The sequence below is a fragment of the Dipteris shenzhenensis genome, chromosome 21 (assembly GCF_047967505.1).
Source record: "Dipteris shenzhenensis isolate YYH24624 ecotype China chromosome 21, Dip_SZ_1.0, whole genome shotgun sequence".
In the NCBI taxonomy this organism is placed as follows: Eukaryota; Viridiplantae; Streptophyta; class Polypodiopsida; order Gleicheniales; family Dipteridaceae; genus Dipteris; species Dipteris shenzhenensis.
This window is the reverse complement of record NC_141616.1, coordinates 37,684,688-37,756,776: the sequence shown is the minus strand read 5'-3', so window position 1 is coordinate 37,756,776 and position 72,089 is coordinate 37,684,688. Positions and strand designations below refer to the sequence as shown.

Below are 72,089 nucleotides of genomic sequence, written 5' to 3'. Positions count from 1 at the left end.
ATGTGAGGAGTCTGTAGCTTAAAGGGTTTGAGCAATGGTCACTTGTAGGCAGAGAACAAAGCTCTCAAAGATTTGGAGGAGGAGGAAAATGGAGAAGATGAAGAAGCTTTGAGAAACTAGTAGTTTATGCTAGAGAAAGCATCTAATGCTAGGCTAGGGTAGATCTAGAACCTAAAGCTCTGATACTAAGTGTAGGATCTCGTAGGATAGAATAGATGAATCTTGCAAGAGGTGTGAGAGCATAATGAAAGAAAGATGGTAGTTCTCTATTATGGATTGTGAGAGAGATGACTCTCTCTTATAGAAAGGGGGAGAAGGTAATACCTTCCCTACATAAGTGGCAATTAGCCCCTACATCAGCGGGAATCAATCCCTACATCAGTGGGATTGCCTTTGTCTTACATCATCACTTAGGTCACACACTAGACACATCATAGCACTTGATGTGCCTTTGCAACACACACAAACACACATGTGACTCCCCTAGATGCACACATGCACCATAGAGCAAGCCCTTGATCATACTTATCCCAACATACATAGCATTTGTTATAGCTCAATATTGATATCTGATGGTGTGACTTAGGATGATACTGCTTTACAAGATTTCATTGCATGACCAAATCTTCCTAAACCTTGGTGCTTTGAATTTTAGCCAGCAAAATTTGGCTACATGGCCAAATCTTCATAGACCATGGTGCTTTGAAAGGGAGATAGCAAGATTTGTCCACACAACCAAATCTCCCGAGACGCTGGTGCTTTTAAGAAGCCATCAAGATTTGGCCACACAACCAAATCTACTTAGACCTTAGTGCTTTGAAAGAAGCCAAATCTCCCCATACCATGGTGCTTTGAAAGAAGCCCACAAGATTTGGCCACACGATCAAATTTCCCTAGACCTTGGTGCTTTGAAAGGAGCCAATAGATTTGCCCACATGGCCAAATCTCCTAAGACATTGGTGCTTTCAAAGAAGCAACAAGGATTAGCCACATGGCCAAATCTACTCAGACCTTGGTGCTTTCAAAGAAGCTAGCAAGATTCGGATGCACGGCCAAATCCTTCGAGGCCTTGGTGACTTCTTTCAAAGCACCGAGAAGATTTAGTTGTGGCATTCTTTCAAACCTAGGGAGATTTGGTAGTGTGGCCAAATCTTATAGGCTTCTTTCAAAGCACTAGGTCTAGGGAGTTTTGGCCGTGCAACCAAATCTTGCTAGCTTCTTTCAAATCACCACGTTCTAGGAGATTTGGTCATGTGGCCAAATCTTTTCAAAGCATCAGGGTTTGGGGAGATGTGGTCATGCTACCAAATCTTGCTAGCTTCTTTCAAACCACCTGGGTTTGGGAAGATTTTGCCGTGCTGCCAAATGTTGCTAGCTTCTTTCAAACACTAGGAAGATTTGGCCACATGGCCAAAACTTCAAACGTTAAATTTAAAAATTGAAAATCCAAATTTCAAAATTTTAAATTTAAAATTCAAATTTCAAAATTTAAATTTCAAATTTAAAATTTCAAATTTCAAAATTTAAGTTTCAAGTTTCAAATTTTGAAAGTCAAATCTAGAGATCCTACTTTCAATAAAATCCTACATGCTTTTCATGATTCATGCTATTACAATTTAAAAGCATAGAAGATTTGGTTGCACGGCCAAATCTCTCCAGACCCTAGTGCTTTGAAAGAAGCCCACAAGATTTGGCCATAAGGCTAAATCTCCCCAAACTCTGGTGCTTTGAAAGAAGCCCATAATATTTGGCCAGAGTACATCCAAACCTCCCCTTCTAGTGCTTTAAAAGAAGCCCATAAGATTTGGCTGCACGGCCAAATCTCCCTAGACCCTGGTGCTTTCTCAAATCTACCATTATGTCTAGTGTCAATTGTCGATTCTATTTGAGATATGTTTATTGATAATGTGTTTTGTCTAACATTAAACATTGTAAAGATGATAGTTTGTATATTGCTTGGATTTTTTTACAGGAAAGACACAAATGTGAAGAAGTTTGAGAAAGTTGTAAGTGAATTTGAAGAAAAAAGCATATCTTGGTACTTTGACATATATAGTATTGAGGGAGCACAGTTGACCCACGAGTTCACTTCTTTGTTTTGTTACCTAATAAAAGTGCATACACTTATGTTAGATTGGTACATCAAATCATAGACGATTGGTTGGAAAAGAAGGAGGTATTGGATTCTTGATCATTATAAATCAAAATAAGAAATTTCTCTTGGAGTCCAGCAATTATGAAGCATCTCATATGAAGTCTGATGTAGATGACAACATGCACTCAAGAGGCTAGATAAGTGTCAAATCAGTTGATGGAAATGAAATTGACACAGTGACAACAATCATTGAATCATATCGCAAAGTTTCAGCAATATTAAAGAAGCGCAAGAGTGGGGAAGGAACAAAGAAAGGAAAGTCGACTATGGTTCATGCACCAAGTGGTAGTAGAGAAGGGGCAAAGAGAGGAAAGTTAACTATAATTGATGTACCAGAGGAAGCAACAACTCCAGAGGGTAGAAGCAGTTATAGTGAATTGGAGCCAAGTGGAAAGATCATAGGGAAAAAAGGGCAAAAGAAACCATCAGGCATGGTGGAATATGAAAAATACTACCCATTTAGGTTGCATGCAGCATTTCCAATTCTAGTTACAAGATGACAAAAAGCTCCTCCAAGCTATGTATATAGAGGGTTGAATAAAGAGCATGTGGAGAAGCTTGTTGCAGACTTCAGTTATAACTTTAGGCCTCCTATTGCTGTAGCGGATTTAATGCCTTTCAATCCTAAAACAAAGCAGCCCCTAGAAGGGGTAGATAAAAAGGATCTAACCAAGTGCCACTATTGGATACTATCTGGACAACATTCAATATATGCTGCTAAAATATTCACATCTAATGATGATAACAGCACGGCCCAAAGAAAGAACTACTACTGCACCCGCCAAGGATTGTAGTGAATTGTCTTGCATGCTTTTGTGTGGAGATATCAAAGATGGCAAACCTAGAGTCTCAAAATATCTTGAGACAATCTGCATACATTGATATACTTAAGCAGGTGAGGGGACAATGGATTCTCTTTAACAGACACAAGAAATCACAACAAGGGCTTGCGAAAGGACATCCAGATCGTGCTAATTGGGATGTAAGTACAGAATTCAATTATGAATCATTTTTTACAAGTCAGTTTTCTTAATTATTGCATTCTAATGGATTCATATATTTTGCAGGCTTTCATTGACACTAGCAAGGTAACATTGGGCAATAGCTTTGCCACGAAGGATGTACATATGATCATCATAAGCGATGCCATTTATGATGGTTGGATCTCCATCCTTAAGGATTACATTGCAGGCAAATATTAACAAGATGGAAAATGCTGTAGGAAAAAACCCACAGTCTCAATGTTTAGATGCTTCCATGGATTGAGTGATGATCAAATTGGTCAAATTCAAAATGACATTAAGGAAGGTAGAGTAGTCATAGCTAAAACAAAGAATGATGCCATGATTCTTGATATTGAAGGATGAGCTATGCAGATCAAGAGAGATGCTGCACTATAAGAAGACCTTTATATGTTTATATCGGCAGAACGGGGACTTCTTTAATGTTAAAATTTTGGGATGATTGTAGATTACATTTTAAAACTAGTCCAGAATCGTATCATTGGATTTGTGGTTGTTGTGACTCATGGTTAAAAGTGAAGCTTCAACAGGGCAAGGAAACTCCACCATTGCCTAATTTTACAAAGGGGTATCTGAGGTGGATTATGGGACAGTGAAGGTGCAAGTCATGGCCTGAATTCCACCCGGCCTTGGAGTTTCTACACAGTTGGTTCAAACATGGAGGGAATGGAATTTATACATAATGTATACCAAGAGCCAATGGCAATAGGGGTTGCTTTTTTGGATGTAATGTATGGACCAAGCAGAAGCAGAAATTGGAACGAGGATCGCTTTGAGTGTTTGTTGAAAAGCTTGCTTCTCCCCCAGTGCAATTCCTTCTTGTGGTGTTCTTGACCATGGATCATGTATCATGTTTGAAGAATGCATTAAATAAGACATGCGGACAATATAAAACACACTTCGGTTGCCTTAATTTTGAAATTGCAGATATATTTGTCACTGAATCTATGGATGTTTTTATTGCCTATGTACTGGTAAGCAAGGAAAAGCATTGCAATGATATTGAGCGCTATACCAATGCACAATGTAAGCCATCAATATATGTTGCAGATGAAAAATATGAAAAATCAAGTGGTGTAGAAGAATCAGGTGATGAGGATGATGATGATGAATTTGACATTGAATCATCCTTGAAAAGAAAACATTCAAGTATCATGAAAGACATCATCATGGGTTTTTGTCGAGAAGATGAGTATGTATTGGACTTGTTCTCTAAGGGGCTTACTACAATAGAGTCTCTTTCTTGTAAGAGGCATGTTGTTTCAGTTGTTGAGACTTATGAGGAGTTGGCAAAGGTGGAAAGTATCTATTGCACATATGCTTACAGTAATCATGAAATTCGACAATGGGCTGTTGGCTTGCAAGAACCAATGTTGGCAATAGAGGGGGTGCCAAAAGAAGATGATACAACTAAAGGTGGAGGGGATAAAGAAATTGGTACCATACTAGGACAAAAAGAGCTTTAACCCTTCAATGAAGAGTAGCGTGAACATTTACAAAGACACACTTCAAAGTTTTGGGAAATAGAAGAGGAAGCAACAAGTCCTTGAAATTGTCATTTTATATGGTGTTCGTGTTTTCCATATGTTATCTTGCTATATTCTCCATATGATGTATGAATTTTGCTCCAAAGATCTTTTAATATTACTTGGAAATTTCTTCTATCTCATTGCCATAATTCAAGAATTCATATGTATTCTTGAATATGTTTAATTTTCTATATTTCATGAAAAGATGTGTTTGCATGTAATTGTATGGAGTGTGATACACATCCAAATTTCTTCATGAGTTCATAAATGTTAAAAAGTGTGTTGAATCTTGATCATGATGAATGAATTAGTGTAAATTGTTGTTTCTATCCTTATTCACTTCATATGAATGCTCGTATATAATGGTCCAAAGTATGATTATGATCCTTGGAGATCTTTCCTCAAGTTTTTCCCAAGGATGAATACTTATGGAATGTTTGAAGATCCATTCATTGAGCCATTAATAGATGTGAAATGTATTATGGGAGATGTATTGTATGGAAACATTGCTGGAATCAATGTATTATAAAGAAAGAATAAATGTTATATTTGTATACATCCCTAAGCTACCACCTTGGGCTCAAAAGTCACAAGGAGATCTAAGTGCCCATGGCTACATTACTATGCAAACCATAAAGGATATCTCCTTCGGAGATGAGCTACTTTGTGAGTATGAATACTAGTATGGAATTGTTAATGATTGTGTTAAACGATGTGGTGCAAAATTTAGTTTCAAAATTGGCTATGTGTCAATGGTTTTGATTATATTTAGCATAAGAGAGCAATTAAAAAAAAGGGTTTTATCAAGACCATGTCTCTGAGTTTCATGAGCTCTATTGTGATGGAGAGTTTCACGAGCCCTATTGTGATGGAACAGTGTTTTTGAACACCACATTTATATGATGGATGTCAAAGATCTACAACAATACTATTGCATATGTTAATACTACAATTTATCAACATAGAAACATATGCATTTGGCATTAATTTAATACACCTAATATACTAAATTAAAATGGACAGTTGTTGTAAGTTTAATTTTGTTTTTAAACACCACATTTATATGATGGATGTCAAGGTTCTATAACAATCCTATTGCATATATTGATACTGCAATTTAATTTACTCCAATGAATATTCCTAATGCAACATCTATAAATTCACTTTTGTTTGTGGTTTGAATGCATATGAAACAACAAACATCTTTCTTTCACTAGCAAATCAACAAATGTTTTGTCCATGGGGCCATGTTCACATCTATTAAGGCCTTTTTCTATAGCAAGATAAGAAGCTTGTTGCTTGGATTCTAGGAATTGGGAAAGTATTGTGCATGGTCTAGTCTCCCCCAACATAATTGTAATTTGGGTCCTCAATGGAGCTAATGTTTCAATAAAAAACATCAAAATTTTACTTTTGAAGTGACTATATTTTATTTTGTGGGAATTGGGATTTTCCCAAATTCTCTAATATAGTTTTATATCTATTTATCTATTATTTACATACGTAGGAGTCAGCAGAGCTGGGTTTTATTCAGATGATGGCCTACTTTTGTTGGTCTGTTCATCTCAATAACAACCTTTTCCAATCGGATGTGTGATTAGCAAAGCTAACCTAGATCATCTTGGTTATGTGATGTTGTTATATGCTTCTCGTTCTAGCCTCCACCAGCTTATAGGTTGGCACTCGATAGTGACTTCATGAAATTTGCTCTATAATAGTGGATTATGTCTTAGTGAGATTCTATAATAGTGGATTATGTCCTAGTGAGATTCTGTAATAGTGGATTATGTAGTGAGCTGCAAATTAGTTGACATAATATTCCATTGCCTTAGAAAGTAGAACATATTTATCAATTTATTATTCTAAGGATCGGAACTTCTATGAAAGCTATTTTGGAACATGAAAATCAATTGTGTTTCATGTCTCTTGTGAGTGGTTTAATCTCAGGGGGGTCACTATGTATAAACCCTCTATATCACGTGCGTTCAAGGCCTATATTTAAAATCCCTTATCTGTAAATTTTTTCATTAATAAAATGTAACCCTTTTCTATACAAATCTGTAAATTTTTTCCAAAACTATTTTAAATAGTCCCTTATGTATATTTATTTCTGTAAATTTTAGAAATAAAAAATATCCTTCTGTTGAACTCACGTGATAGGGTTACATATGATGAGTGACCCCCCCGAGGGTTTAATGTACATTATCATTGCAAATTTGCATGTATAATTCATGTGTTCTTTATTTTGAAGTATTTTGAGTGCTTACAAAATGATTGTTACATGCATTAGATCACTACACACTCATCCTTCATGGCAACACAAGAGCACGAGGAAGCCCAATTGAAGACTGAGGTTCCGATGCTTGCCTATAAGTTAACAATCAAACACTTGGTAGGATTGAGTGATGAAGAAATTCGGGCCTATGCAGCCTCAAAATATTTATGCAATCAATGTTAACCCGAGTAGTTGACCTTCTATACATGAGCTGGCAAGGACGGGGCCGAATGTCATGGTCAAATGTTAAATTGATAGTTGATCAATATTTCTCTCAAGTGTTGGGAGATCCTATAGGTACAAATGGATGATCCTAACATTGCTTGTTCGAATGTCCAATTCGTCATCACTTGTCGCTTAGGTGCCATCTTCATTCACTCTCATCTGACCACCATCACTTTCAATCTTTCTTGATGTTTGAATAGTGTTATCATGGGCATTTTTCATTTGCGCTATGTCCTTCTACTTCCTCCTTGGCGAGCATCTTTATGAACTTTGTAATGTGCGAAATAATTGGTTGCAGTATTTTTATTTTTTCTTCTACATTATACACCATGTGCTTCTTTGTTTTCTTTGTCCTTGATTTCCAAGATACTATGACTGTCTTTGTGGAAAGATTTGAAACTGATTCATGGTTTGGGACCATTTCTTTTTCATACAAATACTAGACAATATATTGTTATGTGGTTCTCCTTCCTACCCCTTGGATCATACCATACCACTATAAATGTTGTAGCTCTCCCTTGGTCATCCATGCTCTCATAGGGCTCTCGTCCACTACTTTTGCAACCCAAAACTTCACGTTCTCATATTCATCATCCAATGGTCAAACTGCAACAAAACAATTGTCATCTATGTTTATTTGTGGCATAAACTCTCTCTTCTTGTTTCCACAATATGGGCGCAAGTCATTACCAACATTTGGCCAAAATAAAGGCCGTTCTGACTTAATATCATTTTCTTGGATTTTTGCAAGGTCCTTTATCGATTGGTAGGTCTTGCTAATTACAACAGTAGTGTCTTTCTTCCAAAAGGGCTTCCAATCAGGAAATCTCTAGAGCATTTCCTATTTGTATGTACATAATAAAGTCTTTTAAGCCTTATATTTCACCTTTGGATTTCTCACTGAATTCTTTTATAAGAGCCCATGTTGGATGCATTTCTTTGCTCGAAATTGAAGTTAAGAGACTGTAAGGTTCTTTAGGTTCCCATGTTGTATGATGAGAATAGTGTTGCCAATGCATCACTGGTCTTTCATCCTTTAAGAAAAACTGAAAGTAGTGTTGAGCGCTATGACCTATCAGGGCATCACCACCTTTTTGTATGAAAGGTAGAGTAAAGCTCTTCCAATCATACATCCTAATTTCAACCATGGAGCATACTGTACCTTCCTTGCAGCCACCAACTTGCCTCCACATTTTCTTATTAAGTCATCCATCGTCTCCATGTCCTTGTGTTTTAGTTCTGACTCTTGATATTGTGCTAAATACTTGATCGATATCCTCATGTGTGTGCCCAACCAATAAAAACTCAACTTAAATCTCATTGAAGATTTGATGAGAGTGAATCGCATTGAGCAAAATGCAAAGAAGATTACATTCTTATTCTCTCATTTGCAATTGTCTCCCTATACTCTCAAAGTTGCTGGTAGGTGACCTTTTTGTGCATATTCATTGTGAATTGCCTTCATAATGGATGTTACAACTTGATTGCTATCATGTAGATGCAAGGAATTAATCCATATGTCTACAAAAAATTTTAATCCATGCACTGACACTCCACATAGATGTGTCTTAAAAAATTATTTTCCTTGTTGCTTAGGTGGAGTGTGAACAAATCGAGATAATGTTGTTATATTTTGATCCATGCCATCTACAATAACGCACATGTACTCATTTGGATGAGAAATAGCTTGCTCCTTCCAAAATGCATATTTATTTTAGAATCTCGAACAAGTCCACGATGATATTCTCTCTTTTTTTTGTATGCTTCTCTTTGTTCTAGAGACGTTGCACTCTCAAGTGCTTGCTTTAGATCTTCACAGTTGGTGCACTTTGACATTTTTTGCCTCTTTGTGGTTTTGACATGTCTAAATCTCTTTTTCCAAAGAGTATTCAAAGTATGAAAAGATGCCATAGCATGCCCTCTTTGCCTCTGTGTTTCTCCAATAGAGTTAAATACTTCTTGTTTTGTCAAACCTGTCAGAAGATGTTTCAAATAGATAGGGTTTAGGTAAAGCATTTTCATGGAATGTAGTATTTCAAAATTGATGTTGCTGCAACCATTGAGGCTCTTGTTTTGGGCCTTCTTGTGTTTCTATGAATGATAAATTTTACTCCACACTTTGCTTTATTAGCCAAATTCCAATATGTGCCATGTGATAATCTTGTAATAATGCAATATGAATTATTACAAATACTTTTTCCATTTATAAGAGGCCTTATCTATTGTCTTGAACTTTGCCTTCTCCTATCATTTACAAGAAAGAAAGAGAGTCTCGTGAGTAGGTATTGATTTCTTCAGCTCCCTTCCTTTGCCAGACATGTTCTCTATGGCCCTTGATGTCATGTAAGTTAATGGATTTCATACACCTATGCTTACAGCATGTGATCGCAGTGCTTTTAGCATAAGATCTTCATTCATTACTCTTATTCTCTTTGGTTGCTTTTCTGGATCTGCAAGGACTCACTTTTGTTTCAAGCATCTATATATCTATTTTTTGGCCTTCTGTACATCCTTATTTGGATTTGTGCAATTCTTCTTGTAAGATTTATTTGTCACTTTATGAAAACTTAGTGTCCTTTGTGGCAACAGCATCTAAAAAGGTTGCACAATAAGAAAGACAAGAAAGATGTTGATCCTCACTGCAAAGCTATTTTATCAGAGTTACCTAATTATGTGGATTCTATTACTATAACTTGATCACACCATGCCATTACTACCATGAGTGATAACATGCCATTAGGTGATGACCTGGATTGGAAAAGAGAGAAAGCTAATTCCTCTAAAATTTCTTAAGATTCAAGAGGTAAAGCCCTAGTTGTGGAATAACCCGATGATTTGAGTAAAATACCAATGGTAGATCATCCAACAGAAGCTTCAACTAGCGCTGATAGTAGAATTCAAGAAGAATCAAGTTTGGAAGAAAACTAGAGTTCTGAAATGATGAAACCTTGGAAGTGTTTCAACAGATGAAGATCGCTAAATTACTTCAAATTTCTCCATATTGTAAGGAATTTCTTATACGACAAACTACAAGGAGAAGATTAGCTTGGCAAAGATGTTTCAACATTGGCCACTATTCCTCTAGTTGACACAATGGTGGTGGATGATCAAGCACCCATAATAGATGTTAAATCAAATGACAAAAAACTTTAGGTGTTATTGTTGATGGTGGATCAAGAGTGAACATTATTGCTATAGATGTAGCTATGAAAATCCAACTTAAAAATATGAAGCCATATCCATTCCAAGTTTGTATGGCATGTCAACATCTGATTGAACTGATAGGTATGTTTTTTGATGTGGTTTTGACTATTGGTGGTCATTATTACACTGTTAGCTTTCTTGGTTATTCCAATGGAGGTCAATGCCTATCCCCTCTTTTTGGGTAGACTGCGGCTTAAAAGTGAAAAATTGTTGCATGATTGGGAAAGCCATTAATGACCATCAAGACTCGGGATAAAGAAGTACAAATCTCAACTAATCCTAGTCAAATACTTTTCAATTATTGACCCCGAGAGCTTGAGGCTAAGGATTAATTTCTTCAAGATGTTGAAACTCGACTTATGGAGCTTCACATTTGCCAGTTGGTGAGCTTGACCTTTTTCAAGTTGCTATTGGCTTGAAGAAAAAGGATCAAGGATGAAAAGATAGCAACACAGAAGACTCATGATCTGAGTGACTTTACTAAAGATGTCGTTGGGGAAAGGGAAATCGTAGATCCACAACTCACTATCACTCACCTTGGATCCAAATAGTCAATCCCTAAACCAACTTATGAACTGAATTTAGAGACAGATAAAGAACCTAAGGCTATAATTGTTAGTGTGAAAATTGCTAAAGATTATCTTACAGCGATCAAAGATTTGTTCTTGTAGTATAAGGATGTATTCACATGGAGTTATGAAGATTTGAAAGGTGTGCCACCAGAAATCTACTAGCATTGAATTCCATTGGTTCCTAATGCTAAACCAATTCATCAATAGAGGTACAAGATGACTCCTAATTATGCTAAGTAGATCAAAGCTAAGCTGGATAAATAAATCCATGCTAGATTTATCTACTCAATTGATCACAGTGATTGGGTATGTCCCATTGTGATAGTGCATAGGAAAATGAAAAACTTTGATTATGTATGGATTATAGGAAGATGAATGCTCAAACAATGCCCGACATGTTTCGTATTTCATTCACATATTGCATTCTTGACCAAATTGTAGGACATGAAATGTATTCATCTATGGATGTACACAATACTCACAATCAAATTTCTATTCATTTATGGATGGGTATAGTAATTACAAATAGATTTCTATTGCACCTGGGGATCGTATAAAAAATGCTTTTATTACTGAATGGGGAATTTATGCTACCCTAGTTATGCTTTTTGGTCTTCAAAATGCCCTATCATAACTTCTCAATGCTTTATGGTTGAAACCTTTAGATATTATCTCACTGAGTTTATTGCCCTTTTATTTGGATGAATTTTGTGTGTATTCTACCTTGGCAACTCATCTAGATATCTAGATTATTTGGGTAAGGTTTTTTGATAGATTCTGCAAGGTTGGTATTTCCTTGAACCATGCCAAAAGTGTTTTCTATGTTAAAGTGAGAATTTTTATTTGCCATTAGATTTTCAAAACTGGTATTCAAACCAAAAAAGGGAAGATACAAGAAATTGAAAGAATGCCTAAACCAACCAACCTGACTCAATTGAGATCATTTATTGGGTTTATCAATTTTTAAGGTATTTATTTGGGATTTTGCTAAGATAGCCCCTCTTTATGAACTCATCAAAAAAGATGCCAAATTTTAGTGTCCATTTGAATTGTCTCAAGCATTTCATACTTTGAAAAAGCATACTTATGAGACACCTGTTCTATGGCAACCAAGATGGAATGTCATATTTCATCTGCATCAAATGCCTCAGGCTATGCTATTGGTATCATTTTGGCTCAACTTGAAGGTAAATTGGATTATCTTGTTTATTATGCTAGCAAAATTATGACACCACCCGAGTGTAATTATAGCACTACATAGTATGAAGGTCTGGGATTGGTTTCTAGGATTGGTTTATAATGTCTAGAAATTTTGGCATTATATGATAGAAAATTTCTTCATCTTTTATGTGGATCATCAAGCATTGCTATATCTTATCAACAAAATTGTTATCCAAGGTAGATTGGTTTGATGGATGCTCTAATTATTGCAGGAATTTAATTTCAAGGTTATTCATATGCCAAGGAAATCGGATGCGGGAGCTAATTGCCTCTCTAGATTACCATCACTAAACACTGATAATGGTGTAAATACCAAGTTGCCTGATGCCTATTTATTTGTTGTTGAATTTTTTGAAATCAAGTATTCCAATTTACTTCATTATTTGTTGTAACACTTTTCTTGATGCACTACGTAAGGATAAAATAAGACAGCTTGCTATAAAGACTTGAAAATACAATTTAATTGAGCTTTATAGACAAGGTGCAGATTGTATCCTTTGTCGATTGGGTATTGCCACATGAGTGCAATGTTGTTCGTGTAGAAGTACACCATGGATTAGCGAGTGGACATTTGCAGGTGACCTTACTCCTTGTAAGGTTTTGCAAGGAGGGTTGTGGTGGAGTACATGGTTTAAGTATGCACATGCCTACGTAGACAATTGTGATGCAACACATTGGATGGATGTTGCACCTTGATCATATGCCTTTACATTCAAGTGAAATTTGGGAAGAATTTCAATGATGGGGCCTTGATTATGTTGGGCCTTTCAAGTCTACTAAACATGGCAACAAATATATTATTGTTACAACCGATTATGCTACAAAATGGGTAGAAGCTAAAGTTGTTCATGATAGCTCAGCTCAAACCACTGCTAAATTTTTGTTTGAAGATATCTTATGCCATTATAAACTCCCGCACAACTCTGCCAACCGTGGATTTCCCTACTAAAAGATCGATGAGCTTCATCCCCGAGCCCCGATGAGGACTCTTGTAGGAATTCTTTGCAACGAGGGCGGATACGTTTCTGAGAGAGGTCATCCCTGAGCAAGTTTGTGTGATGAGGACTCTTGTAGGAATTCTTTGCAACGAGGGCGGATACGTTTCTGAGAGAGGTCATCCCTGAGCAAGTCACACACAAACTGGTACATGGCTCTAGGTAGCCTTATAGCTGCCTCAAACCTCACGTCGTCATCATCAACATAATCAAAGAAATTCTGCCACAAATGAAGGGAGCGTGGCTTCACATACCAAAGTCCATACGCATTCCTCTTGCGTAGGAGATCCAGTCGAAAAAACTCGTCCACCAGTGTCCCTGCTGTGTGAAGCAGGAGGGCTTGGATGAAGTCCTCGGTATCTTCTTCGTCAGATTCATTCTCCTCATCTGATGAATCTTCGTCGCTGTCATGGGGAAGCTGAGCATGTTGAGGCGAGCTTGTGAGCGTTTTCATCATTTGCATCCAATGGTGAATGCAAAGGCCCACTGGCATGGTAGCAGCAGTAAGGGCAGCGATGACCTCCGGATCCATGCGTGGCTAGTTCAGTGACCCTACACTGTCGAACGTAGGTGGTGGCTGCTCTCACTGAACGCAGGTGCTCGCTTCGAAGAGCTTTGGTGCTTTTGCTGTTGTGTGTTCTAAGGTGGACGTAGGTGTTGTGGTGGATGTACGTGCTGCTGGAGAAGTTCGTGGATGCAGGTGCTACGGAGGATGCGATGCAACAATGGGAGTTTGGAGGAAGGCAGCAACATGAGTTCGTTGCGTGGGAAGGAGATGCTGCAATTGTAACGGTAGCTACCCGTACAGAGCCGGTGGCATGGCGGTGAGCGAGGTGGTGTAAACGTCTCGCTGATTCTCAACCTTCCTGCTCTTGTGCAATCTTACAACAGCAAGGAAACACTCTCAAATGCTCTCCCTCTCTCCCTCTCTCTACAGATACACGGGCCCAGGACAACAGTAGGGCTGGACGCCCCCAAGGATTTTATTACTTGAGAGAGAAGGAATACATCAGTTCAGCGTGGAAGCTATTCATACAAAATCCAACGTGAATGAATCCTCTCTTTCTTGGCAACAAGCCACTTGTCAAATTCTACTTTATTTTCCTAATTACATGCCATTAAGAGCAACTCTGGAGTCTTCGAAGCACTTGGTCATGCACACCGCCTCCTAGACTCTTGTTAGGCTCCTGTAGCACTTAGGAAAATAACTTTTCTAAGTACTTGCAACAATTAATTAAAGTGCACCACCATGGCACCCATTAATTGTTAGCGCTTTTCATGCAAATAATACACTCCGGACTAATTCTAGTCACAGTCGATGTCCCCACTGAACACATGTGCACACATAATAAATATAAAACCGAAGTTGGCACAACTCTCCAACCGAAGTTGGCACATCTTGGTTAACCGTAGTTAACCCTCTTGGCGTATGCCACGTCTCGTTGACTGAAGTCAACATTCTCTGACCATAGTCAGCTCTGTGGTTCTCTGGTTAACTATAGTTAACCCTCTTAGTAATAAACCAAGTCTTCCTAACTGAAGTCAGGCTTACTTGACCAGAGTCAAGTATCTTTGACCATTAAAAGAACTCTTTGACCATAATTAACACATGAAAACTCTTTAATTATGATCAAATAAATGGTCAACTGTACCTTTGACTTAGGATATTTACATGATGGTGACATCCCCTCAGGTTCTATTCAGTTGACCTCAACTAAAAATCTTCCTTGTAAACATCCAAAAGATGTGGATGATCAAACAACATGTCTTCATCCATCCACTTGGCATCTAATGCCGTATAATTCTTGAATTTTACAAGATACTTGTAAAACTCCTTGCCCTTAGGGCCTTTGCGTACAGTATGGTACACAATCTGCTCTGGCTGAAGGACCTCCTCCAACTCATCCACTTCTGGTGGATCCTCTGATACTAACTATGTAGGTTTCGGCCCCTGGAATTTCTTTAGAAGACTCACATGGAATGCATTGTGAATCCTCCAATGCTCTAGCAATGCCAACCTGTATGCAACCTCATTTATTCTTTCTGTAACCCTGAAAGGGCCATAATATCTGGAAGATAACTTTGCATGTATACTTTCTGTTTGCCTTTAAACTTGCGGAGCCTAGCTTTCTCGAACTTTAAAAGTACCCAATCCCCTTCCTTGAGATCTAACTATCTCCTATGCTTATCTACAGCTCTTTTATGCTTCTCTTGAGACCTTTCACTTGTTGTCCGGACTTGGCTATAAGCTATCTGGAGGTCTCTCACAAACTGATCAACTGCATATATTTCATCCTTGGTCCTCAGGATAGGTGGCATAATGACCTTTCCATAGATGACCTCAAAGGAAACTTTCCCTATAGAGCTATGTACTGTATTATTGTAAGCAAACTCTACCAATGGTAGGTATTTTTCCCAGTCTGAACCTTGGTCACCCACATAGCATTTCAGCATATCCAATGCTGTAGAATTTGCTACTTCACTCTGACCATCTGTCTGGGGATGGAAAGAAGAAGAAAACTTCATATTCGTCCCCATATTATCAAATAAAGCTCTCCAGAATAGACTGGTCATTTTGGGATCTCGATCACTGACAATGGACTTAGGCATACCATGGTGCTTAAAGATCTATGCCATGAAAAGGTTAGCCATATGATCTACCTTTATGGTTTTGTGAACCGGAATGAAATGAGCTTGCTTGCTGAATCTATCAATGATAGTCCAAATCCCATCATTCCCTGACTTTGATCTTGGCAAATCAAAGATGAATTCCAATGTAATACTTTCCCACGGTGCTTGAGGCATGCGAAGAGGCATAAGTAGGCTAGGTGCCTTCCATCTATCATACTTCACTTTCTGACACGTAAGGCATTCAGTAACAAACTGATGTATATCTTTCCACATCCCTGGCCAAAAGAAATACCTCTCTAGTGCTACAGTTGTTGCTATAATTCCTCTATGTCCAGCATAGGGAGGTGCATGGCATTCCTCTAAAATATTTTTCCTCATCTCTTGGGTGATGCATAGGTAGTCATCTTTCATTAAATACCCATCTTTGAGGGAATAGTGACTGATGGACTGTCCCTCTTGCATTTGCTGTAAAATCTCGCCAAAATCTGCATCATTAGCATATTGCTCCCTCATGCCTTCCAGGCCCTGATGATAAGCAATAGTTACATTGTTGACCTGGGGTCTATTCTGAATTCCTGAAGTATGTAAAATCTGAAAACGATACATTGATAGCATATTTTCCCATTTCATATGCTTCTCAGAAAGTTTTGTCTGAGTTTGAAAATATCTTAGACTTTGGTGATCTGTTTTAATAGTAAAATAAGATAATGCTTCCATGTATGGATGGCATGGATTATAGCCAATAACTCTTTCTCATAGACTCCTAGATATCTCTCTGCATCTCAGAGTCTCCTACTCTCATAAGCCACTACATGACCATTCTGATGCAATGCAACCCCAACACATTCCCCACAAGCATCACAATCCACATCAAATGGCTGATACAAATCTGGAACGATTAAGATTGGCTCTTTAGTCAGCCTCTCCTTGAGTGTGGTGAAGGCTGTCTTTTGAGGAGTTCCCCATCTGAAAGCTGCATTTTTCTTAGTAAGATCATGGAGTGGAGTGGCTATATCTGCAAAATGCCTGATAAATCTTCTGTAGTAAGAACACAAGTCTAGGAAACTTCGAACTTCATGCACAGTTTTCACCTCTAGCCATTCGTGAATGGCACGAATCTTCGCCAAAATCCATGCATATCCCATATTTGGATATTATATGTCCCAAGTAATGGATTTCTTCCAGAAATAATTCCCTTTTCTTGTTGTTTGCATAGAGTTGATGATTTCTTAGCTCTTGAAACACTATAGCAAAACACAGTATTAGATAAAGTGGGACAAAAGTTGCATTTTGGGAAGTTTGAAATTGGGTGGATTTCATTAAAATTGGGAAAGGCTTCATTAAATTTGGGAAAATTTCCATTGATTGTGGGAATTTTACCAATATTGAATAAGCTAACATTTGGAATTCCAATGATTATGAAAAACTTCATTGGTTATGAAACAGTTCATTGCGTATCCGGAACAAAGCATTTGTGGCAGAGTTTGAAAATCATGTATTTGGTGGTGTTAATAAACACTGTCTAGGGATGACATGTATATTTTACTTGAGGTGTTAATAAACACCAGTTGGTGGTGTTAACAAACACCATGCATAGTGAGTTCCACTAGAAACAAAGCAGTTGTTGGTGAAGGTCAGCTTCTGAAATTTGTCATATTAATAATATGCAAATACCCATTGACAAGATAACAACAATTGAGAAACATTGCATGAGAACACACCTTACAATGGAAGTTTGGGAGATCAAGAGGGAGAAAATTGACACCATTTTCCATGCTCTGATACCAAGCAAGCTCTCCTGTGCTTTGATACATACGCTCTATGGAATCTTGATCTTCTTGGGTCTATTTATGGATTTTGATGTCCATGACCAGACAATTGCATCAATACACTCCCATACCTGTGGATCCAACCTATTCTCTGCCCAATACTTGTTCCAGCAATCAACATAGGCATCTGCATCACTGAGCCCCTTTCTCTTAACTGATGGTGCCCAATACTGAATTAATAATTTCTTGAAATTAGGAGAAGTAGCATCCATCTCGGCACTTGATATGGCAACCCCAAGCCATATGGGGTATATAGGATCTGATGGCCTCACCAAGACGAAGTCACCTTGCTTAACATCCACCATTGGTCTAAACTCTTCCCTCAGCTTACCTTTTAGAGGCCCACAATAGTGATCATTCCATTCCTCATAGCCTTGGAAATCATTAATGCAAGCATCTATATCATCCTCCTCATCAGGAGATTGTGTTCTTGGCCAAAACTCTCTGTACACTCATATCTCTGAGATGTTTTCATGTTCGAGCTCACCGATCATGGTTTTCCAATAGTCTATCACTGGCCTTATGTAGGACTCATAGGATGCATTCTTTCCACTTGCACATTTCTCCCAAAACTTAATGTAATCCTTTATCCTTGATATTACTTGTAAGTGATCTCTCACAAATGCAGCCATTGGCAGTATATCCGGACAACCTATTGGCAACAATGATCGACCCTCACTATCTTTCTTCCATAGCTCAATTCCCCCTTCAATGGGCATCTAATTCGGTGATTTTGGATGCACCTTGTATTGCATCATTGGTATGTCACCTTGCATGTAAAATCGAAATTGTAATGGCTTTGCATGTCCAACTAACATTTCTTGCCCATCACATAGGTAGCCATCTACATAATCCTTGAAGTTAGGAACCCGTGTAAGAACAAATGGTGCCGGTGAAGATGATGTACATTTTTTGAATGTATCCATCAGATGCGCGAAAGTGAATGTTTGTCCCACCCGCAAGCTCTCAGAAAACCTGCTGAACATTGCATCAATGTCCTCATGTGTGTGCCCTACCATCAAGAAGCCCAATTGAACTGTCTTGAAAATGCCCCTTGCTACAAGAAGAGAAAGGTATGCAAACAAGTATCTATTTTTGTTCTTAGACCCACAATTATCTAGTTGGAGTAGCAAGTTCTCTGGCAACTTTTGGAATGGTGGCTCAATAGCAACACTCCCCTCTAAAGAGGGTGGGTCTTCTCTTGTATTTGACGGAAAAAAATTCACACGTGTGTGTAGCCCTTGCAATGGAAGTTGTCATGGCCTCCGTGATAGACTTCGGGTCACTTTCCGATACAGTTTCTAGATTTGCATTTGTGATCGTGACATCTACATTTTCAGACAAGCTAGCTCCACTTGTGGAAACATGTGCACCTTTAGAACTGTAATGGGAGTCCAAAGCGTTTCTTGAACATAGAGCATTCAAAAGGCAAGCATTGCTTCTAGGAATCCCATTGGTAGCAAGGTCTCCAAGGTCATGCATATTTATCCTCTCGAGGTTGCACAAACAAATTGAGAGCGATCCAATCGTCAGGTTGGGATCAGATGGCCACAAACCATTGAGGGTGAAGTGTCCATAATGACCATTTCCATGCCCATGGGTAATCATTCCAATGAGTGAAACCTGTAATTGCCATGCAGAATCGGTGTCCTTGGACCTCACCCGAAGTCTTGGAATTGCCATCTTTTTTTGGTCCATCTTATCATGGATTATGCATACATACTTTTTTGGATCCATCTCGGAGTACCTACGCCATGCATAGTATAAGTTCCTACAACTTTGTTGCTATATCATATGCATATTTCTCTCTTCCATCAGCGAATTGCACTCATCTTGACTTTTTGTGGCTGCCAATTGAGCCTTGATCCAGCTGCACAAGCTACATTTAGAGAATTCACTCGTCTTAGCAAGGGCTACATTTTTTAAGTCTGATTTCCAAATCCTACCAAATGTGGATGTGGATAGGCTCTGATAACCACGTTGATTAAGTGAAGTGTTGACCTCACATAGGACGTCTATCTTCTTATACACTTCAGGTATCACTTGCTGTGTCTCTCTAGAACCATCCTGCATGGTTCTATTCTTGTGAGGCATATGCTCTGTGCTATTATCCACAAAGTGTTGAATGAGAGCCCTTCCCATACCTATGTGCTCCCTGCTCCTCCTCATAATCCCTGAATTTCCATGCACATATCGTTGCACACCACTCTCAAATTGCTCCCTATATCGATAAAATGATGTCCTTGGAATTCCATGCATCTCATACCATGCTCTACAACAGACATCCCGACCGTTTATCCTGAAGTTGTAGCATATCCTCCCTGTGTAGTCATGATGCCAAGCCGTTGACAACACATCGTATATAAAGTTTGTACGAGACTCCAAGGAGCTGCCCCAAAAGTTCTTCCTTAGATTCATTAAGAGATCTCGCTCTGCATGTTGGCAACACCTACTTCCACAACAATCGATGGAAGAAACTTGCTGCACCGAATCTAGTGACATTTTGTACATTGGTGTTGGAGGCTCTCTTTGTTTAGGCACCCTGTTAATGAAAGTGTACCTTCTTTTCTTTGATGTTGGATCATCCCTTTTCAACATTTGATCATTGACCAACTCATCTATACCAGCAACGTGGTCCATGGGCACATATTGTTGCAATGGGCTTCCTTCAAGTAAGGTAATCTGCTTGATGGGCCACTTTACTAGGCTGAGAGAGCCGACATCTTGCATAGAAGACCCTAAGTCACTTCCTCTAATTTGTTCTTTCTTTTCAATACCCACACCAATGCAATCGTTACCCAATAGGTTAAAGTTTATAGAGTCTCCCGGGAAAACATATAAGATCACACCTTCCCCACAGTCTTTGTTTTGCTCTCATCCCATAAGACAACCTTTTTCTCTTTCCAAGATTCACGAATGAAATTGTCAGTTTCCAATAAAGAAACTGGCATTGCCTCAACATAAGGTCGCTCAAGCTCACTTGGTGTAGCTTCTTCAGTTATCGCATCATCTAAAGAATCACCAACATGTTTTAGAGAGCCCTTAGGCCACTTGACAATGCTCCAAATTGCCTCACCAACAAGCACTGCATCCATAGCGGGAAATGGCAAGAGCATTTCACTATTGATAGACTTCTCCATTATCACCGATACATTTTCTGTCCCAATCTTCACACCACTACAGTAGGCCTCCGGATCTATTGCACACACTCCGCCAATTCCAACCACTTCATTCCCCACCATCATCATGACCTTCTCCCTGCTTCTAATAGCCATCCCCTGTCATTACAATTACGGAGAATTAATTATGAACAAATTACAACCAAAGAATTTCATAAGACCATCAAACATGTCCTTCTAGAGGGGAAGAATGGCATTGGTGCAAATCTCTATAAAGCATGAATGAGTCTATACAAAATTTTCATGAAAGCATGAATTATTTCCCTAAAAATTTTAGCAATTTGATAAAACTTTTTCTAAAGCATGAATTATTTTCACCATCGTCATGACCTGATTCATGCATCTGATAGTAGCCATCCCCTCTCATTACGATGATAGGAAATTGATTATGAACAAACTACAACCAAAGAATTTCATAAGACCAACAAAGTTGTCCTTGTAGCAGGGGGAGAATGGCACCAGTGCCATTATCCATGTGAATTTGGCTAACCTATGGAGAATTGCATATCCCATCTTTGAAAAGGGGAATGGCACCAGTGCCATTCTCCCCATGCATTGACTTGAGAAAAACATTTGTCTTCATAAGAGGAGAACAGACTAGTGCCATTCTTCCTTTGGAAGACAAAATTTTGACTTGGGACTTTGCCTTGGGAGAATGCCAATGGTGCCATGCTCCCTTTGCAAAGCCAAAATTTTATATTAGGACATTGCAATGGGAGAATGGCACTGGAGAATAGGAAAATGGAGAATGGCACTAGTGTCTCCCATTGGAAAATGAAGAATGGCACTAGTGCCATTCTCCCAATGGAATGTCCTCATTTTTTGGCTTTGTAATAGGAAAATGGAGAATGGCACTAGGAATAGGAAATTGGAGAATGGCATTGGAAAATGCTAGTGCCATTCTCCCAATGGATTGTCCTAATTTTTTGGCTTTGTAATAGGAAAATGGAGAATGGCACTAGGAATAGGAAAATGGAGAATGGCATTGGAAAATGCTAGTGCCATTCTCCCAATGGATTGTCCTAATTTTTTGGCTTTGTAATAGGAAAATGAAGAATGGAACTAGTGCCATTCTCCCATTGGAAAATGGAGAATGGCACTAGTGCCATTCTCCCAATGGAATGTCTTAATTCAAAATTTTGACTTCACAAAGGTAGAAGGGCACCAATGCCATTCTCCCATTGGAATTAGTGGAATGTCAATCTATAGGTTTAGTGCCATTCTCCATTGTAATAGGAAAATGGAGGAGAATGGCACTAGTGCCATTCTCCCATTGGAAAATGGAGAATGCTCGGGGGGGTCATTCATCATATGTAACCCTATCACATGAGTTTAACAGAAGGATATTTTTAATATTTAAAATTTACAAAAATTAATATACATAAGGTAGTTTTTTAAATCAATTTGGAAAAAATTTACAGATTTGTATAGAAAAAGGGTACATTTTATTAATGGAAAAATTACAAATAAGGGATTTTACAAATAGGCCTTGAACGCACGTGATATTGAGGGTTTATACATAGTGAACCCCCCGAGGGAGAATGGCACTAGTGCCATTCTCCCAATGGAATGTCCCAATGGAATGTCCTAATTTTTTGGCTTTGTAATAGGAAAATGGAGAATGGCACTAGGAATAGGAAAATCGAGAATGGCACTAGTGCCATTCTCCCATTGGAAAATGGAGAATGGCACTAGTGCCATTGTCCCAATGGAATGTCCCAATGGAATGTCCTAATTTTTTGGCTTTGTAATAGAAAAATGAAGAATGGCACTAGTGCCATTCTCCCATTGGAAAATGGAGAATGGCACAATGGAATGTCCTAATTCAAAATTTTGGCTTCACAAAGGTAGAAGGGCACCATGCCATTCTCCCATTGGAATTAGTGGAATGTCAATCTATAGGTTTAGTGCCATTCTCCATTGTAATAGGAAAATGGAGAAAGGCACTAGGAATAGGAAAATGGAGAATGGCACTAGTGCCATTCTCCTAATGGAATGTCCCAATGGAATGTCCTAATTTTTTGGCTTTGTAATAGGAAAATGGAGAATGGCACTAGTGCCATTCTCAATTTTCCTATTACAAAGCCAAAAAATTAGGACTAGTGCCATTCTCCTAATGGAATGTCCCAATGGAATGTCCTAATTTTTTGGCTTTGTAATAGGAAAATGGAGAATGGCACTAGTGCCATTCTCCCATTGGAAATTGGAGAATGGCACTAGTGCCATTCTCCCAATGGAATGTCCTAATTCAAAATTTTGGCTTCACAAAGGTAGAAGGGCACCAATGCCATTCTCCCATTGGAATTAGTGGAATGTCAATCTATAGGTTTAGTTTGTCTAGATTACCACTAGCGGAGAATGGCAGTGATGCCAATCTCATGCTGGCAACTACATAATGACACTGAGATCATCAAACTCACATGTGGAATGGAATCAGACACCACTCTCCTATGATCATAGTCTCTGCTCTGTAGAGTTCATATGGATTTGTGTCAATCTCTGTGGAGAATGGCGGTGGTGCCAATCTCATACCATGAACTAAAAACATGCACAAGGAATCCTAAACTCACATGTGCATTTGCACTTTTGCCATTATCCTACTGTAGCCAATAAAATTAGTGGAATGTCAATCTCCACTAGGGGAAAATGGCAGTGATGCCAATCTCATGCTGGCACCTACATAATGACACTGAGATCATCAAACTCACATGTGCCATTTTGACTCTGTGAAGCCAAAACTTTGAATCTGGGAGAATGGCACTAGTGCCATTTCCCCTTTGCACAGCCAAGATTTGAATCAGGAAATCACAATGGGAGAATGGCACTAGTGCCATTCCCCCTTTGCAATGGGAGAATGGAAGTGGAGCAAATTTCAAAAATTTTAGTTTTGTAAAATGGGGAGATTGGAGGATGGCAGTATGTGTGTGTGTGTGTGTGTGTGTGTGTGTGTGAACGTGGTAGTCATTTGAAACCATACACTATTTTACTTCCATTTATTCATATATGTGGTAAAGTTGATCGACAATCTCTTATTAGGCCCTAAGAAATGGCATTGAGAAGCCTAAACTCACATGTGCATTCTTCTATGTAGTGATCACTCTAGAGATCATATGGAATTGTGTCAATCTCTTATTAGGCCCTGGAATGTCAATCTATAGGTTTAGTTTGTCTACCACTAGTGGATAGTGGCAGTGATGCCAATAAAATTAGTGGAATGTCAATCTCTTATTAGTGGAGAATGGCAGTGGTGCCAATCTCTTATTAGGGCCTAAGAAATGGCATTGAGAAGCCTAAACTCACATGTGCATTCTTATATGTAGTGATCATTGTCTCCGCTGTGCAGAGATCATATGGAATTGTGTCAATCTCTGTGGAGAATGGCAGTGGTGCCAATCTCATACCATGACCTGATAACATGCACAAGGAATCCTAAACTCACATGTGCATTGGCACTTTTGCCATTATCCTACTGCAGCCAATAAAATTAGTGGAATGTCAATCTATAGGTTTAGTTTGTCTAGATTACCACTAGCGGAGAATGGCAGTGGTGCCAATCTCTTATTAGGCCCTAAGAAATGGCATTGAGAAGCCTAAACTCACATGTGCATTCTTCTATGTAGTGATCACTGTCTCCGCAGTGTATAGATCATATGGAATTGTGTCACTCTCTTATTACGCCATGGAATGTCAATCTATAGGTTTAGTTTGTCTAGACTACCACTAGTGGAGAATGGCAGTGATGCCAAACTCATGCTGGCACCTACATAATGACACTGAGATCATCAAACTCACATGTGGAATGGAATCGGACACCACTCTCCCATAATCACAGGAATACCCCTCCTAGAATAGTAGGGTAAACATTTGTCATGGAGAAGCCTAAACTCACATGTGCATTCTTCTATGTAGTGATCACTGTCTCTGCTATGCAAAGATCATATGGAATTGTGTCAATCTCTGTGGAGAATGCCACCAATGGAGAATGGTAGTGGTGCTAATCTCATACCATGACGTGCAAACATGCATAAGGAATCCTAAACTCACATGTGCATTCTTCTATGTAGAGATCACTGTCTCCACTGTCTAGAGATCATATGGAATTGTGTCAATCTCTGAGTTCATCATCACTCTCCTATGATCACTGGAATACCCCTCCTAGAATAGTATGGTGAACATTTGTACAAGTGGAGAATGGTAGTGGTGCCAATCTCTTATTAGGCCCTAAGAAATGCCATGGAGAAGCCTAAACTCACATGTGCATTCTTCTATGTAGTGATCACTGTCTCCGTTGTGCAGAGATCATATGGACTTGTGTCAATCTCTGTGGAGAATGCCACCAGTGGAGTAAACATTTGTACAAGTGGTGCCAATCTCTTATTAGGCCCTAAGAAATGGCATTGAGAAGCCTAAACTCACATGTGGAGAGATCATATGGAATTGTGTCAATCTCTGTGGAGAATGCCAACAGTGGAGAATGATAGTGGAACCAATCTCATACCATGACCTGAAAACATGCAAAAGGAATCATAAACTCACATGTGGATTGGCACTTTTGCCATTATAGAATGCCACCAGTGGAGAATGGCAGTGGTGCACAAGGAATCCTAAACTCACATGTGCATTTTTTTATGTAGTGATCATTGTCCATGCTGTGTAGAGATCATATGGAATTGTGTCAATCTCTGAGATCATCAAACTCACATGTGGATTGAAATCGGACACCACTCTCCTATGATCACTGGAATACCCCTCCTAGAATAGTAGGGTAAACATTTGTTCAAGTGAAGAATGGCAATGGTGCCAATCTCTTATTAGGCCCTAAGAAATGTCATTGAGAAGCCTAAAGTCACATGTGTAGAGATCATATGGAATTGTGCCAATCTCTATGGAGAATGCCACCAGTGTAAAATGGAAGTGGTGCCAATCTCATACCATGACCTTAAAACATGCACAAGGAATCCTAAACTCACATGTGCATTGGCTCTTTTGCCATTATCCTACTGCCATTCTCTACTAGTGGCAATGTGCATTCTTCTATGTAGTGATCACTCTCTCCGCTATGTAGAGATCATATGGATTTGTGTCAATCTCTATGGAGAATGCCACCAATGGAGTGCACAAGGAATCCTAAACTCACATGTGCATTCTTTTATGTAGTGATCACTATCTCCACTGTGTAGAGATCATATGGAATTGTGTCAATCTCTGAGATCATCAAACTCACATGTGGATTGGAATCGGACACCACTCTCCTATGATCACTGGAATACTCCTCCTAGAATAGTAGGGTAAACATTTGTACAAGTGAAGAATGGCAGTGGTGCCAATCTCTTATTAGGCCCTAAGAAATTTCATTGAGAAGCCTAAACTCACATGTGCAGAGATCATATGGAATTGTGCCAATCTCTGTGGAGAATGCCACCAGTGGAGAATGGTAGTGGTGCCAATCTCATACCATGACCTGAAAACATGGACAAGGAATCCTAAACTCACATGTACATTGGCACTTTTGCCATTATCCTACTACCATTCTCGGCAGTGGTAATGTGCATTCTTCTATGTAGTGATCACTCTCTCCACTGTGTAGAGATCATATGGATTTGTGTCAATCTCTGTGGAGAATGCCACCAGTGCACAATGGCAGTGGTGCCAATCTCATACCATGATCTGAAAACATGCACAAGGAATCTTTAACTCACATGTGCATTGGCACTTTTGCCATTATCCTACTGCCATTCTCTTCTAGTGGTAATGTGCATTCTTCTATGTAGTAGAATGTCAATCTATAGGTTCAGTTTGTCTAGATTACCACTAGCGGAGAATGGCAGTGATGCCAATCTCATGCTTGCAACTACACTATGGCACTGAGATCATCAAACTCACATGTGGAATGGGATAGGACACCACTCTCCTATGATCATTGGAATACCCCTCCTAGAATAGTAGGGTAAACATTTGTACAAATGGAGAATGGCAGTGGTGCCAATCTCTTATTAGGCCCTAAGAAATGGCATTCGGAAGCCTAAACTCACATGTGTAGAGATCATATGGAATTGTGTCAATCTCTGTGGAGAATGCCACCAGTGGAGAATGGCAGTGGTGCCAATCTCTTATTAGGCCCTAAGAAATGGCATTGAGAAGCCTAAACTCACATGTGCAGAGATCACATGGAATTGTGTCAATCTCTGTGGAGAATGGCAGTGGTGCCAATCTCACATGTGCATTGGCTCTTTTGCCATTATCCTACTGCCATTCTCCGCTAGTGGTAATGTGCATTCTTCTATGTAGTGGAATGTCAATCTATCGGTTTAGTTTGTCTAGACAACCACTAGTGGAGAATGGCAGTGATGCCAAACTCATGGTTGCACCTACATAGATCATCAGACTCAGATGTGGATTGGAATCGGACACCACTCTCCTATGATCACTAGAATACCCCTCCTAGAATAGTAGGGTAAACATTTGTACAAGTGGAGAATGGCAGTGGTGCCAATCTCTTATTAGGCCCTAAGAAATGGCATTGAGAAGCCTAAACTCACATGTGCATTCTTCTATGTAGTCATCACTGCCTCTGCTGTGTAGAGATCATATGGAATTGTGTCAATCTCTGTGGAGAATGCCACCAGTGGAGAATGGCAGTGGTGCTAATCTCATACCATGACCTGAAAACATGCACAAGGAATCCAAAACTCACATGTGCATTGGCACTTTTGCCATTATCCTACTGCAGCCAATGAAATTAGTGGAATGTCAATCTATAGGTTTAGTTTGTCTAGACTACCACTAGCGGAGAACGGTAGTGGTGCCAATCTCATGCTTGCAACTACATAATGACACTGAGACAATCAAACTCACATGTGGAATGGAATAGGACACCACTCTCCTATGATCACTGGAATACCCCTCCTAGAATAGTAGGGTAAACATTTGTACAAGTGGAGAATGGCAGTGGTGCCAATCTCTTATTAGGCTCTCTTATTAGGCCCTAAGAAATGGCATTGAGAAGCCTAAACTCACATGTGCAGAGATCATATGGAATTGTATCAATCTCTATGGAGAATGCCACCAGTGGAGAATGGCAGTGGTGCCAATCTCATACCATGACCTAAAAACATGCACAAGGAATCCTAAACTCACATGTGCATTCTTCTATGTAGTGATCACTGTCTCCGCTGTGTAGAGATCATATGGAATTGTGTCAATCTCTGAGATCATCAAACTCACATGTGGAATGGAATAGGACACCACTCTCCTATGATCAGTGGAATACCCCTCCTAGAATAGTAGGGTAAACATTTGTACAAGTGGAGAATGGCAGTGGTGCCAATCTCTTATTAGGCCCTAATAAATGGCATTGAGAAGCCTAAACTCACATGTGCATTCTTCTATGTAGTGATCACTGTCTCCGCTATGTAGAGAGCATATGGATTTGTGTCAATCTCTATGGAGAATGCCATCAGTGGAGAATGGCTCTGGTGCCAATCTCATACCATGACCTAAAAACATGCACAAGGAATCCTAAACTCACATGTGCATTGGCACTACCACTAGTGGAGGATGGCAGTGATGCCAATCTCATGCTGGCAACTACATAATGACAATGAGATCATCAAACTCACATGTGCATTGAAACTTTTGCCATAATCCTACTACAACCAATAAATATAGTGGAATGTCAACCTATAGGTTTAGTTTGTCTAGATTACCACTAGTGGAGAATGGCAGTGATGCCAATCTCATGTTGGCAAATACATAATGACACTGAGACCATCAAACTCACATGTGCATTCTTCTATGTAGTGATCACTGTCTCCACTGTGTAGATATCATATGGAATTGTGTCAATCTCTGTGGAGAATGCCACCAGTGGAGAATGGTAGCATACCAAGACCTTAAAAATGGCACAAGGAATCCTAAACTCACATGTGCATTGGCACTTTTGCAATTATACTACTACAGCCAATAAATCTTGTGGAATGTCAATATACAAGTTTAGTTTATCTAGACTGCCACCAGTGGAGAATTCAAGTGATGCCAATCTCATGCAGGCAACTACATAATGACACTGAGATCCTCAAACTCACATGTGGATTGGAATGGGGCACCATTATCCTATGATCCTTGGAATACCCCTCTCAAAAAATTAGGGTAAACATTTGTACAAGCGGAGAATGGCAGTGGTGCCAATCTCTTATTAGGCCCTAGAAAATGGCATTGTGAAGCCTAAACTTAGAATAGTAGGGTAAACATTTGTACAAGTCGAGAATGGCAGTGGTGCCAATCTCTTATTAGGCCCTAAGAAATGGCATTGGGAAGCCTAAACTCACATGTGCATTCTTCTATGTAGTGATGACCTGAAAACATGCACAAGGAATCCTAAACTCACATGTGCATTGGCACTTTTGCCATTATCCTACTACCATTCTCCGCTAGTGGTAATGTGCATTCTTCTATGTAGTGATCATTGTCTCTGCTGTGTAGAGATCATATGGAATTGTGTCAATATCTATGGAGAATGCCACCAGTGGAGAATGGTAGTGGTGCCAATCTCTTATTAGGCCTTGGAATGTCAATCTATAGGTTTAGTTTGTCTAGACTACCACTAGTGGACAATGGCAGTGATGCCAAACTCATGGTGGCACCTACATAATGACACTGAGATCATCAGACTCACATGTGGATTGGAATCGGACACCACTCTCCTATCATCACTGGAATCATATGGAATTGTGTCATTCTCTTATAAGGCCTTGGAATGTCAATCTATAGGTTTAGTTTGTCTAGACTACTACTAGTGGACAATGGCAGTGATGCCAAACTCATGGTGGCACCTACATAATGACACTGAGATCATCAGACTCACATGTGGATTGGAATCGGACACCACTCTCCTATCATCACTAGAATACCCCTCCTAGAATAGTAGGGTAAACATTTGTACAAGTGGAGAATGGCAGTGGTGCCAATCTCTTATTAGGTGCTAAGAAATGGCATTGAGAATCCTAGACTCACATGTGCATTCTTCTATGTAGTGATCACTATCTCCGCTGTGTAGAGATCATATGGAATTGTGTCAATCTCTGTGGAGAATGCCACCAGTGGAGAATGGCAGTGGTGCCAATCTCATACCATGACCTGAAAACATGCACAAGGAATCCTAAACTCACACGTGCATTGGCACTTTTGCCATTATCCTACTGCAGCCAATAAAATTAGTGGAATGTCAATCTATAGGTTCAGTTTGTCTAGACTACCACTAGCAGAGAATGGTAGTGATGCCAATCTCATGCTGGCAACTACATAATGACACTGAGATCATCAAACTCACATGTGGAATGGAATAGGACACCACTCTCCTATGATCATTGGAATACCCCTCCTAGAATAGTAGAGTAAACATTTGTACAAGTGGAGAATGGCAGTGATGCCAATCTCTTATTAGGCCCTAAGAAATGGCATTGAGAAGCCTAAACTCACATGTGCAAAGATCATATGGATTTGTGTCAATCTCTGTGGAGAGTTCCACCAGTGGAGAATGGCAGTGGTGCCAATCTCATACCATGACCTGAAAACATGCACAAGGAATGCTAAACTCACATGTGCATTCTTCTATATAGTGTTCACTGTCTCCGCTGTGTAGAGATCATATGGAATTGTGTCAATCTATGTGGAGAATGCCACCAGTGGAGAATGGCAGTGGTGCCAATCTCATACCATGACCTGGAAACATGCATAAGGAATCCTAAACTCAAATGTGCATTCTTCTATGTAGTGATCACTATCTCCGCTGTGTAGATATCATATGGAATTGTGTTAATCTCTATGTAGAATGCCACCAGTGGAGAATGGTAGTGGTGCCATGTGATGAATCGAACTTCTACCATTCTCCTTAACATCATGGAGGATGGCACTAGTGGCATTATCCTTAAACTCTCACGGAGGATGGCACTTGTGCCATTCTGAACAAACTCACAATCCATGTGTTCAATGGCATTTGTGACACTCTTCTAACATCATATTATGTTGGATAATGGCACGAATACCATTCTTTATTATAACCATCTTAACTTTGATATTGTGTATATTTGCTTACTGTGTTGGTGTAGTTTTTCATAATGCATATATAAGTTGCTTCGCCTTGGTTATTTTGTTAATAGAAGTTGCATTGTGGTTGTAATATTTCCTACTACAATTATGATTTTCTATTATACATTTCATTGTGTCCTTGGTTCTTTTGTTAACAGAACATTGCAAGAATGGCTAGCAAGGGAAAGAGAAAGGTTCGAGAGGTGTCAGTTTATGATGGAGTTAGTTCTAGAAGAGGATGGTTTTTGGATATATACAATAACGAACTCCAAAAACTCCATAAAGTGCATTGTTTTGTGAACATCCAAGGAACAACTTTTGAAGATGTTGGAGAAGTTAAAGAGATGGAGTATACTGAGAAAGACAACGTTCCTTGTCTCAAAATTCATACATTGGGAGGCAATGTGTATCAATTGGATCCTGCTTGTTTTGATCATGCGAGGATGAATGCTACTGGGGAGGACACGATGATATCTAGGGGTTGGATTAATGAGCCAGAAAATTATACCAATCAATAGATATTAGAAAGCTTTGATTCGGTAACAAAAGGGATAAAGCAAGATATAAAAAAGAGTAGAAAAGTTTCGAAAAGAACCAAGAAAAGTGATGTTGAGGGATCAAGCTCTCAAGTGCCTCAGAACACATTCAAAGAGAAGGCTAGAGAGACCGGTGAGGAGGAAACAACAGGTGAGAAGGAAATAAGGTCAGATGGAAAAACAAGCATTGGGGATAAACTAGAGGCTAAAGACAAAGAGACAACTTTAGGAGGAAAACAGGGAGGTACGGGAATAGTCACTGATGGAACTGGAAGTGGAGGTGATGCAACGGGGAGTGGTGAGACACATATAATAGGACATGGTGAGAAATCATCTGAAGCAACTATCATCTTGTATAAGAAAAACAAGCCAGATGTTGACTTTAAGGCACTACAAAAGAAATTGGAAAGGAAGGACACAAGTATGACAGGCTTGATGGAGTACGTAGAGTACTTCCCATTTGGTTTGGAGTTTGAGCTGTTGATCGTAGTGATGAATTGCTTTAGAGCACCAAGCCAATATGTGTACAGGACATTGACCCTCAGCTATGTCAGTGACTTGGTCAAGAGTTTTGCAATGAATGCATGACCTCCTGCAACATGTGCATATCTTATGCCTTACCACATAGGCACAAATACTCCGATGTGCAAGGAAGAGATAAAGGTGGAAAAGTTAAAGGAGTATAATTATTGGATTCTTGCAGGGCAGCATTCGATTTATGCTACAAGGATATTTATAACTAAAGCACGTGGAGAAGCCTTCAATCAATGAAAAGGTTTCATCACCAGTTGTTGTCAATGCACCAGTTGAAGCAAGTTGTAAGATATCATCAATGGCCAACATGGACAAACAGAACATTTTGAAAAATCAACCATATATCGATATCTTACAACACCTAAGGGCACAGTGGATTGCATTCGGACGACCAAAGAAACCAGCCCAAGGCCTTGTCAAAGGGCATAAAGATCGACAAAGTTGGGATGTGAGTAATAAACTTTGTTTTGTATGCATTTTTAATGTTTATGGCTTTGTAAAAGAAATGATAGTAGTGTCAATTCCCTGATGTGAGAATGGCACTAGTGCCATTCTTCTAGTTACCAAGTCATGCTTTTGACATGGTAATGGGAGAATCGCACTAGTGTCATTATTATCTCTATTACATGATTTGGATTAGAAGAATGTCTAAGATGATTTTGATTTTTTTATATAGAATTTTGTAGGAGTTGCAAGCGTATTGATGGGTGCAAACTTTGCTACCAAGGACACACACATGGTCACATACGATGATGACATCTACGAACAATGGATTAGGATTTTGACATTGGTGAAGTAGGGTGATCTTGAGGGTCGAAATCCCACAATAACATATATGAGGTGCTTGCTAGGATTGGAAGACGAAGATGTACGTGCACTTCAAGCAGAGATTGAGTCTAAAGAAATAGTCTTGGTCAAGTCAAGCAAAGACAAGGACTCCATTGAAATGTCTCAACGGGAAATGGAGATTAAGCATGATAGCGCCCTGAAAGAAGCGCTCATCAAGGAGTTCAACTCACATCACCCTTCGCCCCAACATCAAACATGGGATGCCCTTGCAACTTACTTCAAAATTGATTCAACTGTTTATCAGAGCTTCAAGGGTTCATGTGAGTCATGGGTCAAAGAGAAGCTACAAGTTGGCAAGTCCACACCTGATTTCCCAAAAGCCACGTCAATCTATGTTGATTGGGTGATTAGTTCAATAGAGGGTAACAAGTCTACATCGCAGTCTTGTTTTCCTTGGACAATTATTCAAGTGAACATGGAGATGGAGGGGGAGAGCTTTCTAACACGTCACTCCAAGGGACAACTTCCAATCAGCTTGTGTGTGCTTGATACCTCAGAGGGATCTGCCAAAGGCATGTGTTGGGATAAGGATGCCTTCAAGAAGTTGCTCTGTGGCTTGATGGAGACCGTTGCCACTCCATCACAGTATGTATTGCTATCATTTATGACAATATTTATGACAATGATAGAGATGGTAAATCTCAAGGAAGCAATGATAGAGGCTCGATTTTGGCATAGAAGGTTTGTGGGTGTTATCCATGAATCGGATAGTGCACAAAAGGGTTTCTTTGAGACCTTCTGTTTTTTGTCATTTGTCAGCTCACATGATGGGTTTGATGGATTTGAGCACATGTTAGAAAACACAAGGCCATACAATAATTGAGGACAATATTCTTTATTCTGATGAGGGCGATGAGTATGAAAAAGAGGCGGTTGTGAAGCATGGCATCATCAAGGAGTGCATCAGGTGCTATTGTAGTAGGGAACATGAATTTTTTGTTGACGTCTTTACTAATGGATGTGTGGCATTACAAGCATTGTCAAGCAAAAGAAAAGTGATCTCACTGGTGAAGCCATCCCAACAGGCGACAGAGGTCGAGGCTATGTGTGTGGCACATGCATCCACTATTCCCATATTAAGATTTGGTCTAGCATTGAGAGGCCTCTTGAGACACATAGAGCTGATTCACCTATCGATGAAGGAATTAAAGAGGGTGAGCATCACATTGAAGACTTGCGACCTTTAACTGAAGCAGATCTTGAAGCTATCCCAAAGATTACATTAGAAGATTTGGAGCAAGGTCTTTAGCTACTCATTTATGCCTTGTGTATTCAGTTTCAAAATAATATGACTTTTATGGATTTTCTCGATTGCACATACTCTCATTATATTAAAGATATTAAACATTAGGTATGATAAAATTGTGTGACATAATGACATGGGGAATGGTACTAGTGTCATTCTCCCTATGTCGGGTTATACGTAAGAGGTACTATTAACATTTTATGTGACCTCATATGGAGAATGGCACTAGTGCCATTCTCTCTTTGTGGTTATGTAGAAATGGTAATACTGTTATGTTCCTTTCTTGAATCTATGTTAGTTGAAAGCATTACAGAGATTAAAAATTGCATAGTATTAACTATGCTACCAAAGTTTTGATTTGGGTGCTTTCTACAAATCTATTGGACCAAAGTAATACAGTATCTATGCTTTCAGATCATGCATTGTACATTTCTTTTGGGACATGGGGGGAGGCACTAGTAGTATTCTCTCCTCCCAATGAGGGTATAGAGAAAGGCACTAGTGGCATTCTCCATAACCTTATATGTAAAATGGCACTAGCACCACCCTAAGAGAATAATGGCACCATTGCCATTCTCTCTATGAGTTCAGAGAGAAAGGTTGCACTATTTGCATTCTCAATTTACCTTTAGAGAGATTGGCACTTTTGCCATTCCCCAAAAATACAATGGAATCAATGAACGACGATGGATAATGTTCATACTTTATTGTTATTTATTAGTTTCATATGCTTTTGTGCTTCGACATTGTTGAATACACTCTAAAGAATCAAAATATTTCTATATTCCTCAACTTCCACAGGGACCAATGATGCATGGAAGGATGTGGAGACATCAAATGTAGAGGACAACATACCACCCAAAATGGGGACTATCAATTATGCGATGGATACAGGAGGTATAGAAGAAAACATAACCCCAAAAATGGAGAAAATTGCAAGGAATATCATGAATCCTATACTTTTTGAAGAGAACATGGATGAACGTACTGTCTCAACATTGGGGACAAAACTAGATAATCTTATTGTTGTTGCAAACATGTATGAAATCATAGCACCTGACAATTTGGATGAGTCAGAAGCCAGCAACTTCAAGGAGAATTTGGATCTATATCCACATACAATTTCTTTGGATATGCCACAATTAACAATCATATTAGACTTAAATGGCCTGTTATTAAGTCGCTGCCTATTCAAGTCTCCAATACATCCGTCTATTATGCATGGCAAAAATAGTTATATGGTTGTTCGTCCTGGGTGCATAGAATTTCTTAAAATCTTGCTACAAAGATTTAATGTAGGTATCTAGTCAACTGCGATGGAGCATAACGTACTTGATATGGTAGGAAAGCTGCAAAATTATGCAAATGAGAGCCTCCCTTTCTTTGTTATATGGTCTCAGCAAGGATGCTACACTTACAGTAAGACGAGGATAAATAGGCCTGACAAGGTTGGTGTTGAGGCAATGTTCAAACCCTTAGCAAAAATCTCAAAGGCATTTGGATGTGATGCTAGAAGGACAATCCTTGTTGATGACTCCCCATACAAGGCTTGCATTAGCCCTCCATCAAATTGCATATTTCCTTCACCCTTTGATGTACAAGACAAGGATGATAATATTCTACTGAGAGAGTTGATGACATACTTACTACAACTCGATGAGACTAAAGATGTGCGCAGCATGATTGAGACAAATCGGTATGGACAATTACCTGTGATGGAGGGGCATAAGGATTTCAACCTTGTCCAGAAAGTAATTGATGAATGGAGGGAGGAAAATCATGCATGGTCAAGAATGGAATATAAAACAAGAAATCTTCCTCTTGCAGATCAACTAAGAGAGAGGGATATAGGTGGTAGGGCAACCCATGGTGGTGATGGCCAGGTGCCTAAACTCAATGCATCCCAAATAAGACTTTTAAGGAATGCTCCGCAACTCTCTATCATGAATGCTATGCAAGTTTCTCAATTGGCTATAGACCTAGGGTACAAAGGTCGCTATATCAAGAAATACATTGCTAAGGGCTACATAAATCGACTACAGAATGCGTATTTTTCATGAAGGTACATATGTCAAAGTGTTTTTTGATTTTATCTCAATATATATAACTGTTGTTGTAGCTAATTGAATTTGTCTTCTGTGATGTCGATAGATATACGTTCAAATCAAGCTTGAGTAGGTACATACCAGAACGAGATCCATTTGGACCACCAAAGTTACCTGTCCCTATCAACGAAGTGTTCTGGATAAAAAATGTGGCTTTGTGCATGGCTCCATCAAGAGAGGGACTACTATTCTCCATTATGGAGGTGACAAGTACTCCTATAGATACTGGAAGGAATTATGTAGAGTTCATCCAAGGCTAAAGAAGTACTCTATCCAAGAGGACCCTACTGTCCCTATGAAGGATATGGTGCATATTGTTGGTGATGTTCAATATGGCAATGTGACAAGATTTATTAACAGCAATAGAAATACCAATGTAAAGCCAGATGTTTGTTATGTATTTTCCCCTGATGTTCCACCTTGGTATGACCCCATGATGAACATAGATATTGCAGAATATGATCACATTTGTATTGAATCCATAGATGATATACATGCAGGAGAGGAGCTATTTGCAGACTATGAGTTTTGAATAACAACATTGTATTTCTTTATACAATCATTACTTATGGGAATTACTACTTTCTTGCCAACTATGTAAATTGGTGCATAATTGTTGTGTGTGAATAATATGCAAACATGTTCATAACTACATTCATAATGTATTTAGAAGGAGTGTCTCTCATGCCATTCTTTCCGGTGCCATTCTCTTTGGGGTTAGAAATTGAGAGTTTCTTTGGAATCATGATTTATTTCACGGATTTCAATGGTGTATCAACAAGTCGTTATGTTTTCATCCTAAAGTGTACTTTTTTACTTTGCAATGAGTAATCAACATGACATGTAAAGTTATCGTTTTACAATAATGCTAGTCAGTCCAAACATTGAAAGTGCACAATAAATGATTGTCATTGCCACCTAAATTACATCAAATGCTTGTCATTGCCCATTAATTTTCCATCAACTACATATCTTGCATTCATTCTCCTCAACTACATATCTTGATTTTCCATCAACTACATATCTTACTAAGTTAAAGAGCCTGTGCGTTTTCATTGCAATACTCATGGTTATTAATTACACTCTACATTTTTTAAACGTTGTTTTGGAGATTTTCAAATGAGAATGCTCACAACAAAAGCGAGTCTCAATATCAATGGAAATTCCAGAGACTCGCTATTATGAAGGTGTTTTTGAACATCACTATGGCTCACGAGATGAATCTGACTCAAATGGGTTTCAAAGTTTATTATTTTGTTGATGATAACGTAGTTTAGACACTGATATTCTATTTATTATTTGAGAATGTAGTTGATATTTCACACTTCATGAATGGCTATCTAGTCGATTTTCACATATTTCTCCTATTTTTTCATTGAGGGGAGCTAAATTTCTTCCAAAACTGCCATTCTGGGAATTGGGTTTTTCCCGAATTATCTAATACGGTCTTGCAAGATGTTCCTTGTGCTCTTCTTCGGACTTAGAAAGACAAATTTTATGTCATCGAAGAAGGTGCCAATGAACTATCTGTAGGGTCTGAAGATACGAAGTAGCTGGGGCATTTGTCAATCCAAAAGGCATCACCAAATATTCATACAACCCAAAAGTAGTGCGGAACGCTGTCTTGTGCACATCCTGAGGCTGTATCCTCACTTGGTGATAGCCACTCTTTAAGTCTATCCTGCTAAAAACTAAAGCTCCATTTAACTTATCCAGCACATCATCAATGCACGGAATAGGGAATCTATTCTTGATGGTCATTTTGTTCAGTGCGCGGTAATCGATGCACATATGGAATGAACCATCTTTCTTCTGTACTAGCAATATGTACAGGGGAAGAAAAAGGAGAAGAACTGGGCTGAATCAACCCCTTGGACAACAAGTCCTGCACCTGAGTCATAATCTCTTCTCGCTGAGTTGCACTAACTCTGTATGGGGGGCCTATTGGGTGGCTCGCGGCGAGGAATGAGTTCTATGCCATGATCCTCAGGTCTTTGAAGGGGAAGCTCCCCTGGCAAAGTGTCAAAAAGGCAATTTTTAAAATTTTCAAGGAGCTGAAAATTATTCTGATCTGCCTCAATTATTTCAGCATGCATTTCCACATCTCTCTTTTACAAAAATCATGTAAGCTGAAACTGCAGACTTTAGTTCTTTTCCAACAGAACTATTTGATACAATGGGAATGGTTTCCCCTCTATTCCTAGCAACCACACGATATACTTTGCCCCTATGTACAAACTCCAGCACTCTTTCAGGAAGAGTCAACTTCACTGCCTTGTGATAAAAACAAGGCATACCCAAGACTACATTATGATGTTTCAGTGGAAGAAGTCTTTCTGATCCACATAACTCTGTACATGAAGACAGAGCTTTTCTATCAAGGGAGTGACTGGCACAGGGTTCCCATAGAACATTTGATCGGCATCCAAAGCCCTGCCCAACTCCTCGGTCTTTATTCCCAGTCTCAGAGCTAAGTCCTCTGATATGAAATTATCAGTATCCCTTAGATCAAATAAAATCAGCGCTTGCTGGTCTCTGACTTTGCCCCATGATAGTAGCAATTCTCTTTCTTTTGGGTTTGAAACATGACCTAATATTTCTGGAATTCCTCCTGCCATTGGCTTTTGCGGTCCCCGTGGCTTGTCTGCCTCTTTTTCCTTCGAAGTTGAAGGCTTTTCTGGGCACTGGGCAACCACATGCCCCTCTTTGCCACACTTTAAGCATTTTTCATCTCTGCGAAACTTAACTATCTGTTCAAGAGTGAATGGGGATTTGCCTTTATATGTCTTTGAAAACTGAGTACCCCTCGACTTCTGAGGCTAAAACCCTTTCTTTTCAACCTTGGAATACTCTTTCTTTTTTTATTTTAAAAAATCAGTTTTCTTTCTTTCAGCACATCGTGCATGCAAGGATAGTACTGTAGATGGATCTTGTAATGGCACAAGACTAGCTACTGAAGCTGAATGCATAAGGTCTTGAATGTTCTTTGCCCCCAAAACATTTACTACTTCCTGAATTCTTGGACTGAGACCTGCTGTGTACTTTCTCATTTGGGTTCCTTTGGAGATCTTTTTGAAAGGTGCAACCTACAAATAAGCATCCCAAAACTTTTGGTTGTACACATCCACTGTATCTCCTACATCCATATGCAAACTGTCCCAGTCTTGAAGAACATGGTCTCTAAAGTGTTTAGGCATGAACTGTTGGTAGAAGGCTTTCTTGAAGTCCTTCCACCTCTTTGGGGCTGACCCATCTATGGTCTGTGCACTCCACCATGTACTAGATGTCACTGTCAAGTACAAACTGACCATTCTTAACTTGGAGGATTCTGAAAACTTTTTTGTACCGAATGCAGCGTCAAATTGCCTGATGAAGTGCAATGCTTTGTTTGTATGACCATATTGCCCATTATAGGTCATAAACTTGACAACTCTCTCTACAGATACACTAGGGCCCAGGACAATAGTCAGGCTAGACCCCCCCGCAGGATTTTATTACTTGAGAGAGAAGGAATACATGAGTTCAGCATGGAAGTTGTTCATACAAAATCCAACGTGAATGAATCATTACATGAGCTCTCAGGCTCCTTTTCTTGGCAACAAGCCACTTGTCAAATTCTACTTTATTTTCCTAATTACATGCCACTAAGGGCAACTCTAGAGTCTTCAAAGCACTTGGTCACACGAACCGCTTCCTAGACTCTTGTTAGGCTCCCATAGCACTTAGGAAAATAACTTTTCTAAGTACCTGCAACAATTAATTAAAGCGCACCACCATGGCACCCATTAATTGTTAGCGCTTTGCATGCAAATAATACACTGTGGACTAATTTTAGTCACGGTGGGCGTCCCCACTGAACACATGTGCACACATAACAAATATAATAATATATATATTTATTCTCTGGTTGACCAAAGTCAATGCTCTTGATTATAATTAAGAGGCTTTGACCAACCGAAGTTGGCACAACTCTCTAACTGAAGTTGGCACATCTTGGTTAACCGTAGTTAACCCTCTTGGCGCATGCCAAGTCTCGTTGACCGAAGTCAACACTCTTTGACCATAGTTAGCCCTGTGGTTCTCTGGTTAACCATAGTTAACCCTCTTGGTAATAAACCAAGTCTTCCTGACCGAAGTCAGGCTTACTTGACCAGAGTCAAGTATCTTTGACCATTAAAAGAACTCTTTGACCATAATTAACACATATGAAAACTCTTTAATTATGATCAAATAAATGGTCAACTGTACTTTGACTTAGGATATTTACATGATGGTGACAGGTGGCGGGTGAGAAATCAACCGGGGCATGGGGACTCTTCTACAATCCAAGGGGTTGCTCCCAGGTTTTTCACCACCCCACCATCTTGAGCATGGTTCCTCGAGTCTGCGGGCGCATGGGGACCGGCTCTTATTGCATTAGAGCCAGTCCCCATGCACTTGCGAGAGCAACCTGCTCGAATTTCTCGATGCGAGTTATGAGTCCCCATGTAACGTGCCCTCACCCGCCTCGTGGAATGCGAAAATCGCCATCCAGAAATATCCTTCCACTCCAGGGGGCACCCTCCAGCAGCCAGAAACTCCCGGTCCCCATGTGCCCGCAAACTTGAGGAACCAGACTTGAGGTCCTACAAGGCAAAAGGAACCAAGATATGGGCGCCTACTTTATGGAGGACCCCACAAGGCAATTAGGATGCAATTTCCAAGAAAAGTCCCCTAAATCTCATTTTATGGGCTTGAAGGATTGAATATCTCGTTTTGAGTTTACGTATTGCAACAGAACATAAACCTTACGAGCCTACAAGGTATTCAACATTAGGCCACAACAGCTTATTGTGCAGCTCCAACCTCCGCATTCAATTGAAAAATCCATCAACGATTGTGGGTTGCTAAAGCACAACAAATTTTTGAACATTGCGAACTTGCTATGGCAAGATGTGTGGAGCATGGAGGTCACCATAATTCCTAAGATCCATAGGCTCACAGCATCGTGGTGCAAGGGCAACAGGTTTTTTTGGATCGAAGCCTCTATGCATCGGTATATCAACTTGCACCAATGCCGTTGGGACATTCTAAAAGGAATTAGCAGATTAGTGTCGCGCACTGTGACGCTCAGAGGTAGGATAGTCCTACCAAGTCAGAAGGAGCTGCACGGGAAATTCATCAAATTATAGACGATGTAGCTCAGGAGATGGTGAACCCAGTACCGGGTAATGCACTTAGCCTAGATATGAATATTGTTCCCCATCCTAAAGTTGACATGGTGGACCCAACACCTAGGGCTGAGTAGGAAGCTATTGTGACTTTCCGAGTTCCAAGTCAAGTAAGCCAACCAGCGGGGGACAGTGTGGACACAACACTAGTGGAATCTCTAGCTCGGCACAAAGCGAATGTGAACCATGCTGGAAGGTGAGGAGAAGTCACAATTCCCCAGGCTAAAATTATGAAGTCTAGCACTTGAAGGAAGAATTTCTCCCCTACCTTCTTATAGATATGCTATCCTAGGTGAGGGTTTTAACCCTCTGTTTTGACTAGAAGATCTGTCCAGTGCCAATGCCTTGACACAGACATGGAAGGAGCTGAGGGAAACCACCATGGAGGCCAATGCAAACATTAATCCCCCCTCAGGTTCTCATCTAGGAGAGGCAGCAGCACAATGGGTTTACCAAGGAGCTATGCAACCAGCATGACGAGCTCACTGAACTTTTGGAAACAAGAGAGGCAGTCATCCAGAGTCAGCTTACTCAATTGAGAACAGAGCATGAACAGCTGTAGCTCAATAATGACCTCATATTGCATTAGTATAATGAGACCATGTCCTTGCTCAAGAATACACAGGCAACAATCTCTTCCCAACACAAATTCATAGTTCATCAGGAAGAGTACCTGAAGGCCTTACCAGGGATCAAAGCTAAGCTGCAATGAGCCTTTGTGGAGAATCAAGATGTGATGGCAATGGAAAAGAAAAATCAAGCAAATCCAAGCCCTGTTGCAAGATTTGAATACCCCCTAAGAGCATCTAGGCATAGTCCTGAGGAGAGAGGACCATGATGATGATGGAGGCGCCACTGGACAACCTTCTACACTCTACGGAATGGGTGGCACAAAGCAGGCAACCATCAATGCCAGCCTGGTTGCTACTAATGTTATTGCTGCATCAATCTCGGCTGGAGGCCATGTACAATCTGATGAGGCCATCACTTTTATCGAGGAACACACAACAACAACAACACTACTATCCCTAGATCATGAATCACAAGTGGATGCTATTGATGTTGGTACACCGAACCCCCCAGCCTGATTTTGTGGACATAGGAGTACAAACTGTGGTGGAATAACTAGGACTTGTTCCGAGGCAGATACAGTATGACTCCAGAATGTGTATACAAATACTCTGATAAAGAGAATTGAGTCGCTTACACGGTTACGTCTCCCTCGTCCTTGTATGTGGGGCCAACTGAATGGCACTGGAGGTCCATGCATGCCTTGATGTTCCAAGAAAACTTTTTGAACAAGCATGTTGACCCACACTACGAAGTAACTGCCTACAGATATGTCACTCGAGGTTTTGATGATGTAGTCTTGAGAAAGGCCAACAGATAGAGGGAGGCTTTTAAAGCTGAAGGGGGAGCCATTGCACAGTACTTAGTCAATCTGATGTCCCTGACTATGATGCAGCTGCCCTCCTATTTTGCCCAAATTCTTCGGCTTGTAAAATGGATGCAGCACCATGACCAAAGCCGAGACATACCATAGTCATATAGTAACTTTATGTAAGCCCTCCTACACTAAGTGGCTGAAGCCCAAAGAAAAGGTGGTGTGCATATTTACTACAATTTTTGAAAATAGAAATTGGATGCACGTCAACCTTAGAAAGTGGGTTCGGGAGTGGATTGCTGCATGGGAACGTGCTTAGGACCAGCCACCATCGACATTAAGGGATTGTATCCATGGGCTCCTGACTCTCCCACAACATAAACCAAGGCCAAGTGGCAGATCCTAGGCATCTCGCCGTGGTCTATTGACCCACAAAACACTGCTAGACCTGCCCACTCAAACCCACACGGTTCAGATGAACAGGTGGTTGGTGAATCCATCATAGCTCACACTGTAGACTTGTTGCAGCAAGGACCAACACCTCCTTGCAAAAGCGGATTAAGAGATGGCAGCCTCCTCTCCGGGCAGGAGGATCAAGCTACCGAGTAGGGTCCATCAAAGCCAAAGCACAGGTGACTCAAACACAAAAAGACATTTGGTGGACCCATTTCTTTTGAACAGTGCTTGGAACGAGTCGAGTAGAGCTCTGGTAACACAACTCAAATTAAGTCGAGGACAATGTTAACCTCTAGTTAAGTGCAGAGACTAGTGTCACCATTTGAGACTTTTCCTACGAAAATAAAGGGTAATCTTTATTAGAATTGACTTCGGTCAAAGAATAGTGAAGTTGGTTAACCAAGAATAAGTTTATTGTTTTTACTTTTGCCTTGCATTTGTAAAAAGAGAACTATGGGGACGCCCATAAGGGACTAGAAATAGTCCAAGAACTAGAATGCATGCATTAGTCTAACCTTTAACAGGTTAAAGTGTTGGTTTTTGTTTGTGGCTATGTGTAGGACCAACAGGAGTGCAAAAAGGCCCTAGAATTAAGGGAAAAGTGCAAAAAGCAGGTCCTACAAGGCAAAAGGCACCAAGATGTGGGCTCCTACTTTATGGAGGACCCCACAAGGCCAAATTAGCAAGAATTCCAATTCAATTTCCAAGAAAAGCCCGCTAAATCTGATTTTAGGGAAAGCTCAGCTTTCTAAGAAAAGTATGCTTAGTTTAAGCTTAGGAAAAAGCTAAAAGCTAGCCCTAGCTTATTAGAAAGATCTTGCTTTTGGGTTGGAGGCTAAGTCTATGAAAGAAGAGCCTCAGAGCTCTAGAACACACAAATTGTACTCGGTCCATGCTCTTGTGAGAGCCAGTTGTACAAAGCCTTATTCAAGGGGGTCCAACCCTTATTTATGGGCCCTAGTGCTGTGTTTTTCTCTTCACCCTTCCCTCATAGCACTCTTATCTTGTTGGTGATTCGATTTTTACAGGTTCATCATGCTTCCCAAGGAGTGAACGGAATTTCGCGCATCTGGCACCGTGCCCGGGTATCACGATTTTCCCCAAAGGAGTCTTGCGTTAATCATGAACTGTCCCACGATGCCAAAGTGAATTGTGATTTCATGTGGTTTGGGTTTCAACTAGTGTGAAGACCAGTGCGTGTGGAGTTGTAGCAAGCAGTTAGCAGTGCAGAAGAACTCAGAAGTGGTGCCTTGAGGAGTCAAGATTCTAGATATCGGAGCGGCTCTACAAATAACTATTTCAGTCAACCAATGGGAGGATGCGACCACACAATCAAGGGCGTGCCAGGAATAGTAGGTAGGAAGCTGGCTCAACCGACATGTTGGAAGGCAGTGAGTCTTCTTTTGAAGACATTGGAGTGAAATGAGAGAGGAAGCATGAGGGTGTGTAACTAAGGAGGTGCGGGTAGAGAGGAAGACATCTCGTGAGACATCAAAGCATGAGCATGAAGGAATTTAGGCCCTAGGAAAGATTTGTGATCCTAAACCTCTTCTAATTCGGGGAAGTCCAACTCAAGCAATAGACTCACTCTAGCGAAACATTAGGGGACTTGCTGATAGTGGTTGAGAAAAAGTGAGAGAGAGAGTTCTGAGTCTAAGTCGAGGCATGTTGCCTTGATTGAGAGGTCTGTGTAGAAGAGTCTGTGTGGGTGTAGCCATGGGCTGCTGTAAAGACTTTATAATTAGATTGCTTTCCTTTCCATTCTTTGTTCAAGAGATAAATTGCACCTCTCATCACACATTTCACCCACGAGCATGCCAACCCCTTCCCTGTTAGTTTATTGTTGGCAATTTCCTAGATTTTGATCTCAGTGAAGCCCAACAAAGCAACACATGACTGCAAGAGAAAGCATCTTTGTGAGTGTAGGTGGAAACTCGGAAGTACGCAGGAAAGCACTCATTAGTAGCCTGTGATTGGGATAACTTAGAACAAAAGGGTGGGGGAAATAAGTCAACAAGGAACAACCCTCAAACTATGTAGAGGGATGGTATTTCATGATTTTAAGATCGGGGAAGGAGCTAGATGGCAAGTTTTGGAATTGGGTATCTCTAGAAGGATCCATTGTGTAGAGAGGATAGAAGTTCCAAGAAGTTCAAGACAACTTAGTGCAAGGGTGTAAGATCGAGAGGAAATAGTAAAGATCGAGAGAATATAATGAAGTTCGAGGGGAAATACTGAAACGGAGTGAGTATCAAGATTGAGAGGAAATAGTGTCAACCATTGGTCTTACCATGTGACTAAGTAGAATAAAAGCCACTGTGCATGAGTTCTAATTCTAGCTACCATAGTTGTTGGCTTACATCTAAGGAAAGATTGAGACATCAATAGACCTTAATCCCCCTATTCCTATCCACACCAACTTGCCTAAATTTGGCCTGATACGGCTAAGAACACGATACCACTCTTTGGCATTGAGGACCATGAATAAAAAACCATCATGTACCAAGAGCCATGCATCCAAAAGCAAAAATTTCACACATAGTGATACAAAAACATTGATATTTGATGATATTCATAGCTTGGCTCTCCTATTCACTCTCCTCACTCTGTAAATTCTTATCTAGTCAAAAACACATCCAATCAATCCCAAACCATTTGCAAACAGTAGCAATCATTTTTATTTGAAAAAGATTGCATTACAAAATTTCAAAACTGTTTATTTATCATTCGTACATTGAAACTGGAGATACAATAGCAAATTTCCAACATTATAAAGTTTTAGACACAAAGCATGCTATACATATCATTGCTATAACATGATATCTCCAACAAGACAGATTCAATGGATATGTATTCCACTCCTAGTGGCTGTAGAGATCAAGGGAATACAATCTAGGAAACATGGCACTATGCTGCTAGTCAAGTCTGATGGAGTCTCAATGAGCATCGCCTCCTTCCCTAGTCTTTGATCTTGCTAAACATTGGGCTCATGAGGGACGTCGATTCAACTCCTAGTCTACTCGCTTGGAGGAGACCCTTCTTTAGTTAATCAAAGTACCTTGCATCCTTCTATAGCCCTTTGATTTGTTGAATCATCACAATGTGGCTGCATGCAATGACTTTCCACCATGAAGAAGATTGATGCCACATCATTTTGTGTGATGGAGTAAGGAGCGATCATTTACTTTCAGAGGCATTGTGCCCGTGCCATATCCATCCCATGCCCATGAAATGGGATCACCAACGATGCGCATAGGTAATAATTCCGACTCTACAACATCTTAAGCACACACTTAGTAAAGGCATCCCGAATTAGTAATTGAGTTTGTATTTCTAAAACAAAAAATATATATCAAAGATATTCAAGATATTCAAACACACCCAATTCTTCATCTCATCAGCTCTATAGTGCACATACAATTCAAAGCCTAATTGTAAATCTTTTGAAATTACATTCTTTGACATTGTATAAAAGTGTTGCTGCCCAATGTACTTCATGCAATACCCAAGCATGCCATGGAATGTATGTATGTTCTTCTGCCTCAAAGCCCTACACATGATCACTTCCCTACCGACCTCTTCCTTTCCCACCCATAAAATTCTAAATCTCCATGTTTACTGATTGGACACTCCTAGCAATAGTTTGGCATACCATCTGGAGATGTAAGTGAAATAGAGACGCTCCACTCTCTACCAAATTCAAGCCCGCAATACAACAGGAATCCAAAAACTTCTCCATCATGGATGCTTTTTTCATGTTAGTTTTGTTAAGAAGTGAAACTTTTATATTGGCATCGAAAGTTTATATGCCCTCATAAAAATCAAATTTTGAAACATTCGCCAAGATTTGAAAATTTTATGCAGATTTTTTAAAAGTTTTGCTAGGATTTACATATTCAACTTAGAAATTCAAAAGAAAATATATAAAATTGTACTATGTTTTGTCAATAGTGTGAAACTAAAAAAATTATCTTGATAAACTTTCACTAAGATTTTATATTAATATAAAAGTATAGCTTCGATAAAAACATCCATGTTCTCCATAGCTCCAATAAGACTAACATCTACATCTCTGCCTACTACACTAATCGTCACACTCACCTCTAATACCTTTGGCCCTGCTGGTACCTTATTCCCCATTGGCAGCCTTCCTCTACCCCTCCTCAAAAGCTTCATGTTTGACCCATGCCCGACCTCACAATCATTATACACGCTCCAAAATCAATGTCCATGCATAAATATCCACAACACATACCAACCCGTCTACAATGGTTTGCTCCTTCTCCCACTCAACAACCCATCTCACGTGTTCTCCTGGGACTTCACAGGCTCGGGTGAAGTGCTTGATCTTCATCACTCACTGTCCTCAACTCCATCTCCCCTTCCACCACTTTCCCTAGCTCTATAAAACTACATCGCGACATGTGCATGCAAAACAATCATTCATGAGGTACTTAGTGTTGAGATATCGAGCTCCACTCGCGATATGCCAGGGTGACTGTTGTGCATTTATGTCACCGACTTGTTAGCTGGAGATGCGGTTGGTACACCGCCCACGAATAATAGCTGGATGACAGCTATCCTTATCTACACTAGTTCGTGGCTCAGTTAGTATGCCACCTTAGTTAGTTGAGTTTGGTTTGAGACCCACATATAGGGTTCTTCTATTTCTTTGTACTAGAGTTCTTTTGGCTTTCACAACTAAGAAGAGGAAAACTGTTTTCAGCCTCCACCTTTGTGTGTATTCCCCCATTGTGCACGTGAGAAAGCCGCAAGTGAGACTCCTTTCCTCTCTCCCACTATCTTTACATGGTATCAGAGCCTTGTTCGTGGTAAGGAGCTCAAGAAAGCAAGCCAAGTTCGTGGTGTCCTGGTAAGAGGACCAGTGTTGCTTTCCTATTTCGAGTTTGGGAGCAAATCTCTGCAGGTAGCACAGCCAGAAGTGCAGGAGTGCACTATTTCAGATTGAGACACCCTTCGCGGTGTGGCGAGAGCGCAGTATATGCTACGGGTGAGGGCGAAGGCCTCAGTGACTTTATTTTTTTGATTTGAGGCTGTTTCGGGGCCCGTTTTGAAGGCGGAAGTTCTCCGCAGGCACTCAGAAAAAGGCCATGTTTTTGCTGTGCGACCACTGTTGTGCGGGTCGGTGAAAAGTTGCCGCAGAAATTGCATCGTATGCCTGTGTGCAGAGATATTAGGAGTTGCAGATTCATGCCTGTTGCCTGTTGATGCAAAATCGTCACTACGAAGTGACTGTGTGGTGAAATACCACTTTCGTCAGTTTTGCAGATCTGCCCGTGTGAGGCAAAAAGCTGTGTTGTTTGCAGTGACAGAATATTTTGCAGTGTTCTGTAATGGCATCTGATTCTCTTTCACAGATTGTCACTGAAAAGCTTGACAAGAACAACTTCCAGGCATGGAAGTTTAGAATGACGAATTTCTTGATGGGAAAAGGCTATTGGGAATTCATTACAGGAAATGAAGAAGAACCTGTTCTTTCTAATGTCCCCAGTCAACAGGAAATGCAGGCATTTAAAGAATGGCATGAGAGAGCCAGGAAAGTTATGTACTGGCTGTCTATCAGTATTTCGGACTCCATGATTGTGCATATTCAGGATGCAAATACGCAAAAGGAGGCATGGGATACTTTGGCAAAAATGTATAGCACAAATACGCAAGCCAGGAAAATGCAACTCAAACAGGAGTTGCACAATGTGCAGAGAGAAAATTTGAGCATAAATGACTACCACATGAAAGTGAAGAAAATTGCAGATGCACTTGCTTCCATTGGGTCGCTAGTGGATGATGACGATTTGGTCTCTGTGACCTTGAATGGTCTAGGAAAGGATTATGCACAGTTCCGGACATCCATTGCCGTCCGTGAAAAATTTCCTGATTTTGAGGAGCTGATTGCTCTTCTAATTTCTGAAGAGCAGAGAAATGGTGGTGCATCTTCTTCAGCAGGAACTTCAAAAGAAACTGTCTTCTACTCAAATGCTGGCAGAGGTAGAGGCAGAGGTAGAGGAGGCCGATCTGCAGGCCGTGGTAGAAATCAGAATATGCAGCAAACGCAAGAAAACCAGTCCTATGCAGGAGGACATGGTAACTCTAGAGGCAGGGGGAGCCAAAGAGGCCGTGGTGGATGGCAGAGAGGCCAAAATGCAAACAGCAATATTGAATGCTACTATTGTGGCAAAATGGGTCATATGGCTAAGGACTGCTACAAAAAGCAGAATGACATTATGAATGGAAAATTGCAGCAAGGCAATTATGCATCTTCTAGCAGGCAGGGTGATGACAGAAATGAGCATCTATTTATGGTGCAGCATATGACCAATTCTGTGACAAGTGCAGAAGAACAAAATGATGTGTGGTATGTTGACTCAGGTGCGTCAAACCACATGACAGGTCATGCAGAATGGATGCAAGATGCAAGGAAAATGGAAAAACCAGGATTTGTGGAGACTGGTAATGATACTGCACATCCTATTGTGTAGATTGGCAAAATTCCTTTGTCTATGCAGGATGGGAAAAAGAAATACTTGTCTGATGTATTTCATGTTCCCAACATCACCAAGAACCTGGTTTCTGTTGGTCAGATGGTTGAGCAGGGCTTGCAAGTCAGATTTAATCCTCATGGATGCTTTGTTGAGGATATGAAAAATAATGGTCGCTTGATAGCAAAAGGAAAGAAGAAGGGCAGGATGTTTACGTTGGATGTAGACATGCCTGAATTGAGTGCAGCAATGTTTGCACATGGGACCGGTGTAGTTGCAGATATTAATATCTGGCACAAACGCATTGGTCATGTTAATATACAGCGACTTAAATCAATGCAAGCCCAAAATATTGTTGCAGGATTGCCTAAATTCAAGGTTGCAGAAATGCACAAGGTTTGTGAAGACTATCAATTTGGGAAACAGGCAAGGAAACCTTTTCCTAGGCATGTTCAAGAGAGTAAAAAACCATTGGAATTAATCCACTCTAATGTGTGGACTACAAAAGCTGCATCTATTGGAGGCTGTCACTATTTTGTCACATTTATTGATGATTTCAGCAGAAAACTGTGGGTGTATTTTATGAAAAAGAAAAGTGAAGTGTTTGGGCACTTCAAAGCTTTCAAAGCTATGGTTGAAAAAGAAACAGGCCTACAAATAAAATTCCTAAGGTCAGATGGAGGGGGAGAGTACCTCTCAAATGAGTTTGCAAGGTTCTTGCAGGAGCATGGTATAAAGCAGCAATATTCATGCAGTCATACCCCACAGCAAAATGGAATTGCAGAAAGAAAAAACAGGCATATTGGAGAGGTATCTCGGGCTATGCTAAATGAAAAAGATCTACCAGATTATTATTGGGCTGAAGCAGTTGCTACAGCAGTCTATATAATGAACAGGACTCCCACTGTAGCAATACATGGCATGACGCCAGAGGAGATGTATACTGGTAGGAAACCAGATATTTCTCATTTGAAGATTTTTTGTTGCATTGCCTATGTCCATGTGCCAGATGAGTTGAGGTCCAAGTTGGATCCAAAAGCTGAGAAGTGCGTCTTTATTGGTTATTCTCTGCAGCAGAAAGGGTATAGATGCAATAACCCTTCTCCACGTAAGTTCACAGTGAGCAGAGATGTTGTTTTTGATGAGATGAGCAGCTGGTATAAACCAGTAAACGTGATGATTGATGTAGATGCACAAAATGGTAATGCTGCACAGAATGCACAGCAGCAATCACAAAATATCAGTGGACCTGGAGTGTCCTCTACCAATGGTTCACATACTTCGCCATGGATAGGTAGATTGAGATCAGGAGAATCCCCTCAAAGCAATGCAGAGAGTGGTACGCAGGTATCACAAAAAGGAAAAGAGAAGGTAGATCAACCCATGTTTGATGTGAATGCAGGTCACTCTTGTGTGGATGGTGAATCCAGTGGCTCAGAACAGAGCATTGATGATGAGTTGGGTATTCCTTCTGTTGTTACACCTGGAGTAAGGAAGACCAGGGATGTTTTGAGAGCACCTGGAAGTGAGCCTATTTTGCGCAGGTCTACCAGGGTTAGGTATCCTGTGGATAGGCTGAAATATGATGGATTTACAGCCATTCACTATGCCTATATGGTCAAAGTGATACAGGAACCAGAACCCACTTCTTTTGAGCAAGCCATGGGAAATGAAAAATGGGAGAAAGCCATGGATGAAGAAATGGATGCCTTGGATGCTAATGCTACATGGGAATTAGTGCCTTTGCCTACAGGCAAGAATGCAATTGGCTGTAAATGGGTTTATAAGATCAAGCATAATGCAGATGGTTCTGTGAATAGATACAAGGCAAGATTAGTTGTCAAGGGGTATGCACAGACATATGGCATTGATTATGAAGAAACTTTCAGCCTGGTTGCAAGGATGGCAACCGTAAGAGCAGCCATTGCTATGGCTGCATCAAAGGGATGGTCTTTACATCAGATGGATGTAAAGAATGCCTTCTTGCATGGTGATTTGCAAGAAGAGGTCTTTATGGAGCAGCCAGCAGGTTATGTTCATGCTATTCATTCTGAGTTTGTTTGTAGGTTGAAGAAAGCCTTGTATGGCTTGAAGCAAGCACCTAGAGCATGGTCTGACAAGATAGGACAGTATCTTGTCACTATTGGCTTTCAGATTTCCAAGGCAGATTTCTCACTCTATGTGAGAAAAACAGAGAAAGGGATTATGCTGCTGGTCATTTATGTTGATGATTTGATCATCACAGGTGATAGTGATGAAGATATCCTTCATGTGAAAATGCTATTGAGGCAGAAGTTTGAGATGAAGGATTTGGGAGAGCTGCGTTATTTCTTGGGCATTGAGGTGATTAGATCACCAAGTGGGATATAGCTCTTGCAGAGGCAGTATGGATTGGACATGCTGTCCAAATATGGGATGACAGGCTGTAAGCCTATTTCAGTTCCTTTGGAGCAGAATGTGAAGCTGAGCGCAGATGCAGGTTAGCTTCTGGAGGACCCTACTATGTACAGACGCATAGTAGGAAGTTTGATTTACATGACTATTACCAGGCCAGATTTGAGCAATGCTGTTGGGTTGGTAAGTCAGTTTATGCAGGCTCCAAGGAAACCGCATTTGGATGCGGCTAGACGCATACTCAGGTATGTGAAGTCCACATTGCAGTATGGACTATTGTATGAGGCTGGGGTCCAGATACAGTTGCATGGATACACTGATGCTGATTGGGCTAGTAGTATATCTGATAGACGATCTACCAGATTTTGGGAGTGCTGTAGTCACTTGGAGCAGCAAGAAACAGCCTACAGTTGCCTTGTCGAGCACAGAGGCTGAGTACAGAGGTGCAGCAATGGCTGCATGTGAGGTAGCTTGGTTGCATAAGCTACTCTATGATATGCATCAGTCTACGGATGGGCCAGTTGTCATTTATTGTGACAACATGAGCAGTATACACTTGGCAAAGAACCGAGTCTTTCATACTAGAACAAAGCACATTGAGGTGCATTATCACTATGTGCTGGAGAAGGTTTTACTAGGTCTTATTGATCTAGTTTATGTCAGCACAGAGGATCAGGTAGCTGACATATTCATGAAAGCATTGGGCGCAGAGAAACTGCGCAAGTTCAGAGACCTGCTTGGTGTGCAGGAATTGGGATTGAGCTCGAGGGGGAGTGTTGAGGTATCGAGCTCCACTCGCGATATGCCAGGGTGACTGTTGTGCATTTATGTCACCGACTTGTTAGCTGGAGATGCGGTTGGTACACCGCCCACGAATAATAGCTAGATGACAGCTATCCTTATCTACACTAGTTCGTGGCTCAGTTAGTATGCCACCTTAGTTAGTTGAGTTTGGTTTGAGACCCACATATAGGGTTCTTCTATTTCTTTGTACTAGAGTTCTTTTGGCTTTCACAACTAAGAAGAGGAAAACTGTTTTCAGCCTCCACCTTTGTGTGTATTCCCCCATTGTGCATGTGAGAAAGCCGCAAGTGAGACTCCTTCCCTCTCTCCCACTATCTTTACACTTAGCTCCACCTCCAATTCTTTTCCCACCAAATGATCAATAGGTGGCGACCATGTAGAGCATTCTTGACCCTTCCAATCAACCCTCCTAATTTAATGCTAAATATTACACTACTCCCACTAAACATTAATTAAACCCACTAAACCTTACACTACACCCACTCCCCCCCCCCCCCAACTTTTACTAATTTACCATTAGAACTCATCGTGGGAACACCTATTCATAGCTTGATTCTCCCTAGAGCAAATGTAATATAAAATATTGAATTCATGGACAAGAAATATTCCTTAAATAAATCTAGTACTATTTATAATTTTTTATTTCTTCTTTTTCCATGCACTTCCTTGCAATGAGGCCCATAAGCATGTCAAAGGTGACTACATTTCATAATCCACAATATCAAAAGCATGCCATCTGGTCTATTGGATTTTCCAAACCTTTTAGGCCTTGTTACGCTAGCTTGGGGCCTGCCAAAAGTTATTGGGATATCCAATATGGTGATATGTGTTGCCAGAGGTGGAAAACCATACCCATCACTTTTATCCAAATTTTCACATCTCCCACGTGTTCTTTTGAAATTTCATGCCTCATGTATCACCAGTTGTTCTACTTCTTTCAAGACCCTATCCTCCTCTCTCTGGTTGCTTTTTGATCGAGTTGTGCATTTAGATCCTGTGTACTTTCCCCCCTAGCATTGCATGTCCTTTTTGATCTGGCATAGCCACGCATCATGAGTGCCTCAGTCATTTATCTAGGTGATTCATTGTCCTCCCTTGTCTTCTCTACTCGTTGTTCTCAATTCACTTTCATTAGTTTCCACTTCTTTTAATAGACATTTAATTATTTCTCCACCATTTTTCTATCAAGGTTTTCATCCTTGATTGCCACATAGTTTAAATTTATATGTTAATGCATTTTTTTAATTAAATCCAAAGATTTGATCTTATTAGAATATAAGAAGACTTTGTGGTCCATTTGAAGAAAAAAGTTTATAATTGTATAATAAAGTTTATTAATACATATCCCTTCTTGTACCTGGCATCATTCAAAGTTACAAGGCAAATAAAAAATCAACCTAGCCAACTAAATGTGAACAATGTCCAAGAGTAGAACACTTCCAATTGAAAAAAAGATATTTATAATATAGGAGGTGGATGAAGTGATGAAATAGGACTACTCTAATGTCTTAGTAGCACGGTGGCTGAAATCTAATAGTTAAAGATAACCAACCTAAAGGGGATTGTTTTAGTACAACACTTTGCAACGAATTTTGGGATAGCATGGTGGTAGTGCAGGATAAGTAGTCGCTAGCATGGTGATTGGTTGCACACTAGAATAACTTCCACCGGCGTGGTAGTTTTCTTCTATTATTACAAGATGAATGGCATATAATTCATTCATTTGGGATTTGTGGATTCGTTATGGGATTTAATAAAACCAGTGCGGTGATTGTTTAGGATATACTAAAAACAAGCGTGGCTGGCGAGTCGTGGTTTTTCTCTCATTCTTTGTCACTCTATCTAAATGTAGAGGGAAAACTTAAACTCACTCCCATGTCTTCATAGTTGCAATGTTCTCACAATTGTCATGATCCCATATGATGCATGCACTGATGGTTGGAGAAACAAGAAAGTTTTCTTGTTTTAACCAGGTGGTTGTTTGAAAATCCCCATATGCTATGCAAACCCCAAACTCCTTTAATTTTCTCGCAATCGTGACGGCTTCTTCTTTGCACTTCATCCACTTTCACTTCATGGAACACTCTATGTACTACACTATTCTTTTATTATATGTTAAATGCATGCCTGTGGAGAGGTTGGTTGTAAGCCATGTTACAATATCATGGGCATCATTGAGCTTTTCTTGAGAGCATATTAATTGATGTTTAAATAGAGCTTGCTTAATAACACCACATCCATCATTTTCACCCTTGCGATGGCTAGACCCAAAGAAATTCCACATCATGTCTAGACCAGAATCTTGAGACAAAGTACAATCCACAGGCTGATGAGGGAGCACAATTTGACCACATGCAATATTGTTTTATATTTTTTGCGTGGGGATTTTTTTTTCCAGCCATTCCTAATGCAGTAGAAAAGCATGCTGCACAAATGAGGTGTCATGTTCCCTATCATTTATAAATGTAGAAATGGTATGTGCATTGCACTAACCTAGAATTCTATGAGTCAAGCAAGTAGATTGGCATCAATTGTAGAAGAATCAAGCAAATGACTATACACAATATGCACAATATTTGTTATCTGGTTGTTGTACCAGTGAGAACTTTGTATCATCTTGTTCTTGAAATGAACAAGGCACATCTTGAACTGTTTATCCTACTAGCAGGCCATGAAATTGTAAGCACATAATTTTGGATGGATTGAATGATGTGACCTATAAGCTCCCTTGGCTGAGTTCTCTTATACGATAGTAGCCATCTCTTTTATCGGATCCTTCAACATTGACATTTTCAAATCTCCTCCATTTTAGAGCAACGTGGTTGTCTTTCCTCATTTCATTTAGACAGACAGGGAATCTCTTCTTCTTCAGCTTCAGACTGCAATGCTTGCATGTGCCACAAATGCATTCAATGCAGTAACACTCATAGTTCCCCTTTGGACAAAATTCACTAGCTCCCATAGAGAACTTAGGCTATAAAATCTACTCTTCCTTGCAACACATGATGAGGATCCATGTGGCCTACAGACTGCACATTCATCGGTGAGACATGGGCATCCATCTCCATGGAGCAATGCTCCAACATGATCGGATCTTAAGTCGTTCATAGCTTGCCGAGCCAGGTCAAAGTTTATGTGTGTTTTGCAATAATAAACATTGTTGTCTTTGAGTTTCGTGATGTACCATGGTTTACAATACTCAAAGCTCCTTTGCCCAACTGAAATGTCAGGATTCTTATCCATAAACTTGAGATACAACTCCATCTATTGACCCAACATGCGGGAAAAAAAAGTACAATGAGCCCCCTTTTAAATGGAATAATAGTACAATGAGCCCCCTTTTAAATGGAACAATAGTATAGTAAGCCCCCTTTTTGCACTACTAGAACACTACAAAACACAGTACACACAAAAACACGGTCTAATTAAAGTGATCAACCTAAAGGAAAACAAAACAATTTCAACCCTCGGGCTGGTTTAATACACTCACAAATAATGAATCTAAATTGAACTAATAATCTAATAATTGAACTAATCAAGCTACTAGAAACAAGACAATTTCAACCACCGTGTTAGTTTATAATAGTCACAATTTCAACTACTAGACTGGTTTAAAATAGTCACAATTTCAATCACCGGGCTGGTTTAGGATATGGTCACAATTTCAACCACCAGGCTGGTTGAGGACACAGTTAGTACAGTCACAATTTCAACTATCGGGCTAATTTAGGACAGTCAAAATTTTAACCAGGATGGTTTAGGACACTATCAAAATTTCAACCACCAGGCTGGATTAGCTTGACGGTCTCAACTTCACATATCAGACAATAACAAGTATATTGCTTTCCATTTCTGAATTTCACAATTACAAAATAACAATATATTATTTTTCATTTCAAAAATTCACAATTTCAATCAGTAAGTGATGTTTGTCTTAAATCAGCACCGAGCTGGTTTAGGAAAATCACATTAAGTCCAAGCCATCCCGGTCTAGAAATTAAGTGGTATATGGGCCGGTTTAGTAGAATAACAATATATTTTTTTCTGCTGCAAAATATGTTGCTGTTAATTTCTGCTCAACCATGCCACTGGGCTAGTCAACAACTAATGTTTATTCAACCACACTGGTTTAAGACAATCACATAACTTGTGTTTGAGCTAAACCAACCATGGTTGCATGATGTTCCAACCACGGGGCTGGTTTAGGACAATCACATTAAGTTTAAGCCTGGTTTAACAAATGAAACAAGTAAACTATCCCAAAGCTCAATCACAAATAACCACCAAGCTGATTTAGGCACCATTGACCTACATTGTATCAATCATGTTTATGATGTTCTCATTAAACACCTTACGTCGTGTATGCTTTTTATAGATGTCCTTTCAATTTGGAGAAACTCTCATATTTTTGTGCTAGAACATCATCACTCTAGCAATGACTTCCACACTTAGGTTGTCTCTCCTTTTCTTGCATTCTCTTGAAGCCCATAGACTTCTAGGATCAAGATTATCGTGCATTGCTTCTACTCTACATTCAACCATTGGAGCCACATTTGTCTTTCTGATTGACAACATCTTCGACATGATTGTCCACCCAAGCCATTTCTCCTTTGTTTCAGGGGACACCAACATAGCTAAAGTCGACCTCTTTGCAGCTACTTGATCTAAGTTGCAGCTAGTTGATCTAAGTTGTGCATCCTTTTACTTTTTGTAGACCATTTCTCAGGTTAGAGAGCATCACCTCTTGGGCGTGCATCTCCCAAGGTGTTGGTAGTGTTGTTACTCTACAAACTTTAGGGTGCAGGCTTGTGAAGACTCAAGACATGTATTCACCTAAATGGCCTAATGTTGCTACCTCAAATGCATTGCTAGTGTTCTTCGCTTCGATGGCAATGATGGAATGCATGCATCTGCAACTGCTTCCTATTACTACTCTACAAGGAGCCTTCTATTTCTCATTGTTTCTCCCTTTGAAAATGTTGCAATAATGTCTTCCGTTGTTGTTTCGATACCATGCCATTGCTTTCCTCTTGACCCGTAATCTATTCCTTGTGCCTTGACCAGATTTTTTAACTTTCCTATCTCATAACCTTTTCCTATCTCTCTTGCAAGCCATGGTGAGCTGCATGTTGACATTGATGCCATGGCCATGAGAATAGACCCAAAGAAGCTACCTCGTGAGGCAAGCAAAGAATAGAAGACAACTTACCCGAAAGAAGACAATGCTAAACCAAAGTTTACGCAAGGTCACGTCAAGGAGCTTGCACATTTGAAGGGTGATGAGTGCAGGTTGTAATGAATATTCCAAGATTTGATGGGCGGGAGGTGTGAAAATTCAAAATTCGTGGGAGTGGCAAAAATTTTTGCTGCCGAGTTTTCCCCCTCCAATGGTACACGTCAATAGAATTGGATATCCTAAACAAGTGCATTGTGGCCTAAAATGCTTCAAAACACAAATAGAATTAGGAAAAAAGGGAGCTCATTTTGGGGCCTTTTAGCCCAAAAGAAAAATAGCTCTCCACCAATCAAAGGAAGGCCAACGTAACATTGAAAAAATCAAAAAAGAAAAAAAAAAGGAAATGCAGTCAAGTTTGTATTCAATGAGGACACTTGAGATACTTTATTATATCTGATGTATGGTGCAGAATTTGGTATTTGTGAGATCTCTACTGAGTCCCAAAACCCCCAGAAAGACTTTTGAAACATCCAAAGCAGGCCCTCAGAGGCCCAGAAAAGGCCAATAAGGCTCGGAAAGCCACCTGTACAAATGAAAGCGATTTGATAGGTTGAAACAACTATTAATGTTTTAAAACCACCATGTAGTCCCACTAGTTTGGATTCCAAATTTTTAATCCATTTCGATTTTTAACAAATCAAAAAAAGTTATGGAGCATGCCCTCAAATCAGTGTGCATCACTTTGGCACAACATTGGAGACCTATTAACCCATACCTAATGTTCTCATTTAGGTGTGTCCTTGGGTTGAGGAGAAGCTCATGTAGTGTACTTTTGAATGATTACTTGGTTGCATCATGTATGTACAAAACAAAATTTTGACATTTTTGAATAAATTGCTATATCTTATAATCTTTAGCTTGCATGCTTCACATGAAACATAGCCATTAGGAAAAAAGGGAGCTCATTTTGGGGAATGAAAAATAGCTCTCAATCTTTTTCAATCTCTCTCTTTGAATCTAATCTATGCTTGTGCAAAACGGTGTGTTTATCAAGATGTTGCAGACTAAAATATAACTTTTGCAAGTTTTTCGTGGGTACAGCAAACCATTGATAGGACCTCGCTCTTTGAGAAGCTTTCTTTATTAAAATATCAAGGAGCAAGGTACAATAGTGAGCTCTTTGCTTTTTCAATCTCTCTTTTTGAGATGTCAGATATGAAAGTGTTAAATTGGATAATATTCTTTCAGTTTTTGGAGCTATAGACATGAGCTCCCTCACTCGTCGACCTCTTTCCTCTATATCTTCCATCGATGTTTCCAACAAGGTTTTTGTGGATGGAACCTGGCAAAGATTGAGTGTATCAAAAGGAAGTTTATTGTTTGTGCAACCAAATAGAAGGAAGAAGCCAAGTTCAAGTAATCTCTTTTTGGCATCTTGGAAGGGTAGGGTGAAATATTTTAGAACCAAGGAGGGGATGAAATCAATAAAGGAAATATTAGTTCAACATGTATACATGCATAGAGAGCTTGTGTTACGAGAGAATTATCCAACTTATCTTCCACAACACATACCAAATTGTAAGTGACTTCATTGAGATTTATATATCATAATCAGAGAATTTTTTGAACCTCAATGTTTTTTTTTAATTTTCAGTTATATATCCCTCATCTTATGAGCAGTGGCAGCCTACTAAATGCATTTTAGGATTCATGGATGTGTTACATGGGTCCATAGGAGAGTTGCAATATCAAGGTAGATTGGAAGCACAGTCAACTCGGTCATCAGAAGTCTTTTTCTATTATCATCTTTACCAACTATTGGATAAAGCCAACACACATGGTGTGTTGAAGAAAGTAGCTCTCCCAGCATGGAATACCATTGATTGGCCAATTCCTCATGGTGCTGTAACAAAGTCATATAGATCCATGTTGTTTCCATAAGTACAACGATCCTTACGGCCAGGGATTGCTAGTAGAATCAACAAAATAACAATCTTTGTAGATCTATTCAATAAATTTTCTATTAAGGTTTGCAAGACGATGGTCACTTATAATGCAAACAGTGCTAAAAGAGTTCCTGACTTCTTGGATTATGGTTGGGACATGATAACATCCAACCAAGTATACTGTGAGGTTGTGCACAACTCCATTAAACTTAAGTATATGATTGCCACTCAAAATTTCATATGAACCTTTTACTATAAATGCAATAGAATGATTGGGAACCAATTGATTCCAATGGATCAAGATTTGAACTCTTTTTGTCCTAGGAATGAAGCACTGGATATCATTATGAACGAGAATGATAATTTATTGGGAATTATATCACTCAAACAATATTGCACACTGGCTTAATTAGGTGGAGACAGAGGGTAGTGTTGCAAAAAGATTCTCATTCATTCTGAATAACAAAAAGGTATACAAAGAGTTGAATATGACTCAATGTTTTTTATTTATTCTTGAATGAATCATTGATTAGTTGACAGGTATTGTAGCGAAGGGAAAGGAGAATTTTGTGTAGAGATATCTTAAATGGAATTATTGAGATAATTCAAAATTCATGATTATAGGCTCGAAATGATTATTTACATAGTATATAATTGTGAGGCAATGGGTAAAAATTATACATTATAATGTCAAACAAACTGATGATTCTCAGACAATCACTGTCATTTAGGCAATGGTGGATGCTATGAAGAGTTGGCATCCAATGCCTAGGATGATCCTATGAAGAAGGTTAACCAAGGAGCTTCTCTTGTGCCTTTTCCTCGTCCACCACCTTCTCATCCATGTTTTGATCTCGCCTTCGCTCTAGTAGTTGAACCTTTCTAGGCTCATATTGTTGGAATCAGAAAAGCTCTACAATAGCTTTGGCTCTAAAGTTTCAGCCATAATCAACATTGTAACTACATTTTTTATCATTTATAAACAACAATTGAGAATCAGTTTCTTTGGTATTGTAACAATTTGTAATTACATTAGGGGAATTTTGGACTCAAAAAGGGCCTCTTGGATTAGTCCCTTAAGATTTGTGATTAGCAAAGCATCCAATGGGAAGGCTTGGGCATTAAAAGAATGGAGGATTCCATATTGGGCTCTCATTGGTGGAGAGTCCTCCTTGGTCCCCACTAGGCTTCCACTTGCCTCTCTCTTTCCCCCACCACCTCTTGAGGCATTTACTCCCCCTTTTCACTTTTGGATGGTCCCCATACCCTCTTAGGCTCTCTTGGTAGGCCCCCAAATCTGCGACTTTTTTTCCCTCCAAAAAATTGAAATTTTCCAAAAGTGTCCCTAGCACCCCAAACTCCTCCCAAGAGTCTCCCCAAACTATCCCCATTGGCTTACCACCTTTCTCTGAGCCTCTTCCTCCTCTCTACCTCCTCTCAGCCTCCTCCCAACCTCTTCCTCCTCTCAACCTCCTCTCGGCCTCCTCCTCTCAACCTCATCCTCCTCCCAACCTCTTTATCTTTTCTTGCTCCCATTCTTTCTACAATGGTGAAGCACTCCCCTTCCCCTAGGTCAAAGCTATCAATTTAATCTTGTGTGGGTGGCATTTTGAAGGACAACAGTGATATTTGGATCCCTCAAGGGTTTAGATTAATGTCATGGGTCACAACGCAACCATCTACAATAGGTCCATTCAAGGTTTCTAGAAAGGATAGAACAAAGAAAGAGAAGCATTGGAAGGGTCACATTGTTGGGTTTTGTAATACAGAAAAAGGACTTAAGCTGAAGGTTCAGCACGTGTACATTGCTCGAGACATGAACTTGGATCCTGCCAGTCAAACTTGCTTTCCTTCAAATTTTATTTCTCTTTTACATTAACTTTTTTTCATTTTTAGTTCAATTGTGTATTCTAATGATTGTATGTGAGCATCCGTTTTGAGAGAGGGTGTCTTGTGGTGATAGTAGAGGGGGAGGGGGGAAGGGAGAGAGAGAGAGAGAGAGATGGAGGGGTATTAGGGGGAGACAGTAGAGGGGAGAGATTTGTGAGTGAGTGAGTGAGTGAGAGAGAGAGAGAGAGAGAGAGAGAGAGAGAGAGAGTAGCTTTCTGCCATACACAATGGGGGAATACACACAAAGGTGGAGGCTGAAAACAGTTTTCCTCTTCTTAGTTGTGAAAGCCAAAAGAACTCTCTCTTAGTACAAAAGGAATAGGTGAACCCTATATGTGGGTCTCAAACCAAACTCAGCTAACCTAGGTGGCATACTAACTGAGCCACTAACTAGAGTACATAAAGATCGCTGTCATCCAGCTATTATTCATGGGGAGTGTACCAACTGCATCTGCAGCTAACAAGACGGGGACATAAATGCACAATAGTCACCCTAGCATATCACGAGTGGAGCTCGATATCTCAACACTACCCCTTGAGCTCAATCCCAATTCCTGCACACCAAGTAGGTCTCTGAAGTTCTGCAGCTTCTCTGTGCCCAATGCCTTCATGAATATGTTAGCTACCTGATCCTCTATGCTGACATAAACTAGATCAATAAAACCTACTAGAACCTTCTCCTGCACATAGTGATAATGCACCTCAATGTGCTTTGTTCTAGCATAATAGACTGGGTTATTTGCCAAGTCTATACTACTCATGTTGTCACAATAAATGACAACTGGCCCATCTGTAGACTGATGCATATCATAAAGTAGCTTATGCAACCAAGCTGCCTCACATGCAGCCATTGCTGCACCCCTGTATTCAGCCTCTGTGCAGATAAGGCAACTGTAGGCTATTTCTTGCTGCTCCAAGTGACTGCGGCACTCCCAAAAGAAAACACATATCCCCTGGTAGATCATCTATCAAAAATACTACCAGCCCAATCAACATCAGTGTATCCATGCAACTGTATCTAAACCCTAGTCTCATAAAATAGTCCATACTGCAATGTGGACTTCACATACCTCAGTATGCATCTAGCCGCATCCAAATGCAGTTTCCTTGGAGCCTGCATAAACTGGTTTCCCTAGAAATAATGCAGCTTTCCCAAATCCTTCATCTCAAACTTCTGCTTCAATAGCATTTTCACATGAAGGATACCTTCATCACTATCACCTGTGATGATCAAATCATCAACATAAATGACAAGCAGCATAATGCCTTTCTCTATTTTTCTCACATAAAGTGAGACATCTGCCTTGGAAATCTAAAAGCCAATAGTGACAAGATACTGTCCTATCTTGTGAAACCATGCTCTAGGTGCTTGCTTCAAGCCATACAAGGCTTTCTTCAACCTGCAAACAAACTCAAGATGAACAGCATGCACATAACCTGGTGGCTGCCCCATATAGACCTCTTCGTGCAAATCACCATGCAAGAAGGCATTCTTTAATCCCTTTGATGCAGCCATAGCAATGACTACTCTTACAGTTGCCATCCTTGCAACTGGACTGAATGTTTTTTCATAATCAATGCCATATGTCTGTGCATACCCCTTGATAAGTAATCTTGCCTTGTATCTGCTCACAGAACCATCTGCATTATGCTTCACATTATAAACCCACTTGCATCCAATTGCATTCTTGTCTTTAGGTAAAGGCGCCAATTCCCATGTAGCATTTGCTTTCAAGGCATCTATTTCTTCATCCATGGCTTTCTTCCATTTTTCTTTTCCCATGGCTTGCTCAAAAGAAGTGGTTTCTAGTTCTTGTATCACTTTGACTATATAGGCATAGTGAATGGCTATAAATCCATCATATTTCAGCCTATCCATAGGATACTTAACTCTGGTAGACCTACGCAAAATAGGCTCACTAAGGAATACCCAACTCATGATCAAGGCTCTGTTCTGAGCCACTGGATTCACCATCCACATAAGAGTGACCTGCATTCACATCAACCATGGGCTGATCTACTTTTTCTTATCCCTTCCATGATATTTGCATACCACTATCTGCATTGCTTTGACGAGATTCTCCTGATCTCAATCTACTTGTCCATGGCGAAGTATGTGAACCACTGCTAGAGGACACTATAGGTCCACTAATATTTTGTGATTGCTGCTGTGAATTCTGTGCAGCATTACCATTTTGTGCATCTACATCATCAATCACATTTACTGGTTTATACCAACTGCTCATCTCATCAAAAACAACATCTCTGCTCACTGTAAACTTATGAGTAGAAGGGTTATAACATCTATACCCTTTCTGCTGTACCCTTTCTGCTGTAGAGAATAACCAATAAAGATGCACTTCTTAGCTTTTGGATCCAACTTGGATCTCAACTCATCTGGCACATTAACATAGGCAATGCAACCAAAAACTTTCAAATGAGAAATATCTGGTTTCCTACCAGTATACCTCTCCTCATGCATCATGCCATGTATTGCTGCAATGGGAGTCTTGTTCATTATGTAGACTACTGTAGCAAGTGCTTCAGCCCAATAATAATCTGGCATGTCTTTTTTGTTGAGCATGGCATGATATACCTCTCCAATATGCCTATTTTTCCTTTCTGCAAGTCCATTGGCTGTGGGGTATAACTGCATGAATATTGCTGCTTTATGCCATGCAATGTTTTGCCTATACTAGGGTTCCTTGACAGGAACATACAAAACAGCATTCTTGCATCCAAGCATTTCTTGAGAAGAACATCTTCGAGAAAAAGCTATTGCATAATGTTCAATTTGCGCAATTCATGGTGGTACTAGTTATTAGGCATGAATACATATGTAAAGTCACTTCCCTTATGGTGATGATTTGTTTTGCTACCAAGGCTTTCCAGTTCAGTGCGCAAGTCAAAATTGTTATTGAGATCTGGTTGGTTGTCAAGCATGTCCATGGTCAATGACAGTGGTGCTATGCTATTGACATGGTCTTGAGGTAAAGCGTCTCTATTAAATTTATTCCTATTGGTGTAAATCAAGTCATGCCATGTAGGAAAAGTGTCATTTGTGCTGGTCTCCTCATCATCGATAAATGGTAGATATAGGAAGCATAGCTCTCTGTAGTGATTTCTAGGGTCTTTTCCTTAACTGTAATTATTAAAGTGCACAATCTTTGGTCGTTTTTGTTTTTGGGTCTTACAGGCCACTCACAGTGTACATACTAGCGTACTCATCTAAACACAAATTATTCAACTCATTTGACATGTTCTTGTACTTTCCAATTATGTCAAGGAAGAAAACATCAATGCTTTATGGGTCCACCTTCTCAAGTTGTAAGCATCATTTGAGTAGCATGGTATGTTTCTCCGAGGGGGGGGCTTGTGTTTTTGTAGCATAATTCTTGCATGGTACTTGTTAATGGCAGGGACAATGACAAGTAACTTGGTCATTGTGAGCTAATGTGTTGTGTGTTCAACATGGCACTGCCAATCTCATGAATACACTCATTTTTTGATGCATTCAATTGCAAACATTGTTGCAAAGCTTGCTTGATGGCTTTCATTGTGAGACATGACCGACCTTTTTCATGTATGAAGTGCAATAGGATGCAACTGTGTGGGGTTTCATAACAAATTGCACATTAGTATTTGCATTCCATAGACTAGACATAGTGATGTTAAAATAAAGTGTTGGTTGCATAATGTTGCAATGCAATGCTACAATGTACTCTTCTTCTGATAGTGAGATGGCATCCAAGAAGTTGTCAAAGTCAAGGATTTCAATATAGTTTTCTTATATGAAAGAGTTGATTCTTTTGTAATTCATCTTGTTGTGTTTAAACACACTGGCTCTTCAAGTGGAGTTGGAAATTTTGTCAAAAATGTCTGTGCATATGTGCTTGTCCCCACGAAGGCCTCAATTCTGAAGTAAGGCACTCGTCATAAATAGGAGCATTTTCAATCCACAGCAGGCCATAATCTTATTGACTCCATCTATTTTGGAATTCAATCACACAAAGAAGAAATCAAGTACATTGCCCAAAACTGTGGCATCTTGTTTTAGGAGACATTTCATTGCTTGGAATTGGTGCACATAGCACCTTGCAGTTGTTACTAGATCATAATGCACAAGCTCACACAAATTGTCATAGAATGATGATGACGCACTTGCTTTGGATGTAGGTTTGATCTTACAAAGACAACGAAGCAATGGCTCCTAATTTTTCTTTGTAGCTAAAAAAGTCAAGAAAAGGTTGGTGGGGGCTAATTGTCTTAGCATTGTGAAAGGTTTTTCTTGAGCTTATGCTTGTAGTTAGCTAAACTACATATGCATACAAAGTTGCAAAAGCCAATATGGGATTGTAGGAGTCACCTCAGAGTCACTCAATGTTGGTGTCTTTTGCATCTTCCTTCACGTTAATTCTTTTTCCACACAACTGGCCCTTATGCATGTGGACCCATGAAGAGGACAACACATGTGAGACCATCACTTTCATTGTCTTGAAGAATAAATTCTCTATGGACCTTGAAAACCATCTTTGTTGGTGACCTCCCAACATCTAATATCTTGGTAGGAAGTGTGACCAAGCAAGTTTAATCCCCTAGGGTGACCATAGAAAAGCATTGGGAAGGCAAGCTCCTTGCAATACATATCTTTGAAAATGCTCAATGGTGCAAATCCCTCAAATGGTGCAGTGTCGATTGTCTTGTCCTTGAATTCCACCCCTTGTTGTGTTGTGTAAATGCCATGAACTAGAGTGTCTATTGGAATGTCATCTCCTTGTTCCTAGTGGGAACAATGTTGTTCCATTTGCTTCATTCTAGTTTTGTTTATTGTTGCCTTAATGTGTTCAGCCCACAAGTGGTTTAGTGTGATGTTATATCTTTGTATAGAGGTCTATCTAAGAGCTCTTCAAGTGCCTTAAGTGTGAGTGTGGGCCGGACAAGATCGCTCATGAAGTTATGAACAAAATCTATCTTTTGCTTCAGTGCAAGCATGACTGTTGAACTGTCGCTCAAGAAGTAAGGCATAACATTTTGTTCTATGTCCATGTCAGCAAAGACATTGACGATTGCACCATGGAGACCATATTATCCTTCGTATGTTGACTCAAAAATGTAAGGGTATGCTAATTGCAATCAATCTTGCCTCCAAGTTGTTGAGCATGCACACGTTCTTTGTTTTTGGATGCAATGGAATGTTTTTAGAAGCATATTTTGGACTTTGCTTTTCCTAATTTGAGTGTGGCATAATGTGCATACAAGACCAGATGTCATTGGTATGAGTTCATGCTGAACCATGAAGCCACTTGTTGCAATAGTGGTGCATCGCATCTTGCTCTTGAACTCCAAGACTCCACAACAAACACAAGGAGATGAAGTCATATCTTGAATGCTCTTCAAGTACCTTAGAAAGGCACTAATTTGGATTGTGCCACTTCTTTAGTAGAGCGAGCCAATCGTTGATGGTTTGATTGCTATTGTGTGCAATGGGCTTGCAATGGAGGTACGCAAGGCACTTAGGTTCCAAAGGGTGTGCCGTCAAAGAATGCCATCTCGATTGCCAAATCTTTTCTCTTTTTGTATGTTCTCTTGACAATAGCCTACATTGAGCACTTGGACTCTGGGAACATGTGCAAGTAACAAACAGCAATGTCTTTTGTAGTCATGTGTGATATTGTTTACACCAAAGATAACAAAGCTCTCTCATGCTCTATATCCCAAAGAACATAGGCACACCTTCAGTTCTTCCTATGAAGCAAAGCTATCTCTCTAGCTAGCTCGTGTGCTCATAAAGTGTCTTAGCAAATGACTTGGAAGGAACATTGCAAACCTACACTTGCATGAAAAAGGTAATCATGGATCAATGCACGTGAGTTTGAGATGTTCTTAAGTATGAGGGCCATACTTTCGAGTTCTATAGTGTTTAGATGCATTTCCAACACTTTCACAAGTAATTCTTTCCCAAGCACCTTGATGCAAGCCAAGTGCACGAAAATGGAATTGTACATCATTTGTGCAACCATTATGTATATCAAGCAAACATAGAAGCAAGTCAAAGTGCCTTGGATGGGGGCCTTTTTGTACATGGTGTACTTGCTAGTGTTGTACAGTTGTATGTCCACTTGTTCACACATTGTGTGACTGTCTACTTCGTGCACAAGTGAAGCAACGAAATAAACCAAAATAGCACAACTACTCAATGAGAAGCATGCAAATGGGCCATCACAACAAGGAAGACACTAGGTTGGTACAAACTATTTTCATGAATTTGGCTTGAATGCAACCAAGTGCCTAGAGCTAATGATTGTGAAGCTCCCGCTTGGCTTAATACCAAGGATCATAGAGAGTACATGCATACACTTTCAGTGTATAAGTCAAGAAAGGTGTTTTGGACCCAAGAAAAGTGTCCACATGTGCACTGCGGATCGTCACAGTCAAGTCTGAGCCATCACAAAGGTAGATTTTCCCTTTAAGGAATGGAACCTTGGCAATGAACTTGATGGACATGCAAGTGTAGCAATAAGGGTGTGCAAGATCACAACTAACTCATGTCCCATCACAAGTACCACATTGAAACTACTCAAGTTGTGCATTAAGGCTCATGAAATGTAGCATGTTTGTGACTTGTAAAAACAATAAGCATGTTGTAAGTTACAATTGTGTGCGCAATGAAACACATAGGGCAATGATTACTCCTTGGCCATAGCCAAGCTTGGACACTTGACTCATGAACACTGAAGCTCCTCTTCCTTTTGGCCATCTAGGATCCCCACAAGGATGTTGAAGTTACAGATGTTTGTATTGTTGCACAAATGCCTGAGGGAAAATCAAACTAATTGTCTTGCAATTGTGTCGGTTAGTGAAATAAGCACACAAGCATGTTGCATATGTGGCTTTTTTATCCATGAAAGTGCCATATTGGAATTGACCATAGAAACAATGACGCAGATGAAAGGATGAAACAAATGACTAGATCCTTCTACCTATGCTTCCCGAGCTGCTACTTGAAAGGCTTTGCAAGTGAGTGCTTCGTGTCTTTATTGATTGTAGAATTCTTGAGCAAGTCAGATTGCTTAGGAGGCCTACCACTAGACAACAACACAAGAGGCAAATTGAAAAATGTCGGAGATAATTTCCCTTTAAATACCTTGTTTGGCCTTGGCTCTACACATGCATGCAAGTAAGCGATACTGTGCATCCATATCTCTTATGAAATATAGTAGCGTCAAATATTAGGTGAACAACTATCTTTCACAATGGACATCACGTCATCATTTATCTCCAATGGCACTTGCTTAAGTCCATAGGAACTCTTTTTTAGCTTGCAAACCAAATTCTCTTAATCCTTTTCTTAAAAGCGTTCCGGCTATACCATGTAGATTTCCCCATGCAAGAAAATGGTGGACATACAACTAAAATAACTACAAGGACCAGCATGGTGGGTCACAAATCTAGATCAGCCTTTTTTCTCCAAATCCACTTACAACTTTCTCAACCTTCTTCACATTTGTGTCTTTTCTGTAAAAAATCCAAGCAATATACAAACTATCATCTTTATAATCTTTAATGTTAGACAAAACACATTATCAATAAACATATCTGAAATAGAATCGAGAATTAACAGCAAACATAGTGGTAGATTTGAGAAAGCACCAGGGTCTAAGGAGATTTGGCTATGCGGCCAAATCTTATGGGCTTCTTTTAAAGCACCAAAAGGGGAGGTTTGGATGTGTGGCAAAATCTTATGGGCTTCCTGTAAGACCAAGTTATGAATTGGTGTAATGAGAGATGGAAACTATCACCAGAAGTGCATAAAAACCAACATATATGCATTTGACAAGCGTGAACATAATGATTTTTTTATGTGAAAAAAAGTAAAGTTTTGTCAATAGAACAAGAATTTCATATGAAAAAAGATGAATTTCAATTTATGAAGGAATAAAAATATTGTTAAAAAAACTTCGTCACATAATACTTTCATCGACGAAAAATTTTCGTCGGTGGAAATTTTTTCCCGTCGACAAAAATTTCAATCCGTCGACGAAAATTTTTTGTTGATGAATTTTGGGATTCCAGAATCGAATCCCAAAATTCATCAACGGAAAAACAATTTCACCGATGGAAATTTTTCCGTCAATGAAAGTTTTACGTGATGAAATGTTTTTCCTTATACTAGGATGATATTTGCACACTCATGTTAGAAATTTTCCTTTTTTCGGATGAAAATTTTGTTTCATTGACATAAATTTTTATCCTTCTACTTTATCACAACAAAGTGGATTCCAGAATCTAGATTTACATCATTTTAAAAAGGATAATAGTTTTCATCTTCATGATTCATATTTAGATAAAAATAAAGTAAACCATTAAATTTTACTACTCACAATTGTCTAAAATTTGACTCTTCAGATATTTGATTTTTTTTCTACATCTATCGAAATATTTTCTTTCAACAAGTCTCTTCTTTGTCTATGGATGACATATACCTAAATATCTTAACACCACATATATTCTCTAATTCAATGATAAGGATGAAGTTTTCATAGAAGAAAAAGCACATTTTTGTAATTCTAAGTAAGTAATGTATTATACTTTACATAGACATGCATGAATTATTAGTAGTTTCAAAGAATATTAGACCATATCGTTGATCTTGTTTTTTTCAATTTGTCATTTAATGTGAGAAGTAGAAACTTTTTCATCTTTTAATCAACAATATGTACATTTTTCAAAAGTAGTTTGAAACTACGCTTCTTTTGTAAAAGTTATGAAAATAGTTCTCATTAATGTCTCCAACAGATTGTAAAATTGATCAATATTTAAGACTAGTGAAAAATCATAATAGCCTATTGTAAACGACAACTCATGACTCGTCGTTGTTTTTCATGACTCGCTGTTGGTGATGAAGAAGTACAAATTGATGGTCAAGTAATTGAGGGAGAAGAAAAGGAAGAAAATTCAGATGATGAAATTGGTTCATTGCTTGAAAATGCCATTTAAAATTTGTAATGCTTTTTTTCTCGGATGTTAAGATGTAATTTTCTATATTGGAGTGAATTTAAATGTCTTTTTTTGGATTGAGAGAATAAACTCAGTGATATTGTACATGAAGGGCTCTTTCTATCTGATTACTTGCCTGTAGTATAGGATTCCTAATCATTTATTTGATTCTTAAATCTGAGTTATTTCTTACTTGTTATTCACATTTAATTTGACGAATCACTCCACCTTATGCACATGGAATCAAATGGAAATACATGTGTAGAAGAAATGAATATGAGACAAAGGCTTGGGCAAGTAGACAAGGAAAATGCAATATGCATATTGTGTATGGTGACACTTAGGGAGATTGGGTTACTCAATCAATCACAAATGGAGGAAATAATATACAGCTCAACAAACTTGCATCTCTTCAAGACAAAATTATAGCTATAACCCAAAGAGAATTTATAGAAGAGGATTTAAAAGAACTTCAAGAAAAGCTTGATTGGAAGAATCAAGTCATGAATTGGATTGAAAGTTATATAGGATGCAACATCACCACATATGAGGAATCATCAACGGCGATAAAGAACTCGATAAATGTTTCTAACTTGTATTTGTGGGATTCAGCATGGAAGAATATGAAAGCAAAAGCAAAGGCAACTAATAAAAGATTACTTGACATTGATGCAACACTTGCAAAAGCCAAGATGGCTTATTCTAAGTCTCAAAGAATAAATGATAGCATTGGAGATGAGGAACATAGCCTAAAATAGAAGTTACATGCATCTTATTCTCACTTTGAGAATTGCCATATAATGGTATTTTTGATAAAAAGGAGATTATAAAGGGAGATAAGCTTTGTGATGGAGCATATGGGAATGCTTATAAAGTCAAAATCATAGGAAATTCATGGCTTATGGATTTTACTTGGCATGCATGAAAACAATTCAAGGGTTAGCCAACAAGGCAAGCTAGTGAATCAAGACAAGAACAATCGATGAAAATCATGCATCATGTTCTTGTCCGTGTGATTGCGGCCACTAGTGTAAGACCATTTTGGAATATTACACCAATCCATGCTTAAACTTCCATTCAGAAAGGGGGGTTACACTAGATACATCCATAGAAAAGTAATTGAAAAAAGAAAGTTTGAAAGG

The 72,089-nt window shown here is 39.6% G+C and overlaps 1 pseudogene; it reads left to right on the top strand.

Annotated features, from left to right (window-relative positions):
- Positions 1-13,864: 13,864 nt before the first annotated feature.
- LOC147888818 (uncharacterized) lies at positions 13,865-60,678 on the top strand (annotated as a pseudogene).
- The last annotated feature ends 11,411 nt before the right edge of the window (positions 60,679-72,089 follow it).